General features: G+C 57.3%; 2 protein-coding genes across 2 annotated transcripts; one reads left to right on the top strand and one right to left on the bottom strand.

Annotated features, from left to right (window-relative positions):
* Window positions 1-12,212: 12,212 nt before the first annotated feature.
* On the bottom strand, window positions 12,213-17,976 carry LOC117871907 (cyclin-dependent kinase 5 activator 1-like). Its single transcript, XM_034759730.1, has one exon. It carries the CDS (start codon window positions 17,544-17,546, stop codon window positions 16,602-16,604), a length of 945 nt encoding a protein of 314 aa, XP_034615621.1. The 5' UTR covers window positions 17,547-17,976; the 3' UTR covers window positions 12,213-16,601.
* Window positions 17,977-29,824: 11,848 nt separating this feature from the next.
* On the top strand, window positions 29,825-67,952 carry PTPN23 (protein tyrosine phosphatase non-receptor type 23). The gene is made up of 25 exons (XM_034759729.1): window positions 29,825-29,983; window positions 40,473-40,547; window positions 43,985-44,112; window positions 45,457-45,533; window positions 46,617-46,666; window positions 47,607-47,738; window positions 49,296-49,376; window positions 50,765-50,896; window positions 51,247-51,294; window positions 52,188-52,244; window positions 53,660-53,718; window positions 54,196-54,275; window positions 54,734-54,848; window positions 55,434-55,499; window positions 56,255-56,400; window positions 56,847-57,155; window positions 58,185-58,339; window positions 58,789-58,940; window positions 59,546-59,725; window positions 60,262-62,638; window positions 63,732-63,916; window positions 64,299-64,403; window positions 64,858-64,996; window positions 65,153-65,266; window positions 65,474-67,952. The coding sequence occupies exons 1-25, from the start codon at window positions 29,900-29,902 to the stop codon at window positions 66,011-66,013; spliced, it is 5,586 nt and encodes a 1,861-aa protein (XP_034615620.1). The 5' UTR covers window positions 29,825-29,899; the 3' UTR covers window positions 66,014-67,952.
* Window positions 67,953-68,882: the final 930 nt, after the last annotated feature.

The raw sequence follows: 68,882 nt of genomic DNA, 5'->3' as shown, positions 1-68,882 counted from the left end.
AAGCCTTGTCCTCCCCCCACCCCCACACACCCACCCCAGACATGGCTGCTTCGGTACCTTTTCCCAGGCAAGTGACAGCCATGGGAACGCCCTGTCCGTCGCTCAGGGAAACAAAGGGTGAAATAAAGCCTCCAGGACACCATGGCCGTCCCTGAGCTGGGATTCAGAGCCTTTCCTCTCGCCAGGCTGGGAGGCCGTTACCAGCTGCTGCCTTTCTAACTGCAGCACATTTGGTGGGTCCCCGTCCAATTCCTGAGCCACCGGGGGTCCCGCCACCAGGCCTGGCATCACTGGGGGGCGAGGGGTGTTTCCAGCCCGTGGGGCGGCTTGGGAGAAGCTGGGGAGCAGCTGGGGGTCTGCCACCCATGCTGGACCCATCCTGCGGCTAACCAGCCTCGGCCTCCAGGAGCGTGACCTCCGTGTCCTTCACTAGCAGTGTGTGTGTCCCCAGGCCCTGAGCGAGCCGCTCTCGGGCCGCGCGTGTTCTCCTCCCCCAGCCGTGTCACAAGGCGCGTGAGCCCAGGGGACCAGCCCAGAGGCAGGAAGATGTGGCTGGACTCCTGGTTCCCTCCCCGGCCCTCTGGAGAGTCCCCCCTGGCCCCCGCCAAGGCGCCGTGCAAGGTATTCACACGGGAAAGAGCTTGTCTCTGACGCACCAGCCGGAGCGCCCTGGCTCCTCACCCAGCTCTCCAGCGACTCAGCAGGGTCAGGTCGGGCGCCTGCCCCTAGTCCGGGTGCCTCACGGACCAGCTCCCTGCCACCTCTGCCCCGGGAGGACATGGCCAGCTGCAGCCGAGCTCAGAGGCCTCCCTGTCAGACCAGCTCAGATTGCTGGTCCACAAAGGCCACTATCCCCCAACTGCCACAACCGCCAGACCCCTGGGCCGTACCGCTTGGGATCCCCTTTGGGCACATCTACACAGCAATGAAACCCCTGGCTGGCCCGGCTCGGCTGATGGGCTTGCGGGGCTGTAAAATTGCTGTGTAGACGTTCAGGCTGGGCCTGGAGCCCGGGCTCTGGGACCCAGCGAGGGCAAGAGGATCCCAGAGCCTAGGCTCCAGCATCTACATGGCAGTTTTTAGCCCCCGTGAGCCCGAGGTGGCCACAGCCATGCAGCGGGGCTTGTAGTCCGGTGGAGACGGACCCTTCGTCAGTCTCACACCAGGTCAGACCATTAGTTCAGCTGCTCTGCTCCCCTGAGCCGGTTACACTGGAGCAGACTGCAGGGCTGTCCATGGCCAACCCCCGGGAACTCACATGCTGCTCCGTCCAGACGGGTGTCCCCGATCCTCTCTCACCAGAGCAAACACTGGCCAGCTACGCCGGTATCCTCCCCTCGTGTCACGCCGGCTCCGAGCTGAGATCTAGCCAGACCCCCGGTCGCTCTAACCCAGGGTCTCTGCCAGTAACCAGGACTTGATGCTCCACAGGCACTGATGACATTCAGAGCCATCAAAGACGCAGCTCCCAGTCCCGAGCCAATCCCTGACTCCCTGGTGGCTGTGGGCGCCGTTGCATGGGGAAAGTGTTTGCTCTCAAGCGCTGGCGGTTAGTTCTCCTCGTGCCCCCTGGGTCTCGTGTTCGCTGACAGCGTTGGGCCTTCAGCCCCTCCCTGACACATCTGCTCCAGCCTGGCTCTGAGTCCCTCCCTCTGAGAGCATCTCCGGCACCTTTCCATGGCTCTCTGCCATGGGCGCTCATCACTGGGCCCAGCGCTCCGGGGACCTGGCACTGCAATGGGCCGTGCCGCTGGCTCCAGCTCTGGTATTGGCCTTTCTTTATTGCCTCCCTCTCCCGGCGCCCGGTGCTGCGGCATGCTGGGCAGGCACCTTCCCACAGAGGCAGCCCCAGGCCCTGGCCCAGAGTCTCCGGTGAGTTCAGAGCCTTGGATTGGCCCAGGGCTGCAAAGAGCTGTGGACTTGGGCCAAGATTCTGATTCCAGCTCCCTGGGATCCGAGCAGCTAAAGATGGAGAAACCGAGTGGATGCCCCCGAATGTGTCTCTGAAGGGCCGGTGCAGGGCTGCTCCCTGCCGGACGTGTGCCGGTGTCTTGTCCCGTCAATGGCTGGAAATCGTCAATGCCCCTAGGCTACAGCCCGGCTGCGTCTGCAGTGTGGGAAGGAGATGTGTGTGTGTGACAGCCCCAGGGCCAGCTGAGATCAGCACAGCCCCTACCCTCTGGAAGCCCAGTGGGCTGAGGGTGCCCTGTCATCGCAAAGAGGCACAGCCCGGAGCACAACAACTGCCAAAGCAAGGGGAGCCCCCTGGAAAGCGCCGGGGTCGCGGTGGCTTAAGCCCATGGTGGGACGAAGGGAAAGCCGGGCTCCGCGGCTGAGTTGTGGCATGATGCGTTCTCAGAGAAGAGCTACAACAGCGACAGTCAGGTGACGGACTCCAGCCTCTCTTCACCTTCGGGTCCCCGCTGGTGGGGGGCAGAGCAGAGCAATTAGCCCCAGGACTCCTGGGTTCCATTCCCAGCTCCTTGTATTTATGTCCTTGGGCAAGTCGCTGGTTCCCTCCCCTAGCAAAGGGGGAATGCTAACAGCTCCGCCCCCAGATCGATGCGAGGGGCATTACTGTTGGCGATGTGCTTTGAGATCCCTCTGGCGGGGGCCGTGTCCCTGCAAAGTGCTGCTGTTCCCTGGCCTGGGCTTTGGAGCAGCCCCGCAGGTGCAGAGCCGGGTCCTGAAGAATCCATCCCAGGGGTTGAATTTTTCACCCCAAGCTGAGATTCTGCAGTCAGGGCTGGACTCCCTGGCACATTCTGCCGCTGCAGAATAAGGGGAACGCCGAGCTTTGCTAAGGAGTCGGGGCCATATTTATCGGGTAATTCCCGGCCCAGCCTTGGACACGGAAATCCCCCTCGGGCAGGGCCCCATCTCCTGGGGCTGTTTGTGGCTGGTGTCGCAGCACTAGCAAAGCAGGAGGCCAGTGGTCGGCCGGCTTACGAGGAAAGTCCTTCACCAGCCACTGAGCACTGGCTGCTGCATGAGCTCCAGCGGGGAACACGCAGGGCTCCCGGCCAGGTGTGCCTGACGGGTTCGAAAGGCAGTGGAGATCCTGACTGGAGAAGCGCCTGCGCTGAAGAGGCTGCTGATGGGTGTCAATGTGGCCGCGGTGGAAATGGATTGCTCTGGTTTAGCCCCGCCAGCCACCCCCTCCCCAAAGCTGTGCAAATCCTGCTCCTACCAACGGGCTAAGAAACATCCCCTCTAGGCAGGCAGCTCAACGCCGAGCCAGCAGTGTCCAAACAGGGCTGCCGTGATGAAAGGTGCTGGGCCTGGCCGGCTTCCAGTGGCCACTCCAGAACCCCAGTTGGCAGCACTGTGCCCATAAGACTGGCACCCCAGTTTGAAAGGAGGGGTTCCTAAGCATCGTGCACTCGCCCAAGGCTAATGATCAAACGCGAGGCTCCCACATGTGGATGCTGGGCATGAAGCGCTGTGGGTCTATCTACCCTGCAGTCGGAGCGGTGACCACAGCACTGCGGGACGTACCCGCCGGCGCACGGCTAACGAGAGCCCATGCAGATAGCCCGGCTCTGTGCTGCCGCGGCCTCACTGCAATTTTTAGCTGTGCGAGGTGGGCAAAGCGAGCGCCAGTCTGCAAACCCATGTGGCAATCACACCTCGGCTAGCCATGTAGCCCCCCGTCCCTCCCACACACACACATGAAGGCTGCAGACCTGGCCACAGTTTAGAGGCCTTAGTTGGAAGCAGCAAGAGGTTTCATCGATGTATATTTTTAAAAATCAGCCATTGGCTCTGCCTGATCCCCGCTCTCCTAAATATCTGTGGGCTCTGCTGTCAGGGGCGGTGCTGTGAAGGGCAGGCAGGAGAGGCAGGTGCAGAACTTCAACCTCGATGGCACAGAATCGTGTTCAAACAATGCCTCGGTCTGTAAAACCCAAAACAACTCACCACAGCTGTGTCCGTGTCACGGAACAGGCGTGACCTTGGTCTGTGTCACGGAACAGGCGTGCCCTGGCTCTGTGGCACTGCGCTTTGCTGTCTCCTGCCCAGATAGATGGCCCAGCAGCAGGTGGTGAGACTGACATGGAAATTGCACTTGGCCACTTTAACTCGAAGCTATTGGGCCCAAAATCGTGATTTTTTTTCTTCCTTAAAGAGAGGTGTTGGTTTCCTTACAAAGAGCTACAGATTTGTGAGTGTTATTGGCTGCGGGGAAGGCAGAAGGTTTAAACCCTGCCCTGTAGTGCAGGAGACCCAGGGGGGCTCGGCAGTGGGTCGACGCAGTGGGAGCTGGGGACACTGCAGCTGGGCCCGGGTGGGGGGCTCGGCGGTGGGTCGGCGCAGTGGGAGCCGGGGACACTGCAGCTGGGCCCGGGCGGGGGGCTCGGCGGTGGGTCGGCGCAGTGGGAGCCGGGGACACTGCAGCCGCCGCCCTCTGGTTCGCTCCCTCTTTCCTGTCTCTCCGTGTGGCTTCTGCGTTTCCTCCCTGCTGCAGCTCCCAACTCCCATCTTTGCGTGCTCTGTGCCCAGTCCCTCCTCTGAACTGATCAGCCACTGACCAGTTATCGTGGCCCCTGGATTGACCCTCCCGTGAGGTTACTGGGGTGCTGAGGAGCTCACATGTCCGAGGCCCTGTTCAGAGCTGGCTGCAGATTCAGGCACATCACCGCCTCCGGTTCCCCTGACCCCTGGGTTACTTCACAGCCAGAAGCTGGAAACGTCCCTTTTTTCCAATGAAAGCTTAGCCCTTGGGCAAGCTGGATGCACCTCTCAGGTCACATTAAGATAGTAAATGAGTCAGCTCTGCCTGTGGGCCCCCTGTTTGAAACCCCTCAGCTAGGGCACAAGCCAACCGCACACTCATGGCAGATAGGAAGGAAATTTCCCCTATGGGCAGGTTGTTCCCTCACTGGCCATAGCAGAGCTCCTTGCATCTTCTTCTGGACTAGATGGATGGCTGGTCTGATCTGGTGTGGCAACCATAAGAACATAAGAACGGCCACACTGGGTCAGACCAAGGGTCCATCTAGCCCAGTCTCCTGTCTGCGGACAGTGGCCAATGCCAGGTGCCCCAGAGGGAATGAACAGAACAGGGAATCATCAAGTGATCCATCCCCTGTCGCCCATTACCAGCTTCTGGCAAACAGAGGCTAAGGACACCATCCCTGCCCATCCTGGCTAATAACCATTAATGGACCTATCCTCCATGAACGTATCTAGTACTTTTTTGAACCCTGTTATGGTCTTGGCCTTCACAACATCCTCTGGCAAGGAGTTCCACAGGTTGACTCTGCGCTGTGTGAAGAAATACTTCCTTTTGTTTTAAACCAGACAATGAAACTCACCAGAAACTGAAATTGACCAACTTTGATTCACTAAGCTAAAGCGCCACAAGAGAACAAATGCCTTAAATGGTTAAATGTTCTAATGGATTTGATTTTAATTGCTGCCCTTTTAATAGCCCGGAGTGATGCTAGCAACATGCAGAAGGAGCTATTGGCAACGGTGTTTATCTTGACAATGCCCCAGTGATAAGAACAACCTTCCTCGGCTTATTCTTCCGAAGAACGAACCGGTGCGTGGCTGTGATGCTCGCTATTTTTACAGGGATGACTTCCTAGAATCCTCCCTTTAAAACCCGCGCAGTAGCGTCATTCAGCAGTGACAGGTGGCAGTGGGAGGCGAACCTGACAAACACGTCAACAGATGATGGGAAGACGAGCGGGATCAGTTAACAGCCCCGAGTCAAACGAGGACAGTCTCAGAGACAAGCTGCAGCAGGAGAGATGGGTTCAAACCTCGGAAAAGCTTCATAGGGTAAAATCTGCCTGGAGGCCAGGGAGGAAATCAGTGGAGTGACACCTACTAGCCTCAGGTCTACATGCTTTTTGGAAGGACTTGCAACGTGATTTAGTGGCTAAAGCAGCAGCCTGGCAGTCAGGAGTCCTGTGTTCTGCTCTTAACTCTGCCACCGACGTGCTGTGCGTCCTTGGGCTTGTCACTTCATTCTTCTGTGCCTTGGATTCCCTGTGTAGACAGCCAGCTCTCCAAGGCAGGGCCTGTCTCTTCCTTCCAGGTGTGGCCCCATTGGAGCTGGGAGCTCGAGGAGACAGACCTGTGTTAGCTCCAATCCATCTAGTGTGCTGAAAGTAGCCACGTCGCTGCAGCTGCAGGAGTGGGGAAGGGGCTGGGCACCCCAGGGACCTGCCTCGCATCCTCGGATGGGATTGTAGGTGGGGCAGCTAGCCCCTCCCCCAGCTGCAGCTATGCTGCTGTAGTTTGAACGCGAGCTTGGTCAGCGCTATCACGGGGATGTCTGCTCACGCTGGAAGTGGCACCTCTGCCCCGCGTGGAGACAGGCCCCAGGTGGATGGGCAGCACCTAGCGCAGTGGGGCCCTGCTCTCAGTTGGCGCCTGTAGGTGATCCCAGAGGGCCAGAGTTCAAGGCCAGAAGGGCTCAGCAGATCATCCAGTCTGCCCCCCTGTACATCACAGGCCACCAACACCCCCCAGCACCCCCACACTAAACCCGATAATCCTGGGGAGTGACCCGCACCCCATGCTGCAGAGGAAGGTGAACCCCCACCCCCAGGTCACTGCTAGACTGACCTAGGGTGAAATTCCTTCCCGACCCCCACATAGGGCGGTTGGTTTGACCCTGAGCGCATGTCAGAAGCTGGGAATGGGCAATGGGGGATGGATCACTTGGTGATTCCCTGTTGTGTTCATTCCCTCTGGGGCACCTGGCATTGGCCACTGTCGGCAGACAGGACACTCGGCTGGATGGACCTTTGGTCTGACCCAGTACGGCCATTCTTATGTCAGGAGTACAGCCCTGCAGCTGCACCTGCTCAGTCCGGCAGACGGCGTTATGAGGCTGCCTGAGCAGCTGAGGAAGCAGCGATCCCGTTCTTAAGCCCAGGAGCAGCTGTAGCTTGCTGGGGACCAGGTCATGAGGCCTAGTGATCAGAGTCAAGGGGCGAGACAGAGTCGGAGTCAGGGCAGGCAGGAACAGGGCTGGTTCTGAGTCAGGAGCAAGGCAGGGACAGGACTTGACCAAGGCTGGGGGCAGGGCAGGGGCTAGCCTGGAGCTGTGGAGGAGCAAAGCGGGAGCAGGGCTTGGAGAGAACTGAGCCCAGGGAAGCAGAGACTCGGCGGGTGTGTGCGTGGCGCAGCCAGCGAGCTGGCGCTCGGGCTGGGCATAAGAACTGCACCGCTGGCTTCCTCGGCAGGTCAGGCAGGGTGGGGCCGTCAGGCCACCTGGCTGGTTTGTTCACCTGTTGGGGGTCCTGAGCAGGTGCGGCTGCGGGACCTTCTTCCTGACAGCATGTGAGCAAGACCCAGCCAGCCGAGCCCTGAGCGAGCGGATGAGGGAGGAAAACCATCATGCAAATCATTAACTGTAATAAGCTACCCCTGGCACCACGGAGCTGCGTTTGCAGAAGAGGTTTAAGGCTTTGCCTAGATTCCCACTTGTCAGGATGGATCCGGGATAATAACATGGACTGTGCCTCATGGGGAAGGATCAGATCCCAGCTGGACTAGAGTGTCCCTTCATCCCAAAGGATCTGGCCCTCTGCGCGCTTCCGTCCGTCCCATGGGAGGATGCCGAGGTCACGGCCTGGGCAGTGTTTAGACACTCAGATCTCCTGCGCTCTCGCTGGACGCCATGACCTGATTGCTGTGCAACCCCCAAAGGGATCCCAGCACTCAGGGGCAAGCAGCAGTAAACGAATCCCAGTCCATCCAGGGAGGCTGCTTTGTTCCAGCCCCCCCACATCCCTCACCCCCCCCCACACACACACACACATTCCCGGCGGTGGGAGGGTGGTGCTCGAAAGAGGAAGAAGAGATTCAGAAAAGCAAGGTGAGCTGGGAACGCGTTTGGAATGTCTTGGGATCACTGGGCTCTAATCATCAAGCCAGCAGGAACCCCAGGCTGGCGGCGTCTGCTCCGGAGAAGGGGCAGGCAGGGCGCCCTTGTGCCTAAGGCACATGGGTAGGAGGCTGAAGAGCCGGGCGCTCATCCTGGCCATGCCAGGGGCAAAACACTTAGGCCAAGAGTTTCTGGCTTTAGGGTCCATGCTTAGGCACCTAAAGGAGTGGCCTGATTTCAGAAATGCTGCCCCCCCGCCTCCCATTCACATTGACTCCACTGTCGTAGCCCTGGCTTGAGCCACCAGAAATCTGCCATTTCCTAACCTTAGCGCCCCGCGAAACATTCGAACGCTTTGCTCTGATCGCTCGCTGGCTCCGTTTCCCCGTGGGTGGGATTCTTCACAGCACATAATGGCTTCTGGGCATAGCAGTGTGTGTGACGAACAGTTTCACCCTCAGGCAGCTGTGCCCCCAAACCCTCGTGAGCTGACCCGGGCCGTGGTTTTGCCTCCTTCTAGAGGCGGCACAGCCTTCCCCTCCTCCAACGGGACGCGAGCAGTCTGGGGTCCAGGCTTTTTCCCAGCTGCTGTAGCCTATAGGGTGTTTGGCCCATGCGCTGGATGAGATCCGCTGACCCTCTAAGTGCCTCTGAAGATCGGAAGCAACGCAGGGCCTGGGTGTGCTGGGAGGGGCCGGGAGCTGGAGCTTTGGGTTTGGGGCTGGAGGAGAAAAAGGAATGATGGAGGCAATCATTCTGTGCCTATCTGATGTGAGGATGACGTCCCTTGCTCCCCGGGGTTTTCCCAGCTCAAATGGGATCACACCAAATGTCGTCTGTCCTCTGGCAGTACTACCCAGCGGCCTGTGCCTTCCGCAGCCTGCTTCAGGGACCCAGTGTCACAGCGCTATTCCTGGCCTTGAAAACCGCCCGTTGCATGAGTCAGGGTTTAAAATCTACTTTGCTTTTGAGTCGGGGGAGGAATGCTGCAGGGGCGAGGAGGACATGGCACCAAAGTTTCAAGAAGGATGCATTTTCAGTCTCAAAGCTCAACGCACGTTTATTCAAAGTTTTCTGAACAAATTCCCACCAAGACTTCTATCTGCAGTACTTATGTGGTCCCCATTACCATGGGATCTGAGCCTCACACCACTCCGGGGAGGCAGGGCAGTGCTGTTATCCCATTGTACAGATGGGCAACTGAGAGTCTAAGGGACTTGCCCAAGGTCACACAAGAAGTCTGTGGCAGAGCAGAGACTCAAACCCAGGCCTTCCATGTTCTAGGCTAGTGTCCTAACCACAGGATCACCCTTCCTCTTTCTAGGACATCACTTGACTCTAAACATGTAAAAGGCAGATGAGATTTTTTTTAAATATATTTTCAAGGGGAAGATGCTGCAGAAATCAGCCTTCAAACGGGGTCCTGTTTGTAACCTTAAATACGGAGGGGCTTCTCTGTCCTGCTTACACCGCGCTTGGGAAAACAAGCACGTTTTTGTCCCTTTTGCAGGAAGAGCAAAAAGACACAGGCAAGACGGAATCGAATGGAAAACCGCTCGGTGTGTTCCTGTGTGGAATCCTTACTGGGCGGGATTTTCAAAGGCCAATGCTGAGTGCTTTGGAAAATGCCACCTCTAAGGGGCATGTCCCTACGGCGGATGTTCATGGTTTTGCATTGCACTGCACCAGGGCAGCAAAGCTGGGCTAGTTAGTTTCCTGTTGTGTTTCTAGTTAGTTTCACTGTCCACATTAGCCCAGAATTGCTGTGTTTGGATTTGCAACCAGGCTGGGGAATGGCTACATATTGGCCACCTCCACCCCCACTTCATTTTTTTTGCAGTGATATTTAGTTTCTAAATTTCATTAAAAAAACTCTTTCCCTATTAAGTCAACCCGTCCCCCTTTTAGGCAAATCAGCATTATGGCCTCAACTAGTGGACAATTTCTCTTTCATAGAAATTACTCAGCAATGGGAAACAGACATTCATAGAATCCTAGAAGATTAGGGTTGGAAGAGGCCTCAGGAGGTCATCTAGTCCAACCCCCTGCTCAAAGCAGGACCAACACCAACTAAAAATCATCCCAGCCAGGGCTTTGTCAAGCTGGGCCTTAAAAACCTCTAAGGAGCCCCAGTGCCCACCTACCTCCAATCATCTCACTGCTCCCTTTGACTTCAAGGTAGACCCGTACGTAAGATTCAGAGTCCGAGGCCAGCAGGGACCACTGTGATCAGCTAGTCTGCTCTCCTGCATAGCCCAAGCCATAGACCTCCCCTGAAATAATTCCTGTTTGAACCAGAGCAGAGCTCCTACAAAAACATCCAGGCTTGATTTTAAAATTGCCAGTGATGAGACTCCACCGCCCGCCCCTTGGTAAGTGGGTCATTCCCCTCACGGTTAAAAATTCACACCTTGTTTCCAGTCTGAATTGGCCTAGCTCCAACGTCCGGCTATTAGAGCTCGTTAGACATTTGTCTGCTAGACTGAAGAGCCCATTAGCAAATATTAGTTCCCCATGAAGGTACTTATAGACTGAAATCAAGTCACCCCTTAATCGTCTCTTTGTTAAGCTAAATGGATTAAGCACCTATAATTTGGCCTGTGATGGGATGTTAGCTGGGGAGGGATCTGAGTTACTACAGAGAATTCTTTCCTGGGTGCTGGCTGGTGAGTCTTGCCCACATGCTCAGGGTTTAGCTGATCGCCATAGTTGGGGTCGGGAAGGAATTTTCCCCCGGGCAGATTGGCAGAGGCTCTGGGCTTGTTGGTTTTTTTTTTGCCTTCCTCTGTAGCATGGGGCACGGGCCACTTGCTGGAGGATTCTCTGCACTCTGCAGTCTTTAAACCACGATTTGAGGACTTCAATGGCTCAGATATAGGTTAGGGGGTTACAGGAGTGGGTGGGTGAGATTCCGTGGCCTGCGTTGTGCAGGAGGTCAGACTAGATGATCATAATGGTCCCTTCTGACCTTAAAGTCTAAGTCTATTACGAGGCATGATCTACAAAGCATTAATCACTCTTGGAGCTCTTCCCTGAACCCCCGCCAATTTATCAGCATCCTTCTTGAACTGTGGGCACCAGAACTGGACACCGTATTCCAGCAGCTGAATCAGTGTGTAGAGCAGGTCGCATAGTCTATCCCAGTGGTTTTCAACCAGTGGTCCGTGGACTATATCTAAGACTTCCAAAGGGGCCTTCACCACCATTCAACATTTTGTAGGGGCCTGCCAATGAAGAAAGGTTAAAACCGCGGGTCTATCCCATTGGATGGATTTTGGTCACAGAGACCATATTTACTTCTATAGATGTGAGTGTACAGGGAGAGATTTACCCACCTCGAACTCCCCACCACTGTATGCGGGTAAATCCCACCTTTCTCATTCCAATACATGGCATGAGTGCATCCTGAGCCCTGCACTCCACTGGCAGGCCGGGGGGGTGGGGGGGGCAGGTATAAAGCGGCCTGTGGGGCAGGGAGAGGAAGTTGGTCCATACACTGAATGTGAGATGCTATGGCAGAAATGCAATACCCTCGGCAGAATGGAGTAGCCAGGCCTACATTGCTATAGGTGCATTTTTATAGTGCCCGTCCCTGTCGATCCCAAGGCCAGAAGGGACCATTGTGATCATCTGGTCTGACCTCCCAGCTAGCCCAGGCCAGAGACTGCCCCACAATCATTCCTAGAGCAGAGCGTTTGGAAAACATCCCGTCTTGATTTTAAAATGGGCAGGGATGCAGAATCCACCCCGCCCCTTGGTAAATTGCTCCAATGATTCATTACTCTGTTAAAAATGTACATTTGTCTAGCTTCAACTTCTAGCCATTGGATTGGGATAGACCTTTCTCTGCTAGATTGAAGAGCCCATTATTAAATGTTTGTTCCCCATGTAGATACTTATAGACTGTGATCAAGTCACCCCTTAACCCTCTCTGTTAAACTAAATAGATTGAGCTCCTTGGGTCTCTCTCTCTCGAAGAGAGGTTTTCTAATCCTTTAGTCATTCTCATGGCTCTTCTCTGCCCCCTTTCCCGTTTCTCAGCACCCTTCTGGAGTTGTGGGCACCAGAACTGTATTCCAGCAGCGGTCACACCTGTGCCAAATACGTCCGTGCAATAACCTCTCTGCTTCTACTCGAGATTCCCCTGGTTAGGCATCTCAGGATCACATTAGCTGTTTTGGCCACAGCATCACATGGGGAGCTCGTGTTCAGCTCATTATCCACGCCCACCCCAAATCTTTTTCAGAGTCGTTGCTTCCCAGGATGGCGTTCCTGATTGTGAAAGTCCGGCCTGCGTGCGTCGTCCCCAGCTAGCCCAGGCCCTCACTCTGGTTTCATTAAGCAGAAGACTTTGCGTTTCGGATTGTTTTACCCCCATTTTATTTTGCATAAAGTGCCACGGTCATCAGCAGAAAATACTTGAGCCCACTGCTCCCGGCACCCTGTGACAAGGCTCCGTCCCTGGAGCACCTGGGAGGCGGCTCGCTCCCAGCAATGACACATTTAGAAATCGGACATGTAGGCAAGTCTGAGATAGTAAATATTACAAACAGATTTCAAACACCTCCAGGGGGTGAGGGGAAGGGAAGAGTTTTTGCTTTAAATATCGACTGTCATCTTCATTCCGCACTGGGAGGGGCGTGCAAGCGAAGACCCCTCCGTCTGTTGGGAGAATCGCCACATTGCCAGGTGGAACCTCCCACTGCAGTCTCATGGTTCTTTGGCCTTTGTAGCAACACTGGCCACGCCCTGGTACCGGGACCAAGGGACAAGTCTGTGTCCGGAATCACCCCCCAAAGCCCCTCAGCTCATGGGTGTCTTTGGGGGTGGGGGAGGGAAGGAGGAGGCTGGACAGCTCCACCCAAATAAATAGTGGTTCCAAAGAAGAAATGCAACAAATATTAAAAATAAGCAGAGTCCAGTTCCAGTGAAAATGCATCAATCCTGATCTGAGGAATGCGCTTTAATGTCCTCCCCTTCTGGAAGAAAATCCAGAGCGGCGTGTTTGGCTGGGGGGGATCCCCCCACTCCCAGTTTTAAATAAGAAACTCACTGCTGAAAAACAGCTCCACAAATGGAAAGAGAAAGATAGCGACAAATTAAATAAATCATCTTTACATGCACAATCGTCACGTACCCGCTCGCGACGCTTCACACAAGGCTATTCACACAACAACATATCCACCGGGGGCCAGGGGACGTCAGGGAGGGAGGGAAGGATGGCGGTGGATGTTGGTTTAGCAGCAACCGGCGTGGATTTCGCCGACGATCCCGATTTTAGGGTCACTTGGGGCGGGGCTGGGTGACACGACTTAAGCTTCTGGAGTCGTGGAGTTGATCTTTTAATTAGAAAAAGCAACAAGGCATTTGGGCCCATCCCCATGTTAATTACTGATACTCTCTCATAGAAAAATATACATATAGCTATGATACAGTAGGGCTGGGTGTGTATATAAAGTGACTTTATATACCCGGCCTATAAATAATGTATCTATGCACACAGGCAAAGCCGCCAAGCGCCCCGGAGAGGTGCAGGGCCCGGGAATGCCGTCTGGGCGCTCGGGAACCTCCTCATTGCTGTGAAGGGGGTCTTTGACCTGACCGTGACTTGTCTGGGATTGTGCCCTTGCTCGGCTGCGTTGATGCACAAAGAGAAGCCTGAGCTTGGGGGATATTTTGAATCTGATTTTTGTCCCAGTACAAATTGCTGGGAGTCAGGTCTGGAGCCCCCTGGGGTTTGCCGGAGGAGTCCCTGGCTGCCACCTTGACCAGGTGACTCTTTAACAAAGATGGCCTTTCTCCCAGGGGTTCATTGGGCATTGGCGTTAACAGCTGTCAACACAACCAGCAGCATTGAAAACAGGCCCTTCCCCACACGGCTGGAGCTCGTTTTGTTAGGGCTGAAGCTGCCATAGAGACACGTCCTGACTCGCTCAGGTCAAAACCAACCCCTTTTTATGGGTCCAAGGTCTCAGCCCTCATTTATCCATCATAAAGGGAACAGCAAAAGGCACAAGTCCCAGTTCTTTGCAGGGCCCCTTTAAGGGGGAGCGAGAAAGCGTCCACGACTGGCTTCCTGTCTCCTGTAAGGGCCAGATCCTGGGAGCAGACCTCCCGGAGTCGGGGCTTTTAGGAACTCTGCCTTGGGGACGTTGTTAAGGGCCTCAGAGCTAACCTGGCTGTGAGCAGCTGAGCCCTGGTCGGGCCTAGCGCAGGGCACCCAGGAAACGTTTTTGATGAGCCATAGTAGAACTAGGTGCAGTCTACCCACCAGCTTATCGCTACGGCCAAGAACTCCCCAGGCAGGCTGGTTATAAAACCTGACTGCGGCTGTATCTACCGTGGTGCAGAGCGTCAATTAACCAATCGGCACCGCACCGGGCACTGATACACCATGGCAAAGGCCACCGGTGCACCCCTGCAGCACCCCGAGCTCCCGCGAGAGGGCAGCACGGCCTCCCCGCCCAACGCAAGGCTGAGTGGGATGAGTCACCGCACCTCTGGAGGCGCCTGACAATTTTCACCAGCAGGGCGGCGCCGCCACAGGAAATCCTGATGCACGGGGTCTGGTAGCCTCCCCGGGGTTTCCCTGCCCATCGCTCTGCGTGCGTTTGTCAGCTATCTTGTTCTGTGACCTGGGCACGGCCTCCAGCCTGGCACCAGCTCCGCGCCCTCCCAACCACCCGCTCGTGGAGGAGAGGTGCGAAGGCTTGTCCCTTGGGAAGATCTCTCTTGGCTTCAGGCGCCAATAGGAGCCAAGCCGAGGGCAGGTGAAGCTGCAAGCCCAGGTGCTGGAGATGGAGGAGACCTCTCAGACCTCCCAGCCTGCACCCTGCCATGCAGGATTCCAGTCCAGCTCCAAGTGACCCAGGCCTCCAACCTAGATACGTATGCGGCTGCCCGGTCGCTGCAGTATCCGAGCGCCTAGCCTCAGGTTTCCCTGCAGCCAGGGCTGTAGGTCAGTGCTCTGCCTGCAGGATGAAAAGCCTCCCAGTTCTGACAGTAATTCCCTCTGTGGCCTCAGGCAAGCGACTTGCTGGCTCTGTGCCTCAGTTTCCCAATCTATAAAGTGGGGTGGTAATACTGCCCTACCTCCCCGGGGGCGGGGGGGGGGCTGGGAAGAGTCTGCGAAGTGTGAATTTGTAATGGTGACCCACAATCCACCGTGCCTTGCAGGAAGAGTGTTCCCAATATCCACACACCCCATCCCCCGCAGTCCATTTCAGTTACACCCCCCTGATTATGGGGACACACTCCTCTGGAACGGCCTGGAGCCCTCACTCCTCCAGCCATTCTACCCCCCAGCACCATCCCTGCGGCAGATCCTGCGCACCCCCTCCCTAGATCCTATCTGCAAACCCTCTTCAGAGTGGGCACGCTGCAGGGGCCCTGCCAGGTAGGGATGAATTAGCCAGGCTGGGGACAAAGGAGCGGGGCTGGGCCCAAGGCTGGAGCAGCCCCAGACAGCAAGGGGGGATTAGCACATCCCCCAATCCTGCAGCCAGATTAGCAATGGGACAGGCAAGCAGAGAGAGACACCAGGTGCCGAACCCACCCCACATGCTTGGTGGGGTACAGGAGACTTTTCAAATGAGATTTAGTCAATGTAACACCGGGGGAGCAAGATTCACGGGGACCCAGGTGGGGATCAGGGAGTAAAGGGATCATGGGGTCACTCGCACCCTGAGGGGACCTGCCAGGGGACGGGGGCAGGAAACTCACAAACGAAACCAGTAGTGCGCAGGCTTGCAGCACCTCTGCTGGTCAGCCCTGCCCCTGTCCCCCCAGCCAGCCAGCCCTGCCCCTCACTCCCCAGCCCCAGCCAGCCATCTCTCAGCTCCTCCATCACCTGCTTCCACCACACAACACCTCGGGGACCTGCTTCAAAAGACGGGGCCGCCACTGCCTGTTCAAATGCTTCTAGCCCTGGCTCATCAGTTGCCAAGGCCACGCCCAGGACAATCAAAGCATGCAGAGGCCAATCATGATACCAGTACCCTCCATCTACAGCCTGGGCCCACTTCCCCCACACCCCCACGCACCTGGAGATTCCTTAGGAGGGGACCTCAGCTACTTGTCCCAGTCATCGGCCAGCGCCGATTCCCGGCTGCAGAGCTGACAGGTACCCAAAGGAAGGCTCTGGCGTGACTGTACAACGCACCAGCTGGCCCAGTTTCTGGCAAGGAGCAGGCGGGAGGTTTTCTAAGCAAGGCAGGGCTAGTTCGAAAGGCCGAATTCACCTGTACAAATACATCACCGACCGAAGCTAAAGCGCGCGTCACGTGTATATTTTAGATCCTCCCTGGGATTTTTCCCGTCGCTTTGGAATGCATTTCAAGCAGACCCAAAAGAAGAAATGAACAAGCCACGAACATGGCACTGGGGGGTGGGGAGGGGAGGAGGGAACCTACAGGCACTTATGGGCCTATTCAAAGGGAATCACACTATTGGCCTTTGGCTGCTCCTCTTCTGTCTCTGACACAGACACCGGAGCTGAAGGCTGCCTCCCCCACGCTGCACACAGACACCCCCTGTTGTTGGCTCATGGGGCGGGAGAGGGGCAGCCAAGCCAGATTTCTTGTAAGTGTTTGGATGAGTCTGGCCTGGCTCCGGGGAGATCTGGCCCAGGCGAGCCAGAGGAAAATCCCTGGCTCACCGCAAGCTGGTCTTTAAGGTCACAGCAAGGCGAGGGCTGCGCTGCACATGAGGTTGGCGGGGAGGGGGGCAGTTGGTCCTTTGTGCACTGAGCCAGTCACCGGTCCAGGACGCGAGCAAAGTCCTCGCGGGTGCTGCCTTCGTTTTTGAGGTCGGCGAAGACCTGGGTGAAGTAGTGGGGGTCGGCGTTGATCCGGAGCATCTTGCCACTCATGGCGTTGATGATGCGAAGGCACCGGTCCCAGAAGGCGTCCTTCGCCGTCTCCACCAGGAAGGGCTTGAGCGGGTAAGAGATCTCGTTGCCCATGTAGGAGTAGGACAGATAGAGGCAGGTGAGCAACGCCGCCTGCAGGTTGTGCTCGCTGGAGACCGAATCCCCGTCGATCACCTCCCGGCACAGCAGGTAGACGAAGACCACGTTGACCGGGGTGATGAAGGCCTGGTCCTGCCAGCCCTGCAGCAGCAGCGAGCGGTCCACGCTGCGCAACCACAGGATGGGCTCCGTGGGCGACAGGTGCTTGAGGCGGTAACACCGGCGGCAGAGGAATTCGCCCAGGCACTTGAGCAGCTCGCTGGTGGAGGCCTGGACGACCACGCGCCGCGGGGAGGCCGAGCTGCCCCCGCCCAGGAAGGCGCCCGGCTTGAGGGAGGAGACGGAGGTGGTGGAGATGCGCTTGGCGCTGAGCGGCGCCAGGGGTGGCCCGCCCCCATCGTAGCTGGCGAGGTTGGCGCAAGACAGCGACTTCTTGACGTTCTCGTGGTTGAGGAGGGCCACGTCCTTGGCGTGGGGGTGGTTGTTGTTGTTATTGTGGGCAGGCCCCTTCCCCCCGCCCCGGGAGCCTTTCTTCTTGGTGGAGGCCACCAGCCGCTTCCAGGTCAAGGCCGGGATGAACATGGAGTGGCGCTTGAGGTTCTTGTCCGCCTTCTGCCCGCTGCCCTTGGCGCTCGGCACGCCCGGGTAGTGCGCCAGCGAGCCGGAGGAGCCCTCCTCGTACAGGCTGGCCTTCCGGGAGCCCGGGGAGAGGGACAGCACGGTGCCCATGCTGAGGGAGGCAGGGAGAGGGATGAGCCAACCGGGGGGCTAGGACGCAGCCAGGCAGTTAAAGCAACGGGGCTGCAAGTGCAGCTGATTAGCAACCCTGCATGTCTGCAACGAATGCGCCGTCTGGCAGGGAGGCCATTCCCCAGCAGCCTGGCAGGGCAGCGGGCTGCCAGCAATGTGGCAGTCGTGGACGCACCGTTAATTAGCAGCGTTGCATGGCGGTCCTGTGCCTGCAATTAGCAGCCTGGCACGCGCGTGTACTTAATTAGCAGGCTCGCGGAGCGCTCCCGTGCAGGCGATTCACGCTCAGTCTTGCGTGGCCAGCCCGGGCAGGCTCGAACCCGGCCCCCAGGAGGATGCTGCCGCCAGCCGCGCCGAGCTCCATCTAATCCAGTCGCCGGCCAGGCCCGCTGGCGGGGGGCGGGCTCGGGCACAGGTTCGCGTCCCGCCGCCGGGACCAAGGCAGGGAGCCGGGCGAGCCCCTGGGCCGGAGGGCTCAGGGCTGCAGCCCCCGGGCCATGGGCTGGGACGAGCCGCCGTGCGGCGCTGCGAGGACGGGTCCGGGCTCCGCTCCGGGCTGGAGGCGGCGGCGGCGGCTGGCGATGGCGCTACCTGGGCGGCAGCCGCGCCCCGCACCCCGGTCTAGCGGCTGCGGGCGGGGCCCCGCACTCAGAGCCCCCCGCTGCGGAGGTGGCTGGCTGGGGGGCGGGCGGCCACCCGCTCCCCCTGCGGGGAGATGCTCGGGAGCCGGCCAAGGGAAGATGCGCCAGCGGGGGTCACTGGGCCGCCCGGAGCCTCAGCCCCCGTCCCGGCGCTGCAGCAAAGCCCGATCCCAGGGCGGGGTGAATCTAGCCCGCTCTGCGCTCCCGGGGGTCCGGCCACAAACCTCGTCCTGCCCCCCCGTGCCCAGCCGCGGCTCTCTGCGGGGCCCGGCGCGGCGCTGCCTGGGGAGACCTGCAGCATCTGAAGCCGCCGGAGCGCTGAATCGCAGGAGGAGGGACAGAGGGATGGTCCTTACCAGCCACGTCCCCCCGCTGGCATCCTAGCGCAGTGGGGCAGGCGGGGAGCCGGGCTGTGTGGGGCTCTTGCTCCCCCTATGGCTGGGCCGCTGGAATAGACTTTACCGGGCAGACAGACAGGGGCCTGCTCCCCCTGGACACGCCAAAGCCAGGAGATGGGCATGGGGGGGACGGGTCTGAATCCAGGCTGGGGAGAACGGTTTCCAGCAGGGGCAATTGGGGTACCCGCCAATAGGGCCCCCCCCCTTGGCCAGCAGCCCTGGACAATCTCCCCCTTTCCCAGGCTGCACCCCCAAGCGCTAGTAGGATCAGGGCTCTGCGAGGCTGGGGGGAGGGTGCAAACACCTGCAGCCTGGGGTGGGGGCAAGTGGTAATGGAGTGGGGGGGTCATGGGGGAGGTGTTCGCCACAGGGTTTGACACACTGCCAGATCTGTGGGCACCTGCTTGATGCGGGCACCTGCTCAATGGGGGATCCTGCAGGCTGCAATAGGATACCAGGTCTGCAGGGCCTCCAGGGGCATGAGGGGGTGAGGCCGGGAACGGGCCAGGAGTGAGGGGTGCAAATGAGCAGGCAGGGCCCAGGGTGGAGCCACTGCCCCTTCTGTGTCCTCTCAGCCCTCCCCTTTCTGGGGCTGGAGGGGACCAGCACTGCCAGCGTCCCAGGAGAGGTGGCTGTTTTGCCTTCCCTGTTTGACTGGATTTCCCCCCCCCCACCAGGTTTTGCAGGAATGCAGCTTTCCCTGGGCTGGGCTAATCCAGCCCCCTGGGAAGTGGTTGGGGTGGGGAAGGGGGTTAAAGGCCAGAGGATTTGCCATCGCAGATTGGGCAAGCTAGGCCTGTGATCAGGCCTGTGCCCAAGGTGCGGCGGATCGGCCGCCTCGTGTGCATCGTGGGACGCCCCCCTGCAGTGAACTGACACCCTGAGCCATGAGCGCCAGTTGCTGCTTCCTTAGCACCTGTCACTCCTACTGCCGTTGTGGGCCAGGGCGAGAGCCAGGCTGGTCTCAAACCCCAGCTGCAGCGGGAGGCAACTGGGCTCCCCACGGGTCTGGATGTGGCTGCTGGGCCACGCCTGCCTCGTCAGGGCAGAAGGGTTCCTGTGTTGCCCCCTCATTTGCACGCGTACCAACTCTCAGGATTTCATCGTTCACCGCCGCGTGAGCTCTCGCAGCTATTTCAGCCCAGCCTGGTGGGAACCATTGCCCCTCCGATTGGCTGCCTTCTCTAATGCCCCACCTCCAGGGGAAGAGCAACCAATCAGGGCTGCTGCAGGAGGCAAGCAGAGCTCTTTCCCCTCCCCTCAGGAGCCAAAAGGAGTTTTGGGGGCGGGGAGGAGGAAGCAGAAAGAGCCCAGAAGCTCACGGCAACTCTGCTCCCTCCGCCCATCCTGTGAGAGATGGTCTGTCTGCTCCTCCCCCTCCCACTCCCCCTCCATCCCTGCAAGGCCAGGCCTGGGAAGGGAGAGGGGAATGAAGAACCCCGAGAGATGCTGGAGGAGCAGGAGCACACAGGGGGGCAGAGGGCAAATGTGGGAGGGCAGAATTGATGTGGGGGCTGGGAATGCATAATTAGTTGCAGGACTCTGGGGGACACAGATGTGGGGTAGAACTGGTCCAGGGCTTGGGGGTTGGGGCGAAGTGGGAATGTTCTTAATGTTTTCTCTGAACACTGTGCGTGCCTCAGTTTCCCTTACGTATTACTCAAGTATCTAGGTGGTGGAATAAGCGTGGCTGATTCTTGCAGAGAAGGGGGCCTGGCCATCAGGTGCCGGGCTACAGAGTGTTGGCAGTTCTCTGCAGCCTCCTCTAGGGGTCACTGCAACAATCACACACCCTTATCCCACCATCTAGATACTTGAGTACCACACAGGGGAAACTGAGGCACACACACTATTCAGAGAAAACATTAAGAACATTCCCACGTTGTCACAGGGGTGCATAATGAATTGATCGGCTGTGGGGTAGGCAGATGGGGCACAAATAAATTAATTAGAAGGTGGGGGGACTCTGCAACATCAGGCATTCCCTGAGAGAGAGAACGCTGAGTGGGGCCAGAACCACCCTGCTCTGTACGTGTGGGAGTGTTGGCAGCCCTGTGGCTGCCCCCCCGCAACGCACATGGCGTTTGGGTAATTCCAAAATCAAGAGATCAAAAAACAGCACCGTGATCTTTAAACAGCTCTCCTCCTCTGGGGGCCAGGCTCCTGAGTTCTGGGTCTGACTCCTGATATTTGAAATGTGAAGTGGGCCATACTGCACTCCATGGTTAATAGCATCAAAGGGAAGTTCGGTCTCTCCCCCACAAGCACTGAGCAGTGTGTGAGATCCCTTCTCAATCAGGCAGGAGGGCTTTGCATCTGTCTTCACGGCAGAGGATGCGAGGGAGATTCCCACACCTGAGCCATTCTATTTAGGTGACAAATCTGATTGTTGTCCCAGACTGAGGTGTCAACAGAGGAGGTTTTGGAACAAATTGAGAAATTAAACAGGAATAAGTCCCCAGGACCAGTCGGTATCACCCAAGAGTTCTGAAGGAATTCAAATGTGAAATTGCCAAACTACTAACTCTGTACCAGATGACTGGAGGGTAGCTAATGTGATGCCGCTTTTTAAAAAAGGCTCTAGAGGCGATCCTGGCAATTACAGGCCAGTATGTCTAACTTCAGTACCAGGCAAACCGATTGAAACTATAGTAAAGAACAGAATTATCAGACACATAGATGAACACGATTTATTGGGAAAGAGTCAACACAGTTTTTGTAAAGGGAACTCATACCTCACAAATCTATTAGAATTGTTTTAGAGTGTCAACAAACATGTGGACAAGGGTGATCCAGATGATACAGTGTACTTGAACTTTCAGAAACCCTTTGGCAAGTCCCTCACCAAAGGCTCTTAATCAAAGTACGCAGTCATTGAATAAGAGGGAAGGTCCTCTCCTGGATCAGTAACTGGCTAAAAGTCAGGGAAGAAAGGGCAGGAATAAATGGTCAGTTTTCACAGTGGAGAGCGATAAATAACGGGGGCCACCCAGGGGTCTGTACTGGGACCAGTGCTGATCAACATATTCATAAATGATCTGGGAAAAGGTGTTAACAGTGAGGTGGCAAAGTTTGCAGATGACTTAAAATTATTCAAGATAGTTAAGTTCAAAGCAGGCTGCAGAGAGGCAGAAAAGGATCTCAAACGACTGGGTGACTAGGCAAGAAAATGGCAGATGAAAATCAAGGTTGATAAAGGCAAAGTAATGCACCCTGGAAAACATAATCCCAACTATACATATAAAACGATGGGGTCTAAATTAGCTGTTACCACTCGAGAGAGATCTTGGAGTCATTGTGGATAGTTCTCTGAAAACATCCACTCAACGTGCAGCGGCAGTCAAAACAGCGAACAGAATGTTAGGAACCATTAGGAAAGGGATAGATAATAAGACAGTAAATACCATAATGCCACTATATAAATCCATGGTACGCCCACATCTTGAATACAGCGTGCGGTTCTGGTCGCCCCATCTCAGAAATGATGTATTGGATTTGGAAAAGGTACAGAGAAGGGCAGCAAAAATGCTTAAAGGTATAGAACAGCTTCCATGTGAGGGAAGATTTATAAGACTGGGACTGTTCTGCTTAGAAAAGAGACGACTAAGGGGGATATGACAGAGGTCTATAAAATCAAGAATGATGTGGAGACAGTGAATACGGAAGTGTTATTTACCCCATCACATAACACAAGAACTAGGGGCCACCCAATGAAATGAATAGGCAGCAGGTTTAAAACAAACAAGAGGAAGTATTTCTTCCCACAACGCACAGTCAGCCTGTGGAACTCGTCGCCAGGGCATGTTGTGAAGGCCAAGACTACAACAGGGTTCAAAAAAGAATGAGAGAAGATCACAGAGGACAGGTCCATCAATGGCTATTAGCTGAGATGGTCACAGACACAACCCCATGCTCTGGTGTCCCTAAACCTCTGACTGCTAGAAGCTTGCACCAGGGCCGCCCAGAGGATTCAGGGGGCCTGGGACAAAGCGGGGGAGCTGTGGCGCTTGTACTCACCTGGCGGTGGTCCGGGTCTTCGGGGACATTTCGGCGGCGGGGGGCTCTTCAGTCGCTCCGCGTCTTTGGCAGCACTGAAGGGCCCCCCCCTGCCAAAATGCTGCCGAAGACCCGGAGCGACTGAAGGGCCCCCTGCCGCCGAAATGCCGCCGAAGACCCGGAGCACTGGGAAGGGGTTAAAGGGGGGGGGGGGGGGGCAGCTCGTGGGGAAAAAAACAAGCAATTAACATTTTTGTCTCAACCTCAGTAAAAATAGGCTCCTGCCTGCTGCTGGCTTTCTATTCTGGGGCAGCCTTTGTCTGTGGAAATGAAGGCGAGATGGGGACGCTGCCTGCACAAACACCAGAATAAACTTCAAAAATCGAGCCCCAAGCAAACAGGGGGGATGGACCCCGGGGGTAAGTGCTAGGGGTGAGCATTACCTGGTGTCTAGTGAGAGCCGTGCAAGGAGGAGAAGTGGAGGGGGCTAATTCTTCATTCTCTGACCCCAGGGTTGCCACTGGGACTCCCCTGAAGTCAACGGCGGGATGCGGATGTGTCAGAATGGAAAATCGAGCCCCTATGCAGCAACCCATTCTGCATTGATCAGCAGGGCTAGCCTCCTCTTTTCAGGCCTGCCACCAGAGGAGGACATAATCACCGGCACTTGAGCAGCAGGTCTGGTCCCATCCAGCAGGGGGCAGCAGTAGACGCACACACACACACACACACGTTACACAGGTGGTATGCTACATGCAGACCCACGCAGCTCCAGCTGGAACAAGAAGCCCCGGGCTGGAGGGTGCAGTTTTAACTCGCGCTGACTTCAGGGGGTGACTCTCCTACTTACGGACAGACGGGTTCGGCCTCGTCAGAGCCAGCCAGCCGGTGGCACTGCGCAATGAGCCCTTGGCTTCGCCCTGCGATTCCCAAGGCCTGGGGCATGCACCAATAACGCTGTTCTCTAGCAGTGAACGCTCAGTACCCAATGGGAGGCAAGCGGTGGTGACATACTAGGGCCCAGCACCCAGGCTCACCGTGGGGGCCTACTGAGCCAGTCACAAATCCATGAAATACCAGAGGGGACTTGGCCTAGTGGATAACGCACGGACATGGGACTTGGGAGACCTGGTTCTATGCCCTGCTCTGCCCTGGGCCTGCTGCAAGTGACAGCCTTGCTCTCTGCCTCGGTTTCCCCATCTGTAAAAAGAGGCTAACTGTGCTTCTCTTCTCAGTCACCCAACCTCCCTCATGCTTTGCAGTGTCCAAGCCAAGCCCCCGCCCCTGCAGTTCTGCCTGGCTGTAGGGTTTCTCTGTATATGTGCTACATGGAAATGGGCTGGTTTCTTACCCCCCGTTTGCTTGGTGGGTCACGGTTGAGAACGGTCCGAGTTTGGCTGGGTTGGGGAATGGATCGGTCCTGAGCTGCAGAACCCTCCCTGCTCCCATCAGCCCTGGAGAACCATGGTCCAAACTGTGCAGCTCGGAGTCTGGTCCCTTCCCCCCCGCGTGTTAGCTGGTCGGGGGTGACTGGCCCAGGCGTGGCTCGGATCACTGGAAGCTGATGGCTGGCAACCTCCCTGAGGTTGCACGAGCCTGACAGCAGCACCAGAAGATGGAGGCGAACAGCTCGGAGATCCAGGGCATTGGTCCAGCCGTGACCAGGGAGCCAACGGTGGTTGCAGACTGCGAGCTCTCGGTGGCTCATCCCAACCGCAGAGACTCATCCCCCTGTGAGGCCCCAACCGCTACTCTGCCGCGCCCAGCCAGGTACCAGAGGCCAGCCAGCACAGTGACCCAGCATGGCTCCACGGGAAGTGAGTCCTTGCAAGCTCCCAGCCGCTCTTCCTGCAGCCTCCACAAGGTTGGGAGGCAGCTGGGAGACATGAGGCTGCAGGAAGTGGGTGGTCCTAGGAGCCCTGAGGAAGGAAGAGGCCGCCTGGGGAGCCCTGCGCCTTGTGGCTGAGTGGGAACCCCCACCTGGAAAATTTTGATTTTCTGTTTGTGGGCGTTTGGGGAACAATCGAAGCCAGGAGCCGAGGGGAAAAGAGGAATTTGGGGTGGTTGATACTCCCCAGGCTGGGGACGAAGCCAGTGTCTCCCAGGGAGAATGTGCCCCTTTCAAGGGGGGGAGATTGATAAATCCTGCCCAGGAAAGAGACACCCTCCCCCCACCCCCGTCACTCCCTCCCTGAACACCTAGCGGGAGTGACCGGCCCCTCTAGTGCAAATCTGCCCAGAGGCTGGCTCGGTGCCCCCTCGATCGCAGCGTTTTGTCCCTCACTTCCTTCAGCTCTGAGCTCCGTGCTGCTGCTTCCAGGACTGGGGGGGGCCGAGCACAACAGGGAGAGAGCGTCATGGCGGGGGCAGACACCCAAGTCACGGGGCACCCCATAACTCCTGCTGCTGCCAAGAGAGACGCTGCTGCCTCCCCCCCACAGCCATCCCAGTGATGCTGCTGGCTGGGGCCCCATGGGACGGCATCCTGAACTTGGTGCCTCTCTGCTACACACACACACCCCCCCCACCACCACCAGGGCAAAGCACGGCCGGCAGTGTCTGCTCATAGCCTAGGGTAGGGGCAGTTAGTGGTGCTGGGTGCCATGAAAAACTGTCCCCCTTCCCCCCCCCCCCCCACCAAAAAAACCCTTGCCCTGTGTCATGTGTCTGAGCAGGGCTGGAGCCAAAAACCTTGGCGCCACCTGCTGGTCACTTGAGTTTAGTGCACAGCAGACAGCCGAACTCATCAAAGCCATTTGCGAATGGGGAAAGATAGGGGGCGCTAATGTTACTTCAGATGAAGGTTGTTGGGAGGGGACGGGGGAGTCGGCTGGTGTTCACATGAAAAGTATCCGCTTCCCTGTGCTGACTGAGGAAGGATCAGGATCTACAGGGAGCTGAAACCCGAGGAAGCGATTCTGAGTCCAGCTCTGGCCTCCGGTTGGTTTTTGGTGCCCATTTAACTCAAACACCCAACAACCGCTTGGGAGAGAACTCCTCTTTGTGAAAGTTGGCCCCTCGCTGAGCCGGCACCCAGTCGAGGTCTGTAGTTCTCTAAGGAGTCCTCCAGCGAAGGCCTCAGAGCTCTACTAGCTCTGGGGTTAAAAGAAACAAAAATCTGGTTTTTGAAAGGCCCCCAGAGGCACAAATCTTGGTGGTTTGGGTTTTCCTTTGCAGGTCACTTTAGAGATGAGCAATTAAGAACCTTCATGCACCCAAATAAGTCCCCATCCCCACCCCCCATAAATCAGGGCATCCTGTCACACAGGGCTAGTGTGCATAAGCCACCAGATACACAGACACACATGGGGGCACATACAGGCATGCACACATGTTGCATACAGGCTGCCACACCCCCATGCGTATACAGGGATACGGACAAGAATGCCTCCCAAACTGAGATCTGCCTTTCCAGCTGTGCTTGTGGCCACATGCAAGAACATCTGCGAGGGCACACAACTGCAAGCACACTTACACACACATACACAACTACAGAGTCACACACACGTATGTGCATGCACACCATGCTCCTAAGCACCAACAGGCCTCCTGCCACAGGGAGGGGGGTGCAGAAACCCACCCATGGGCCTGCACAAACACACACTAGCAGCTGGAACAGTGAAAGGGGCCTGGTTTCCCACCTGCAAATGCTCCCCCTTCAAACCTCTGGTTCCTCCACTCTCAATCTCTCCTCTTGAATCCCACTTCCTTATTCTCCATCTCCAACTCTTCCCTCTACTCCCCCGTCCTTTCCCTGTTCTGTTTATCCCTCATCTCCTCCTCCACTCCTTCCCCCTCCCCCGTCTCTATTTTCTATCCAGGGCCACCACTGCCATGCTTGGGTTCGTCTCCAATGGGATGGGGCTCTTGGGCGCCCAGAAGAAATGGGATCCATAATGGAACCACAGCTGGGCTTGGAAAATCCAGATCCCACCCCACCCCCTACCCCCCAGCTTCCTTAAGGCTCATGTCCATCTACTCAAGCACCCATCCCCATCTCCCTAAGTCAGATGTGCCCAGCACCCTGGTGTCGGTCCCTGTAGGGATGAAAGGGTTAATCTCGGGAGGGACTTCCCAAGCTGCTCCTCTTTCTAGGCAGGGTACCCTCTCCTCCTCCTCCTCTTCAGTTGCCATGGGAACAGAGTGGGAAGCCAGGCTGCGGGGGCGGCACTGAGCTCGGTCCTCCCCCAGCATGTTCATGTTCCGCAGCGATGAGATCAATAATTCACAAACGCCTCGGCGCCAGGGAAGCCTCAGATGCCCCCGGCCTCCACGTCTGGCCCTCAGCTCTGGGAGCCCGTTGTCCGAGGGTACAGAGCAAAGGAGAAGGGGAGCGGAGGGGAGGGGGCTGAGAGATGCAGGGGGCATGGGATCAAGCCCGCAGGGGGTCAGATGGGCCAGGAGATAGGCACAGGCTGCAGATCTCCCCAGCACGGGCTCAGAGCTGGTTAGGACTGGTTGATGGCTTCTGTGAAATGGGTCTTAGCCCATCACCTGGGGACACACTCATATATGCAACAGCGGCTGCCACGGATGAGTCCCCTTGTCGGCAGACTTAGCAGAGAGGCCAAGGATTGAATGGGCTACCATGACTGACCTCTCCCACCACCCACCAGATGATCCCTGTGGGTCTGCAGTGAGGCACATTGTAGGAGCAGCCCTCTCCCCACCTGTATCTCCTCTGGGGTCTCACACCCTTCCTGGGGTGGGCTGACTCCAGCTGAGAGAGGGGATGCACTAGAGAGGTATCAAACAAAGCAGGGTATGGGGAGGGTTGGCCAGAAGCTGATCCTCGGCTGGTCAGTCAGGAGAGCTTGATCCTCTCCTGCTACAAGTTCAAAGCAATCAATGGATGTCACAGTTAAAGCTGGGATTAGCCAGTGGAACTCATGGCCACAAGATATCATGGAGGTCAAGAGCGTAGAAGCATCCCCAAAAGGCCTTTCTCTATATCATGGGCCCCTTGCTTCAGGGCACAAGTCTGGGGATAGGACGAGATCTCCCCAGGGGTATTTTACTGCATGTCTGTCCAAGCTGGGAGTTCCTGGCGCTTGCCTCCAAAGTAGCTGGTATCATTCACGGCCAGAGACTGGCTACTGGACCAGCTGGATCAACATGGTGATTTCTACATTCCCCCTCTTTCCCTGCTGCTCACGTGCCTCTCTTCCTTTGCAGGGACCGCCTGCACATTTGGGACCCCTGGGCTAGATGATCCCCTTCAACCCCCCACTATCCAAGGGCAGCCTCCCACATGTCTAGGGTCTCCCCTGCATTTGGGTTGGAGTCACACCTGCTCTGGTGTGGGAGGGAATCGAGGTGCGGAGACTGGATACAGCCAGGAGTGGGGGGGCATCAGGAAGTTGGTTTCTTCACATGAGCCCCCCATGAAATCTAGGGTCAGCCCACTCTGGGTCTGGAGTATGTGGCCGTTGCCAGTGTGTGCTGTCTGCAAGCGCCTGGGCTGGGCCTGACCTGGGAATGTTCATTAATGGATAAGTTTCAGAGTAGCAGCCGTGTTAGTCTGTATCCGCAAAAAGAAGAACAGGAGTACTTGTGGCACCTTAGAGACTAACCAATTTATTAGAGCATAAGCTTTCGTGGACTACAGCCGAAGAAGTGGGCTGTAGTCCACGAAAGCTTATGCTCTAATAAATTGGTTAGTCTCTAAGGTGCCACAAGTACTCCTGTTCTTCTTTTTATTAATGGATAAGACTCTCTGCTTGGGACAGAAGGGCACAGAGCATACCGATTTACCGGCCAGCGGCTGAACAGAGCTGTCCCTTCAACCCCCTTCAACCTCTCCCACTGCTCTCAGCCCCTGGCTTATTGGCAGCAGGCAAAGAAATGCTTTGGTTTAGCTGAGATCTTTTAGCTCAGTCCAGGGGAGTCTGAGTGAGTCTCATCAGGTCCCAGTGCAGGGAAGAACAGCCCCAACGTTCTCCAGGTATCTTTACCCAGGTGCTTCCTATGCACCCTCTCCGCTAGGTGGTGGTATGAGCCACAGGTTGCTGTGTCCTGCCCACAACGGGTCAAGGGATCAGCGGGGCCAGACCTCACTACAGCCACCTGGTCGCCAGTTGCATCTATTGAAAAGCCGCAGATCCAGTATTTGAGCAGCAATGTTATGGTTTTTCCCTCCACTCTGTCTCTCTTTGTCTGTTGCTTTTTACTGGAGGATTAATGGGGGCCTGGTTTCCAACACAAAAAGTCTCTGTGAAATGATCATAAAGGTGATTCTTGTGGCGTGAATTTCGACGCTGGTTAAAAGTGACAGCTGGACAGTCCCGGAGTCTGACATCCACCGTTATCCACTGAGCTGCTACAGCACGAGCACGGGCAGTAGTTGGGCGATCTTCCCACACCCTGTGCCCTGCCCGTGTGTCTCAGCTGGGCCCTGCAGCGCCCGCCTGCATGGGTGACAGAGCCCCCTGTCTCCAGACCCATTCAGTCCGGGGCCTCCCAGTTGCAGGGGGTTTTGTTACATGGAGACCTGCCCGTTGGGATTGGGTGCGAGACCCGCTGCCCTTGTGTCCCACGGGACACCTAATATGTGCCCGATGGCAGAGCTTCCGCTCACAGCTGATCTTGGCTGGGTCTGAGCCCAGGGTGGGAGGCTGCGGGGGTCCTGTCCGATCCCAGATCAGTTCAGACCTTGGTGCTGAGTCGGGCTCTAGCCCATGTGCTGCTGTGACGTGCTACAGTTTAACAGGGGAATGGCGCTGGCTGAATGCCAGGCCCCAGAGCCCCACAGCTGGACCCACTGCAGGCGGCTCTTGGCCCCAGCACTGAGGAATGCAGCAGTGCGAGGCGGGGAGCAGGGGCGGAGAATGGGGGGTGGGTTCTGTACTGACACCCTTAAGGATGGAAGGAGCCCGCTTGTGTACCTCCCGCCCCGCAAGGTACAGGGGAGGAGCCTGTGCCCCGCCCCCCCAGCAGCGAGGGAGGGGCCCTAGGGGAGGAGGCTGTGCCCCGCCCCCCCCGCAGCAAGGGAGGGGCCCTAGGGGAGGAGCCTGTGCTCCGCCCCCCCCAGCAGCAAGGGAGGGGCCCTAGGGGAGGAGCCTGTGCCCCGCCCCCCCAGCAGCGAGGGAGGGGCCCTAGGGGAGGAGCCTGTGCCCCGCCCCCCCAGCAGGCAGGGAGGGGGAGAGTCAGCGTCAGGACTACATTTCCCATCAGGCGCCGCGGCGACTTCCGGAGGGCGGTTTCCGGTGAGGCGCCGCGGCGGGCCGGGGTAGGGGACTAGGGAGGCTCCGGGCCTGCTGCGTTCCGGGCGCGGAGCGGCGCCGGCGGAGCGGCCGGGATGGAGGCCGTGCCCCGCATGCCCATGATCTGGCTGGACCTCAAGGAGGCCGGGGAGTTCGGCTTCAACCAGGCCGTGAAGAAGGTGAGGGGGAGGGCGGGTCAAGTGTTTGGGGGAGGGGCCGTTGGGCGGGGGGGAGTGTGTAGGGGGCCGTTGGGGCAGGTGTGGGGGAGGGGCCGTTGGGGAAGGGGGCAGGAGTGGGGGAGGGGGCAGGTGTGTGGGGGAAGGGCCGGTGGGGGCGGGGCAGGTGTGTGGGGGAAGGGGACAGGAGTGGGGAAGGGGGCAGGTGTGTGGGGGAAGGGCTGGTGGGGGGGGGGGAAGAGGGAGAGACTTGTTGATGGGGAGGGGGGGGGGGTGGTATGTGAGTGGGGGGGGGGGGGGTAGTTTGGGGGGGGGGGGGGGGGGGACTTGCTGTGGCAGATCCACCCGGGGGTGGTTACTGGTAACTGGGGGGTAAGTGTGTGTGGTGGGGCTGGGCCTGAGGCCCGAGTCTGTCCCTGCCATCCCCACAGTGACACATCAGTCCATATCTCTCCCCACCACCACCACCGCTGCCCTTCCCCCAGCCTGGAGATGCCCCCCATGCCCAGAGCAGCTGGCCTGGCCGTGTTAGCGAGTGCTCTAGGCCCACGGACGCTCATTACACCCTGGCCCCCCCGCGACTGCAAGCTGCACCCATTGCGAGTCCAGTGACGATGCTCCTGAGGAGGTGGAGGGTGGGGCTGCATTTGCTGGTACCCCCACCCCTCCCTGCCCCAAGTCTGAGAGCTGGGAGAGATTGAAAGGAGTGAAGTGTCTCTTGTGTCTCATTGAACCACTCTCTCTCATGAGAGGGAGAGATTTAAAAAACCTGCCTGAAGAGCTTGGCTCGTTCTGAGTGAGGCTTGGCGAGGGCAAATAGTGTCCCCACGGCACGTGATTTTCCTTGGACTCCACTCATCCCATCGCCACATCCTGCCTCTTCTCTCTCCCCTCCTCTGGCCTCTGCACCTCAGGATCCGTCCGGTGACACAGTGTACCCCATTGCTGCACATGCTGGGAGAGACAGCAGTGGTGAGAGGAGGCCTGGGAAGGAGCCGAGTCCAGCTTGGAGTGGGTTCTGTTCTATGGCTTATTTCTGGTGGGAGTAATTCTCACTGGCAGTGAAATGGCCCCAGGGCCTTATGGGATGCTGGTAAATCTGGATCTAAAGCCCGGTTTGGTACCTCCGCTAGATTGAGAGTCTTACTTGGGTGTTTGCTTCCCATGGGTTTTAAAATGAGGAAGAGAGTTTACATCATTCCTATGTGTCTGGACCCAGTGACTGTCTAAGAGAGCAGTATTCATTTCACCCATTTGTAAGTTGCTTTTCATTGGGATCGCTCAGCCCTGTTCAATAAAGCCAAAGTACCAGATATCGATGGTCAAGAGACCCAACCAGATCAAATGTACTGTCTGAGAGGGGCAAATGGGAGACGTAATGACCTTCAGGGGGAACTGTTCCACCAGCAAATGGGATAAAGTCCCAAGTGATGCAAAGAGATGATCCTAAAGGAGGTAGGAGGGGCAGAAATCCCCCAGGAGGGAGCCCCAAATGGTTATGGAAAAGCCAGTCAAAGCAGGGTCGCTCCTGCTGCGTGCCCTCAAGGGGCTTGAGCAGACCTCCTGTGAGAGGATTTCCATAACACGGACCTTCACTTGCTAGAGTTGGATGCCGAGTTGGTCCAAACTGAGGGTGTGTCTACACTGCATAGCCCCTTAGGGTGTAAACAGCCTACACCAACAGGAGTTTTTCTGCCAGTGTAGGAACATCACCACTCCAAATGACATTCGCTATCTCGACAAAGCCCTCCTCTGTTGGCATAGCTGCATCTACACTGCAGGTTTTGTTGGCAGAGCTGTATCGCGGGGGGTGCGCGTGTGTGTGTTCGCATCCCTGAGTGACACAGCTATGACAACCTAATTTTGAAGTGTAGACAGGCGTGAGCCGTCCTGCCCCATCTCACTGTAATCAATAATTGATTTAATCTAGGCATTTTGAGATGGTCTCAATAATGTTTATTTAATAAGGATGCAATCCAGTGTCTGTTAAAGCCAATGATGAAACCAGTGGGAGGTTTTCCATTGGCTTTAAGGGAGTTTGAATCAAGTCCTAAGAAAGTAGCTAAAAGAGCAAAGGCGCAGCTGTACCCCACAGTCTCATGTCTTTGGAAACTAGAGGCTAACTGAGAACTCTCTTTGCTGCTGTAAAATACTGTGCTATGGCAAAGGAGAGGCAGTGTTATAAAGCAGGGACTTGCGGATAAGCGACGCGATTGCTGAGTTCCTCTGTGTTAAGTCCCAGAGAAAGAGACCAGCTTAAATATCGCTCTTCTGTCTGGGGATGTTTTACTACCATTGTTACCAACAGTGCCTAAGATTTCTAGAATTGAAAGGTTGGTCTCTGTGACTTTGACAGCAGTTTGTTCAGGGTCAGTTTCGTTGTTTCCCTGATAGCGCGGGTCAGTTTCTCTGTCTGTTTGCCTTTCACACAGCAAAAGGGGGGGGAGGGAGTGATTGTAAAACAAAAATTGGCCTGGGCAGTCGGGGTAAGGATTGTGTCTGAAACTGTCTTCACTTGTTTATTCTTAAACTAGCTAGATTTCAAGTGGGCTGTGTCCCTTGGACCCCTCTGTTTTTCCATCTGTATCAATGAGTATGATACTTGCCCATTTTGTATTAACTTTTGTAAAAGAAAATACTTGCCCATCTTTGAGATTTGTTTGAGAAATGTTCGGTTAGTACTAATTCATATTATTTTTGTACGATGTGCAAAATTCTTGTTGCTTTTTGGGGCGGAAAGGCACCTGTCCTCCTATACAGCGACACTCAGGTTTTGGTTGATGCATTTTTTGTTTTTAAAGGGAGACTGTACATGGCTATACATGAAAAATTCCAACTAGGGATTGGTGTTTCTGTAGGGCTGTCTGTCCACAAGAATCTCAAAACATTTTACAAACCAAATTACTACCCTGCATTTAAGTGATCTCTTGGTCTGACACTTCACAGCACACTTTGGAAGACAGGGAGTGAAATGTCTGGTATTCATTTGAAACTCCAGGGGGAATTTAGCTTGGCAGAATATGATTGGTCAAGGACGGCTCCCTGATTTCTGGGAAAAGTATCATGGGATCTTGGATGACCACAAGTAGTTGGGCCTTCCTCAGCTTTTTCTAATGCAGGCCAGAGAGCTGAGTCATGCTTTGCAGGTTGCTGACATGGTGATGATAGTAAGTTAGAAACAGTCCTTGCCATTCCGGTTTGTCTGCTAGTGCTGGAAAGGAGACTAGCCATCAGTAGAACTTCTGCTGCAGTGGATGGAGTGATATGTGCCTACCTAGAGGACGGTGGCTGCCAAAACAAGGCAGTCATTTTAAAATCTCATGGCTGTGTGGCAGGTGTGGCTGCATATGAGGGATGCTCTTACCACTTGGTCAGAGCAAGTGCTGTCTCTTTCAGCATGTTTAAACCTCAGGTTTATTCTTTGTTTAAAAAAGCAAATCCTGAGAAATCTGAAATTAATAGAAATACTTTTGTGCCACTCTTCTCTTTAGATGTAAAGATTTCCCTGCAGTGTTTGCAACCCAGATTTCTTGGCATTTTGCTGGTTGGTACATGAAACGGGAAGTGAAACCAACTAGAAAGCAGACAAACTGACTCCTCCAATTTCAGTACTGGGTGCAGAGATGCAGAAATGGTGAAAAGTAAATTTAAGTGCCTTCAGTTTTAATAATCTAGACAATAGCGAGGTATAGCATCTTATTTTTAAAACAAATTTGATATTTTTTTAACCTGACAAACTTCAGGGTGTTTACCGTCCGCATTTCTCCTCTTCCCTGTGTTTACCTTGAGTGGTGAAGCAGGTGGGATTTGCAGCGTATCATCTGGGATCTCAGATTCCTCCCCCTTTCCTGGTTGTGGTAGGGAGCTTGGATAGCAGGTCTCGGTTTAAACTCCTGGAGGTTTTGGAGGCGCTGCTGGTGAGCACAGTGGTAGCATCTGGCCGACGTCGGTAAGTTCTGAGCTTAGCAAAAGCACTTCTAAAAATCCAACGGTCTCTAAGCGCTTGATGAAGATGTGCTGATTTAGTCCTGTTCCCCCCACATTCCTACATGCACCCTGTGAGGTAGGGGAAACTAAGCTATGGAGAGACTCAGTGGCTTGCTGAGGGCCCCCCTGTGGCTGAGTGGCAGGGTCAGGACTCTCGGGTTCTAATCCTAGCTCTGCTTCCGAATTGCTGCATGACTTGGGGAATTCTTCGTCTCCCCTCCTGCACCTGGGAAAGGGGGATAATACCCACCTCACATGGGGCTGAGAGGCTTAGCCGAGGATTGTGACGTGCTACAGCCTCAGATGGGAAATGCTAGGGAAGTTGATTAATCACTGAGGCCTGGTCCACACTAACCCCCCAATTCGAACTAAGATACGCAACTTCACCTACGTGAGTAACGTAGCTGAAGTCAATGTACGTTAGTTCGAACTTACCGCAGTCCAGACGTGGCAGGCAGGCTCCCCCGTCGACTCCGCCTACTCCTCTCGCCGAGCAGGATTACCGGAGTCGACGGGGAGCACTTCTGGGTTCGATTTATCGCGTCCAGACAAGATGCGATAAATCAAACCCAGAAGTTCGATTGCCTGCCGCCGAACCAGCGCGTAAGTATAGACAAGCCCTCAGTCTCTGCTTTCCACCCTTGGTTCCAGTTCTTCTCTACGCTGGTTTGCCACTACTTAGAGCCCCGAGTAGGCTGGAGGAGCTGGGCTTGTGCAGTTAACGGAGGAGATCCCATTTAATTTTCCTTTTCTATTCGGCCCCAGGATTATAACCCTCCTGTTTGGTTGGGTGCCAGCTTCAGATTCAGTCTTATAGTCAGCAGTTTGTTTGGATTAAGGACAAGCCTGACAGACTCATTGGCAGACGCCATCAGGCCAGAGCGTGACCTTTTTTGGCTTGTGCTCAAACCAGCTCTACCACATTAGCCAGTAACCCGTCAGATCTGAGTTTTGGTGGTTCTCCAGGCTAAGGCGGCTGGGTGCTCTGGCTGTTCTTGATCACGGCTTTCTTGGAAGATCATAGGGCGGGTCCTCACTGCAGCGTTAACTCAACTTCTAACAAAAGTGTTGCCCCCAATTCCAATCCCATCCCCACACATGAATCCTGGCCTTAGGTGTGGCGATGCTTTTAACTCCAGTTGGGTGGCCTCAGGGGGACGTATACTAAAATGTGAGTGAGCACAACTCGGCACTGCTAACACAACTGCTCTAGTATGGATGCAGGTATAGCCCCACTTGAGTGCCGTTCGTCCGCCAGTGCTTTCCCACAATTCCACCCCACGTATCCAGAAAGGACAGACAAGTTCTCCCATAGGTCACTGGGAAAATGCATAGCGAGGCTTGGCTTGCTGCAGTGCTAAGAATGCTGGGATGTGCTCCCAGAAGCCTTAGTGCCACACCAAGCGAGCACAGCCCCCGTGTGCATGGTGATCTGAGTGTTGTATTGCCACGTGGCTGCTCTCCTGGCCTCCAGCTCTGCCTGGCCACCCCCACGCTAGTAGAACGGTCAGTCTCCATGGCCTTCTGCTGCACCTGTTATGAGGGGGCTGCTTGTGGTGGGCACACTCTCGAGGTGGTTGGTTTATATCAAGGTGGTGATTTAAATCACCAAGTGGAAAGCCTGGATTGAAAGGATCTATTTTAATCAACTTTTCCATGTGTACCTCCGTTATTCTAACACAGTGGTGTGCAAACGTTTCCCGTCGCGCCCGCCCTTACCATTAACGGCATCCGTCCCCACACCCCCCTCATTACCGCAGAGCTGGGGCTAGAGGCGGGAATGGGGGGGGAGCTGCTCTGGGGGTGGAGAGAGAATGAGGGCAGAGCTGGGCCTGGAGGCGGATCAGGTCTGGGGGCTGGAGGAGGAGCGCGGGTTGAGGGTGGAGCTGGTCTGGGGGCGGAGTGGGGCTGGAAGCATGGTGCTGCCTCCCGTGGGCGTTGGCCCGGGCCCCGGCTGCACAGTTTGGGGATCCTGGTTCTAAAGAAAGGTGCATTGTCTTCGGTTGATCTAACCATTAAAACATGTTGATTTGCAGTGAAACAGCCTTTACGCTGGATTTGGTACCTAGTTTTGCTACCTAGGAGGATACGGTATAACTATATATACACTTATTTCAGCAATTACATAGCTTAATATTTTCAGATTCTCATTCATTGTACATTTGTAGTATGTTAGAAAAGGTAAATGAGGTATTGCTCATTTCCTAGGTAACTTTTTGCTCAGGTTGTCAAGCTGCATTAGGATGGAAACTGGAGTTTAACTAAACATACAGCAGAATATAACGTTTATTTTGATTAAACAAAACCTTAAAAGTTTTGGATATCTAAACTTATCAACGCATTATTTCACATTTCCAGCTAAATGATTTATTAAACAGAGGGCTTAACTGTAGGCGGTGAATTCAACTGATTATTTCAGGTCAGCCTGGGAACGTTTTCAAATATGCCTGAATGAAAGTGACTGGAGCTTAAGTTCCTACTTGCCTAAGTCTCTTGAAAACGACAGTCTCCTAAGTTACTTAGGCTGACCTGTTGTGCCATATTTATAGATCTTGACCTCCAAAGTTTCCCCCCTGATTCTTCTTAATCTAGAAAAGCAGCCTTTAACTCAGTTTTTGACAGAGGCTCATGGATTCAGCGTAATTATTTATTTAAATGTTCTGAGATTATAATTTTAGGCCTTGACATATTTTGTATTAGATTCAGATTTCACTTTAAGCAGGTTTATTTAAAAAAAAAACAAAACGAATGATAATTTAAATAACAAGATCAAAATAGCCAATTTAAGTCAAAATTCCCTATTTAAAATTTGTTTTGTTTTCAAACAAATCATTTTGTTTTTATCCACCCTTAAGAAAGAACTGAAGCCACCAACTCACGACATCCGGGTCAGTGAGCAGTTGGGAATGGTAACAGCTGTGAGTCATGGCTGGGCTGGGCTGGATTTGAACCCAGTGACCTAGAGGACAGAGGTTTCTCTCACTCGGACTAGATTGCTGAGCTCTTCCCAGTGCATTCCCATTGTGTGTGCGTGACCCTCCTGCCCAGCCTCTTACCCCATTGCCCTTGTAGCTGCAGGGCGAAAGGCTTCCTGGACTTCCCTAGTGGCTAGCTGCAGCTTGAGAGCCTTGTGGATTTCATAGGATGTCTGTGCGATCAGGTGTCTTCACCTGTCACGAAAAGCATTTTCCTCTGGATGGTACAGCCCCCTCTTCTGGCTCCTGCTAGTACTGCAGGGCCATCAGCCTCATTGCCCCGTATCATTCCTTGGAGTGCTTGTGGCTGATGAAATGTGGATTTTTCTAATGTGCTTTGGAACTGGAGTGGCAGATGAGCAGTGCTGGGAGTCTGAATGCGCTGGCCCCTGCCCAGTGCAGTCTGCAGGCGTTGGTGAGGGGCAATCTCCCCATAAACTGTGCTCTGCCCGTGCGTGGGAACGGCCTGCAGTTAGTTGCTTTTCTCTTCATCCTACGGACCTTGTGACGCATGCTTAGGAGCCTTTGATGTGACTCATCCCACCAGATGTCATAGGAGGCAGTGCAATGTAATGGTTACAGCAGGGCCACTGGGCGTGGGGTTCCTGCTGTCTAGTCCTGCCTTTGTTGTGTGTCTTTGGGGCAAACTGCTCAACCTCTGGGTCTGTACAATGTGATTGACATGCCCACCCTGGGCGGGTGCTTGTGAAAGCCCTCTGGGATCTAGGAACCGGGCCTGGGTAAGTGTGCGGGGTATTGCCAGGTACGTTGTGTTCAGTTCTGATTTTTCAGGCTGCTCCCTCTCCCCTAGAAATCCTTTCCCTCCGCCCCCCAGAGTCTGGGAAGGCTGCCGATTCTTCAGCTCCCCTTCAGAGAGCCATTGACCTCTCTCACTTAGTGCCCCTGTGTGGGACGTCAGAGATCCTGGCCCTCCACCCAGCATGATGGTTCTGCAGCATGTTCCCCTGGCTATCCCTGTGCAAAGTGCTGTCTGCCAGCCGTGCGGCTGCCGAGTCTCCCCAGCCTGTTATTCACCAGGACCCTACGTTTGCCAAAAGACGGCTGGTCCCCCACAGATCTCTAGCTGGTGTCAGCCCCTTCCCCAAACCTCAGGGGACAGCTCGGTTTCTAGCCAGTGTGGAGCTATGTCCCTTCAGTCAAGGGCAGTACGTGTCTGCAATCACCAGCCTCAGTCTCTCTAACAAGGACATTGTCCTTCAAGAGTCTCTCTCCAGCTGGTTTGCAGCCAGCTGGGCATGGCTGGGCCCTCTTCCCTTGAGCATTGCTCTCACAATCCTTTGCTGTCCTGTAGCACTGGCTGGGGATCTCGGAGAGCTCAGAGCCTTCGTTAAGCCCCACAACCCTGCTACCCCCCTCTGCGTGCTGGACCTCCCCATGTAACAGGGAGTGGCTTGCCCAAAGCCCCATGCCAAGTCCGTGCCAGAGCCACAAATAGACTCCCTGTGTCCTGGTTCCTAGTCTCCTTTGCTGGCCACTAGACTGGACTCTAGTGGAGTCCTCGCCCTGCCCAGGCCAGGGGCTGCCAGACGCAGCTGTGTGTGTAGCTCCAAAGGCTCTCGCTTGTTGCTCTAGTCAGTGTCGTGTGCGGAATGCTCCCTGCCCCCCCGTGGCATTGCTACATTCTGTGGGGCCCGGAAAGCTACCCCTGTCCTCTGTGTGAGCAGTGCCGCCCCAGCTGCCGGAGTGCAGTGCACACGTCTGGCGCCTGCGGGCACCCAAGAAATAGACGGTCCCTCAGGTGCTCTGTGCAGTGAACAGCGGATCAATACCCCGCTGCAGGCGTCTCTCGCGGTGACGTCACCTGCACTGCTCAGGACCCATGTGGTGCTGCGGTGCTGAGCTGACAGTGCATGTAGCCGCCAGCCGTGGCTCCTTGTGCTGCGACCCCATTGGTTCATCCAAGCTATGTGAGGTTGGCTGGAGTGGGGGGGATCCCCAAGATTTTACAGGCGATGGCTCGCTGGCTCTCCTCGCTCTCGAGTCAGGATCGCGGCTGCACCTCAGCGTGGTGTTGGGGGTACTGTGCTGCTGGGGGCACCGTCTTTCCCGTCAGATGCAGAACCCTCGTGCTGGCCACATGTGTTCGCTCAAGATCCCAGGGGCTGTGTTACCTCCAGTTCTTGGACGCATTTCAGTTCTGAGAACTACCTTTGTCTCCTGACTCTTCCCTGCAGATTCTCTTTGAATCTGTATTCTCACGTTGCTGTGCGCTGGTAAACACCTGCTGTGTTTCACCCCAGAGGTGGCCGCGTTTCAGAGCTGAGCGGCGTTGGGGCTGAACTCTGAGGAAAGGCAGTCATCATTTAAGCTTGGGCTGGGTAAAGCACTGGAGGCTACGCAGGCAGGAACAATTCAGGCCTGGCTGCTGGGGGAAATGAGAGAATGAGTGCCATCAGACATGGGGGTAGGGTGCTTTACTGGGCCCAGCGGAGAAGAGAGCCCCGATCGGTTTTGATTTGCATAGTGCATGGTGCATTACAGGCAAATCAGAGAGAAGATCCCTGCCCTGAGGATCTTGCCATCTGACCTAGACTCTACCATGGTGGGGAGGGGAGAAGGGGAATGTGACGGGAAAGCTGGAGGAGGGTGCATAGGTTGATAGTTACACGTGGGTCTGTCTTACCTTATTAAGTGTCCTGTAGGTATCTGGGAGCCTGGCTTGGCACTTCTGAACCTTAACAAGGGTGCAGCTGCCAGTAGCCGTGGCAGACCTGTAGCTGAAAGGTTGGCAGGCCGGGCCTGCGTGGCTCCATTGGACAAGAAGCTGTGATGAAACCTTTCCCCTGGTCAGCCCCTGGCTGGACAAGTGAAGATGCAGCATGTGTTGCTTCTTGAGCAGACCCGTCACCCGGGCAGTGGTGGCCGCTTGCTGCAGATTCACGTTTGGCAGCACGCTCTCCTTGGCCGCTCACGCTGAATATGGCTGCTCAAGTCAAAGATCAGCTGCGGTCCCTGCTAAGCCTGGGCCACAGGAGGGAACAGGGCTGCAGGCTGGGTCTGTAACTCCAATGACTTGGTGGGCTGAGGGGTGTCTCACCAGGGCTGGGTGTGGCCAGCTGCGCTCAGGCTGCAGATCTCCTTCTGCAGGACGCCTGGCTCTGACTTGAAGGCTGCAGGGAAATAGGGGCACCCACTGTCCGAGGAAATACACTGGCTCCTTCAAATTGGAGGTGGCTTCCATGTGCTGTGGGCTGACTGGCTGTGTGGGGGCAACGCAGGGAACTGGTGACCCGTTCCTGGCCTTGCAGGGGGGCTTTCAGTCTCCTGCTCTGAGCCCCTCTCCCTCAACGAAGACAGAAACAGCCTGGCCTGTGCAACACCCCGAAAGCCCAATCCCGAGTGTCTCTGCCACCCTTTATAGGGGTTTCCGCTGCCCCTCTTGCTGTCTGGCTCCAGCTGGCGCGCCGGCAATGCCAGGGCAGCTCTGCTCCGGGGAATGGTTCTCGATTTCTCCTCTCCGCACCAGTCCCAGACACGAGCTCTGATTTTAGTTTTTTTTCTCTCTCCAGTTTGTTCTGAAGAACTATGGCGAGAGTCCCGAGAGCTACAATGAAGAGCTGAAGAAACTTGAACTGCTCCGGCAGGTGAGTGTGTGCTGGCGCTGTGCTGTCTGTAATGGGGCTACGAGGCGGGGCAGTCCCACGGGGAGACGGTCCCTGCCCCAGAGCGCACAGTACAGCTGGGGCTGACAAAGGCCGGCAGGGAAAGTGACTCACCCAAGGGCAGGCCAGCGACTGAGCCGGGAACAGAATCCAGATCTCCTGGCCGCAGCCCACGAGGTAGAGCCCACGGTTCTATGGTGGGTGTGCTGGTGTCTGCTCCTGCACCCGTGGCCCTCCAGTGCCAAGCCGTAAAGGGGAGGGGAAGCTTTCTACATGTGAAACCTCCACTGCCTTGCTGGGAGGGATCCCAGGCACAGTGTGACCTGAATACAGGTGAAGGAACCCCAGCCCAGGAGCCTACGGCCCTCCAGCCCGCATGGGCAGCAGCAGGGGTGCCCACCTCCCGCGCCCCCTGCCAATGTGCCCGTGGAGGGGTGGGGGGATTGGCTTGGTTCGCTCTCCGCGGCCTGCTCAGTGCTGGAGTCAGTGTGAACCAGGGGGCCTGGTGGTGCCATTTGTGTGTGTGTGTGGGGGGTGTTCAGTGTTGTGGACACTGGTCCGTTGGGACACCCCCAACTCATCACACACACACAGCAGCAGCCCCTCCGGTGGGAAGGAGTTTGAGGCTCCCCTACGGCTACGTGGACCCCAGCTCCTTGGGCAGCCCCTGCAGTTACTGTGGTTAGCCCCTAACAGCGCAAAGCTCAGCACTGGGGCGGGGTCTCATGAGATTGAGGGGAGAGGAGGTTCCTTAGTGGGGGCAGGGAGGCTGGGTCCTTCTGCGAGGTGGGATCAGTGGGGATCAGTGGGGAATTGCGCCAAGGCCCCTCCATCCCCCCACCCCCATGCTGCCCCTGTCCCTGCTGCCCGGAGAGGCACATCGTAGACAGGGCTGGAGGAGAGGCAGGTAAATGGTGGTGGGAGCAGGAGGGCTGGGCAGGGTTCCTGGCCTGCAGAGATGCTGTAGGCTCAGGGGCTCCCACCCTCTGTGGCCCTGGGTTTTGCAGGGCCGCCCAGCCCAGCCAGCAGTGGTTGCTGCCGACCCCCTCTGGAGTCGAACCAGGGACCTAGAGGAAGGAGCTGCCGGCAGTGGTGGCTGTGATGTGAACTCCCTGAGCTGAGCTGTTGTGAGTGGCTGACACGAGTTCCCAGAGACGTTTGTGGGGTGCTGTGATAAGGTCAGCGCCACTCACAACAGCTGAGCTTATCAGCTGGAGAAGGACCATGGGATGGAGGGACGTTTCCAGCCAAGCCAGGCACTGGAGTTCGTGCGCCTGTGTCAGCGGAGCCTGAAATGCAGGCAGGCAAAGCGGAGAGGGCTGTCTGGCCCGGGGAATTGGTAATGGGGTGATTATGTCGTTCACATCTTGAGGGCCAGGTCGGCTCCCAGCCAGTCTTCTCCATCATGTGGTGAAGTGACATTCCCCCCAGCTGACAGGTGTCCGTGAGCTCACGGCGCTCCCTGCAGAGAGGCCCAGGACTGAACGGGCCGTGGAAACCCAGCTGCCCAGGAGAGAGGCAGCGCAGGGGAGGCAACGCGCTCGTTGCTGTGGATAAACGGAGCCGGTCATTGCAAGACACCTTTCAGGGTAACCACGCGGGACTGCCTTCGCGCCCGCTTCCGGCAGCAGCAGTGCAGCGAACCCAGCCGGAGTGACCGCAGTTACCTGACCCGCTTGAAAACCCAGGGGGAAAAACATCAGGGTTGTGCCATTAGCTTTCTCCTGTTCCGTGTGTGCGGAGCCCTGAGGTGGGGGGTACTAAGGAGTAGCTTGGCCTGGCACAGAAATAAACTTCTGCCCCCAGCCAGGCCAGGCCAAGCCAAGCGCATCACTAAGGGCAGCACGGCTGGATCCTAGCGCCTTGCTGCCTGGCTGATGGAGCATGGCAGTTAGCACTTGTGCTGGGAGAGGTTTGCTCTCTTCCGTTTGTGTGGCTGTGCTGCGGGGAGAGAGGGCGCCAGCCGTTTCCCGTAAGGCTGGAGCTGAGCTCTGACGCTGGTGAGCGATTGCTTCGGCATGGGAGTGATGAGTGAGCGCATTCCTCTCCGCTGGAAAAATGTAACACTTTTCCTGCCCAGCTTCCGTGGCAGGGTCTCTGCTTTCCCAAAGGCAGTCCCTTCCTGGGAGGGGAATCTCTCATTCATTTGTGCTCCAGTAGTGCCTTGAGGCTCAGCTGAGATCGGAGTCCCGTTGTTCTAGGCACTGTTCAGAGAGATGGTCCCTGCCCTGGAGGGCTGGCAGCCGAAATGGATCAGACTAAGAGAGGGTGGAAGGGGGTCACAGCCCCTCTCTGGCAGCACTAGCTGTGCTAGTGGAAGGATCCCACACCTGCTGACTGGGGTTTTCTGGTCTCCTGATCTCTGACAGAGATTGGTATTTAAAACCCCTTCCACAATTCTGCTGTGAATGCTGAGAGCACTGAGTGTTCCTGCTGGCCATATGTAGCTAGTGACCCTCTCTGTTAGCTCTCTCCGAAGCCCCTTGCGGCCCTCCCTGGTCCCAATTAACCTGACTTTGTCATTTGTCAGCTTTGTAACTCTCAACTCATGCCCCCTCGCCCCCGTCCCATTCCAGATCACTAATTAATCAACTAAACAACACGGGACTTGGTGCGGAACCTGCAGTCCTTGCTGTTAACCTTTTGCTGTGCTGAAAATTGACCATTGAATCCTACTTTGTTTTCTGTCTTAGCCTGTTTTTTGATCCATGATACTTTGCCTCCTCCCCATGATGACTTAACTTCTTTGATAGCCTTTTGTGTGGGATCTTGTCAGAGGCCTTTTGGATGTCGAAGCACATAGTCAACAGTTCTCCTTTCTCCAGTCCTTTTCTGACATGCTCAGAGAATTCTGAGAGACCAGCAAGTCCGTTTTCCTTTGCAGAATCCGTGCTGGTTAGTCCCTCTGTCATGAGCTGCCAGGTGTTTTGTTTTTAGTGATCATTTCACTCAGTTTGCCCAGAACGGATATCAGCCTGACACCTGGCATTTAATGTAGCAAAGTACTTTGAAAGCCTTGGGCTGAAGGCGTTGTGGGGTGGTGGGTGTCTCCTGAGTTGGTGACATACCTGGCTGCCTTCAGTTCCAGAACAGAGGCCCCAGGCCTCTCCCGAGCTTGGCATAATCAGTACTTTGTTGCAGTTGTACCACTGGATTGGGAAACTGCCCACCCCAAGTGTGTGAAAGGAGAGGGGAATCTCCATCCCAGCCAAGAGGAGACACTCTGGAGAGTGGCTAATGCCCTGGCTTCTGCAGCTGGCCCCTGGAAAGTCCCTCTGGGGAGCCATTTCAGAGTGATCTCCCTCCCCGATCACGTAAGCGGATTTCACTGCCAGCCAAATACAGCCCAGGCCCTCTATCTGTAAGCATGGCGCTGCCTGTTGCCTTGAAGCACTGCTCCTTTCTCTCTCCTCCTCCAGAATGCCGTCAGCGTGCCCAGGGACTTTGAGGGCTGCAGCATCCTGCGGAAGTACTTTGGCCAGCTTCACTACCTGCAGAGCCGCGTCCCCATGGGCGCGGAGCACGAGGCGGCTGTGCCCGTCACGTGGTAAGTGCAGCGGTTTGGTGGGGTTTGTGGGGCGGCAGGAGAGGGAGCAGGCTTCCCCGCAGCCAGCGATCTACCCCTGCCAGGGCACCCTCCGCTGACACTGGGAGCTGGGACGTGATCCAATGGGAGATTCTTTGAGCAGAGGAGCTGAAGCTGGGGCTTGCCAGTGGACTCACTGTATGACCTGGCTTTGTCTCTTGCCTCAATTTCCCTATCCAGGTGGGTAGCTTCCTTGGCCCTGGTAATCTCCTGCCTAGACTCCTGTGGTGTCCTACCCTCGTAGGCCGCCAGCTGTGCTAGTGTGGATGGACTGAAGGCATATTCCCCTTCCTCTTCCCTGACCCAAGTTCCTCTGCCGGCTCAGCTGGATTCCATACTGCTCATCCCCACCCCACCTACATCTCCCGTGTCCCTGGGCTCCGCCAGCACCCCTCGCCCCGTCTCCTTTGCCCCTCGCTAGGAATCTCCTCTTTGATCCTGCGTCCAGCCACCAATGACTCTCCCTCCGCCAGCCTTCCCAATGATGTGTACAACGGAACAAACCCAGACCAAGTTCCCCCAGCCTCACTGTGTCCTTCCCTGGTGCCCAGTGTGATCTCGCCCAGCAGCGTGTCTCTGTTCTAACCCTGCCTGGCACGCCCTGCGGGCAGAGCCCCGTCTCTAGGCTCTCCACCCAATGCCATGCGCACCTCTGACTCGAGAGAGCTCTAATACTGCAAGCCGGGGAGCAGAGTATTTCCCTCCCCGGGGCTGTGAGGGTGAGTGCAGGTTTGTAGCGCACTGGGAGAGTCTGGGATGGAAGAAGCAATGTAGTAACTGAGATTACGCCACCTGCCACCGACATGCAGCCCCCTCTGGCTCTCTGAGCGGTGCCGTATGCGTCTCAGCCTCTGGAGTGTGGCCCTCCTTGTCCCTCCAGCCACCTTGATTGCCCTTCCTGCCGCAGCTGGGATTTCAGTGCGTTAGGGTGCAGCGATGGCCCTGGGGGGGCACAGGACTGACCAAGAGGGGTTGGTTTACACCACCTGGCGGCCGTGGTGGAGGCTGGGCTTTGGGGCTAAGCAGACTGGGCCTGGCACCACTCAAACATTACAGGGTTTGCTGGTTTATGTACCTAGCAGCTTCCCATCTCCCACTCAGTTTGGAGTGGACTCTATGCCAGCTACATAGGCAAGTGAGTCTAAATCATTTGGATCACCCGTGCCTGTTCTGAGCCGTTAGTTGTTAGCTGTCCGCCTTCCCTGGAAACGTGGCCATGGGGCCCCTGGGGCAGCTGGGTTGTGCATCTGGCCATCTCGCTGGCTCACTAGTGCAGGCACCAACCCTGGGCTTCTCTGTTCACAGGACGGAGATCTTCTCTGGCAAGGCGGTTACCCACGAGGACATCAAGTATGAGCAGGCGTGCATCCTCTATAACCTCGGTACGGCCCGGGAGCCCACCTGGGGTTTGCTTGGCACCAGAGAAATGCCCTGCTCCCTGGCTAGGCCTCGTTCCCTACTCCACAGGATCCATTGTCCAGCCTGGTCCTGCTGCTCAGTGAGGGGAGGGAAGGGGGTGACCGCTGCAGGGGCATTCAGCCGATCTGCCCGCAGGCCTTTCTGTGATCACAGCTCAGAGCAGGCAGCCAGTGGTGGCAGTCGGCATGAAGCTGCCCGCAGCTGGAAGTGCTGGGCCTTGGGAGAGCAGAGCCATGATGTCTTGAAGTGTTACCATGATCACTGAGGACAAATGAGCCCCTGTTTCCTTGGCTCTGTCAGATTCTGCTGGCCACTAGAACACCAGCCAGATCTGAACCCTGGCACGAGACCCTCAAGTGAGGCTTCAGCCCGGGCATCTGCCGGTGCAGGACAGGCTGATCTTCAGGGTCAGCTCCAAAGGGCTCCTCCCTTCATTGTGATCGATGAATGACAAGCCAGAGGATCACCATGCGTCCCCCTCCCCCGCAGGCCAATCCAGGCCTGGTCTAGGAGAATAGTTGCACCCGTTTAATTAAATCAATTTGAAATTGATCCAGTTCAGCTAGTGCAAACCCAGCCGGTTGTACTTAAACCGGTTTAGCCCTCATGTAAATAGATGCAGTTTAGTGCAATGAGAGATCGACGATCAAAATCAGCAAGGATTAAAATGGTGTAGGTCAGCATTTCTCAAACTGGGCTCCGGACCCCTGGGGTCCCCCTCCCTCCCAGTGCCTCCTGCACACTGGGGAACAGCTGTTCAGTCCCTCCCAGTGCCTCCTGCACACTGGGGAACAGCTGTTCAGTCCCTCCCAGTGCCTCCTGCACACTGGGGGAACAGCTGTTCAGGAGCGTGTGGGAGGGAGGGGAGGAGTGGGGACAGGGCGTGCTCAGGGGAGGGGGTGGAAAGAGGCAGGGAAGAGGAGGGGTAGGGGGTGGGGCCTTGAGGGATGGGGTGAAGTGGGGGCTGAGCGGGGTGTTAGGGGTCTGTGGAAAATGGCCTTACACATTTTGCCAGTGGCCTGATCTGAGCTTCCTGTTCCCAACAGGGGCATTGCATTCCATGCTGGGCGCCATGGACAAGAGAGTCTCCGAGGAGGTAAAGATGCTAAACCCCTCGTGGTCCGTCCCACCTTATCATGGGTGGTTTCTTCCAAACAGATGAGAGCACAAAGGTTGGCAGGGTGGCGAGTCTTTTCAGTAGCGATTGTGAATCTCCGGAGGGGACTGGTCACGTTTCCAGGGGCACGATCCCTTCAAAAACTGCTCTGCAGTCTGAAGATTTTGTATCGCTCGTGCCAGGTGCTGGGATTCCCGGGACTGGGAGAGAGGGATGAATACGGGATTTTTCTTGACATAGTGTGTAGTTATAGCAGTGCCTGCGGCAAGCTCTGGGCGCCGTGACGTAATTTAACACCCCCATGTAACCCCACATGCGATCTTGCCTCCAGCCAATAACAGACCCTCCCCCACCCTCTGAGCAGATACCTGGAAAAGATGGGCCGGGCCACGCCACGTACCCTGATGGCAAGGACTTCTCCTGGAGAGTTCTGCCAGCCACTCCCTCCTCTCCTGGCCTGGGGAGCTCCCAGCTGACCTTGCTTATGGAAGCATTGCCTGGGAAGAGAGTCCCTCTGCTGACTAGCTCCCAAGCCATGTAGGACTTCACAGCTGAAAATCCCACCCGCCCCGTCTGGGAACCGAATGGAAGCCAGAGCAAGGGGGTAACTTATTACAGCCAGAAAGTAAGCAGCAGTTGCTTTTGGCACCCGCTAGTCTGAGTGGTCTCATGGGGTCACCCCATGTAGAGTGTCATGGTCATCCAGTCTCCAGGTGATGAAAGCCTGGACAACCGGGACAGGAGAAGGTTGAACACCACTTAAGATGGTAACATTTGGGGTTTAAGTCCACTAATGAAGGCTGTTGGTAAATTTCAGGCGTCAAGACAACATGGCTTCTATGCAGTGCCCTCTGCTTTGGCTTGGGTGGGTTAGAGCCTTACATGTTTCTTCTCCCCCTTCTGCGGCGGCCCTGGCCAGGGTATGAAGGTTTCCTGCACCCATTTCCAGTGCGCGGCTGGGGCTTTCACCTACTTGCAGGATCACTTCCCTCACTCCTACAGCGTGGACATGAGTCACCAGATCCTTAACCTCAACATCAACCTCATGCTGGTAAGGGTGGGCGCTGGCTTTGCTGCTGCTCACCATTTATGCTGGGCTCCAGTGGCTGGGCTTGTTAGATGCAGTTCATTTAAAGGGATCTCACCAAAGCGGACGAGGCGAGGGGAGGAGGAGACGCGCTCGGTATTGGGCCTAGCCTTGTCTCATTTTTCAAAGGCCAGTTGGAGTGGGAGCCACCCTTGGACAGAGCTGGATAAAGACGGGGTTGTCCCAGTACCTTGGCACGTGCAGATTGTAAGCCTGCTGTCTGCTTAGAGGGAAATGGTCTGTCTGCAAAAGGTGGCCAAGAGAGGCTTCCGATGTCTGTCCTTGTTCAGGAGAGATCCCAGAGCGCTGTGGTAGGGGAGGAATCGTGTGTCCGGCTCCAGGACATACACTGATCCCCACAGGGGCAAGAGGAATATTTTTCTCTCCATCCGCAGGGTTGCACGGGTGGCTGCATGCGTTGTGGGGTCTGCACGCTTTCCTCAGAAAGTGCCCGGTCCCCAGTCTGTCGGGTTGGGATACTGAACTCTCGGGCCTAATGGCCTGACTAGCAAAGGCAGTTCTAAACGTCCGATCGAGGAGAGTAAAACGTGGGAAGGGAAGAAGTAGGTTCAAATTTCCAAGGAGGGGGCTATTGACAGAGCAGCTGGAAATACCTTGACATTGTCCTTCTCCCTGTAGAGAAGAAAGGTAGAGGTGGGTGTGAAGGAAGCTGCCGTGGTTTACTGCATCAGGGGATCCCATTATAACAGCGCCCTGCCACTTGCATGCTCTTTGCTTTATCCATTCTCTTGTGCCGCTCTGGGAGGCGTCAGACCGATCACCATTGTCTGGGCAGCACTTTGGCCTTGAAAGGGAGGAAGGGTTTGGATTTTGACTCTCCAGATGAGATGGCTTTATTGGCTCAGTGGCACTGCAGCTGTACCTGGGCTAAGCTGAGCGTAGGTGAAGTCCAGCCTCCGTGGCCAGCTCGCTTTAGCTAGGGGAAAGAGTGGTGGAAGTGTGTGATTGACAGCCCTAGGGATTGGGCAGACAGAGCCCTGCGCTGGCAGGGGCTGACCTACGTTTTTCAGCTCTGATCTCCAGAGCCAGTGCAGCCCTGTCCCCTACGTGGGCCCACCAGCGTACCTCAGTCGTAGGATCGCCCCTGGAAGTTAGAGGGGAGATCTGTCTCCAAGGCCATTCTGTCCGTACTTGGCCTCGCACCTGAGCCCTCCAACGCGGCGGTGGGGTTTTGTCCACCAGAGACTGGGTCGAATCCATGCGCTCACTTCACGTAGGCCAGTGCCTTATGGTTCCCACTGAGGGCTGGCTTTGAATGGCAATGGAGGTGAGAGGCTTTCTATGCATGGCTAGGCCCAGGAGCTGTTCTGGCTTGTAGACCAGAAAGCTGGTCTGTGTTGGCCTGTCCTGCATGGTAGACTGGAGCCACTGCTGCGTGACTCTCCTTTGGGGCAGGGGAGAAGGCGCTGGCTGAGTTTGGGCAGGGGTGACTTGGAGGAGCGCAGGAACACAGTGAAGTCTCTGGGGAGAGCTGAGCATCTCCATTGCTTTTCCTGGAAGGGCCAAGCTCAGGAGTGTCTCTTGGAGAAGTCGATGCTGGACAACAGGAAGAGTTTCCTCGTGGCCAGGATCAGCGCCCAGGTGAGTTACCCAGGGAGCTCTGCTGCACTACACTCGGTGGGCCCCTTAACTGTGATTGAGACGGAGCCCCTCCTGCTGCCCTGCCATGTACGAGAACAACTCCACGGGAGTCTCTGAACCCTGGGAACCAGCTGAGGTGGTTTGCAAGCAGGGAAGGAAATCCCTATAAACATTCACTGCTGTGCTGACTGTGTGGGCAGCAGGGTGGGGAACATTCGCGCTCTGCTAGAGCGTGAGGGCAAGCGAGTAACGGTTTCAAGACTAAGCGGTTAAAAGTCAAGTCATTTGAGTTAGTCAGTGTCTGAGCTTGACGCAATCTTGTCCGAATGAGGACACGGGCTCAGGCCTTCCTGCGGCTGATTGAGAGAGCCCTGTAAGCTGCAATGTCTGGGCACTGTGTGGCAGCCGGAACCCCAGCCTGCCTTTACTTTCCTGCAAAGTAATGCACGTTGGAAAACATAATCCCAAACTTACATATAAAACGATGGGGTCTAAATTAGCTGTTTCGACTCGAGAGAGATCTTGGAGTCATTGTGGATAGTTCTCTGAAATCATCCACTCAATGTGCAGCAGCAGTCCAAAAAGTGAACAGACTGTGGGGAATCATTAAGAAAGGGATAGATAATGAGACAGAAAATATCACATTGCCTCTCTATAAATCCATGGTACACCCGCATCTTGAATACTGAGTGCAGATGTGGTCGCCACATCTCAAAAAAGATATATTGGAATTGGAAAAGGTTCAGAAAACGGCATCAAAACTGATTAGGGGTCTGGAACAGCTTCCATATGAGGAAAGATTAAAAAGCCTGGGACTTTTCATCTTGGAAAAAAGGGGGGATATGATAGAGATCTATAAAATCATGACTGGTGTGGAGAAAGTAAATAAGGAAGTGTTCTTTACTCCTTCTCATAACACAAGAACTAGGGGTCACCAAATGAAATTAATAAGCAGCAGGTTTAAAACAAACAAAAGGAAGTATTTTTTTTCACACAATGTACAGTCAACCTGTGGAACTCCTTGCCAGAGGATGTTGTGAAGGCCAGGACCATAACAGGGTTAAAAAAAGAACTAGATAAGTTAATGGAGGATAGGTCCATCAATGGCTATTAGCCAGGCTGGGCGGGGATGGTGTCCCTAGCCTCTGTCTGCCAGAAGCTGGTAATGGGCAACAGGGGATGGATCACTTGATTATCTGTTCTGTTCATTCCCTCTGGGGCACCTGGCATTGGCCACTGTCAGAAGACAGGATACTGGGCTAGATGGACCTTTGGCCTGACCCAGTATGGCCGTTCTTATGTTCTTAACTGGCACTAGGGCTTTCTCTTGGGATTCTGATGCTGTGACTCTGCCCTGAAATACCTCTTGACCGTTTCTCTCCACATAGGTAGTGGACTACTACAAAGAGGCCTGCCGGGCTTTGGAGAACTCGGACACAGCCTCGCTGCTGGGGAAGATTCAGAAGGACTGGAAGAAGCTGGTGCAGATGAAGATCTACTATTTTGCTGCTATCGCTCACGTAAGTGGGAAGAATGAGGCTGTGCATTGGGAGTTTCACCCTGGCTGCCCAAGAGGAACGGCCTGGCGTCCCTCCACTTGTGGGTGGCTGCGGCTGCTTAAACCCGCTGGGAGGTGGTGGTCACCATGGGCGTGAAGTTCCTGAGTGTACCTGGACACCGGCGAAATTGTCTTCTGTAGTGAGTCCCCTGGCTGGCTTTGTAGGGCTTCAGTCAGTTTCTCTTGAGCCCTTCCCCGAATGAGGACCTCTGCCATCATCAGACTCCAAAGAGAAACTGCTGAGCTCCAGTTCATTTGCAAATTTGAGACCATCAGATACGGATGGACATCATTGGTTGTGTTTCTTTGCAGTTGCATATGGGAAAACAGGCTGAGGAGCAGCAGAAGTTTGGAGAACGAGTAAGTAAAACTATTTCTGCTTCGGGTTAGTTAATACTCCTGCAATCCAGCTGTAAACCAAGTTCCATCTCGCGTGGGCTTGACCGTTACCCTTTGAAGAGGTTGGGCTACATTGGCAGGAACTCAGCTGTCCATGATACCAAGGACACATTGAAATCTTTGGTGTCTATTAAACTGTAACTTGGACACCCCTGCCACGTCTGCATCAATCCGTGGGGCAAATAGCTGATTGGCCTCCCCTACTCCATGTGAACTTGGGCACCATCTTTCTTGTTACTGTGTAAATTTCCAACTAGGTTTGTTCTTTGGTCCTAAAACTCCTCGCTGGTGTCCTGCCCATGGAGTGAGCTGTCCCCCAGCAGGGATAGAGTTAAGGCTGAAAGCTTGTATATGCTGGTGGATGTGACTTTCCAACCCTGTTGTCAGAAGAGAATCTACACTTGCATGCTTGCCCTTTTCCATGTGATTCCCATTGGGTGCCGTGCAATGGAGGCACCAAACGCAGTTCTAGAGCAGGCATTACCACGAGGAGACAATGCCTGCTCTGGAACCTGGGCTAGAAGAATGGCAGCATGTGATGTCAGTATCTGGATCGCTGAAGTGGTGGTGTGTGGCACTGCATTTCTCATGTACCTCCCTTCTCTAGAAAATGTCCCACGGTTGTCTCATGGGCAGTGTACCTTAATCTGGGTTGCTTGATTGTGCTATTAATTTGCTCCTTCTTAGAAGGCCCCGCTGTACTTAATGGCGTTGGATTGTCCCAGGTATCTACACAGGGTTCGTTGGCCTATTGACTGCATGTGCCACAGCAAGTGTGTGTGTGCGTGTACTCTTGTGACTCCTTCCGAGCTCGTAGAGGAGTTTGGCAGAACTTCTGTCTGCTTTCTCTGCAGGTTGTCTACTTCCAGAGCGCTCTGGATAAACTCAACGAAGCTATCAAACTGGCAAAGGTAAGCTGCTTTCTTGTCCGTGGTACTGATTGCCTTTAAAAAAAAACCATCAGTCCTCGGGGCAGTTTGGGGCCTAAGCGTCTAGCAGTGCACTTTCCAGGCGCTGCTCTGGGATCAGTGCTCAAAACACAGTTATTGAGAGCGCTGGTAGTGAGCAACCAAAGACTGTAACAGTCAGTGACTCGTGCACTTTCAGAACGTGCCATTGGAGCAGGGCGGGCTGGCTGGCTTTCCGATAGTGCAAAGCATTGGTTTCCGGCTCCAGCAGCTCTCGAGGAAACTTTCCAAGCACCAGCTCTTTGGAAGAACTTCCCAAGGGAGGTGGCGGAAGCCCCGTTGCTTGACGATAGGGAGCAGTTGTGCATGGTTAGGGAGAAAGACAAGACCTACCAGGTTCTATGTACCTTTCTCTTGGCACTGAGAAGACTGGCCACTGGAATAGGTCAGACTTTATGGGGGCCATGGTAATCGGAATGGTGTGACTTTTGAAACCTGCCTTACAGTCGTAATCCTCTGCCACTGGAGAGCTGCGGGTCCTGCTTTTCCAGTACAATAGGGGGTCTGTCTCCTGCCCTGGGGGTTTGTGAATGCTGAGATGCTGGTGCCTCCTGGTTTCTAGGTCTAATAGGGCTTTTAGTGCTGCACTAAGACTGAGAAAAGGCCAGTCTGGATCTTGGTGTCCTCCTTCCCTGCCCCCTGGGAGCCTACGTGCGTCACACATGTCAGACTGGGGGGGAGGGTGGGGCTTAACTGACCTCCTCCATTGCACAGAAGGAACTTGCTAGTTTAATGCAGCCCTGGTCCACACTGGGAAGCCCTAAGTTTCTACTGGAGGCTGCATCTGACCCCCACTCGCTGTAGTACTGACTCCAGACGTGTGCTACAGCCCGGGGGGGCCAGACTCACTCGTGATTTTACTCCAGCGACTTGAGCCCGCCACCCAGCTGGTGACTTTGGCCCATTTATGGCACGTGATGCAGACAAGAAGTAGGTGGCAGTCACCACCGTGGCAGAGGAACGCAAGCCCCCGAGTTTGACACTTGTGGCTGAGGAGTTTGGCACAGGATTGACCCGCCTTGTGTTTGTGGTGCTCCGAATCCCAGCTGTCTGTTGTGAATAACAAGTCAGCCTGCAGAATGCACCCAAGGGCTGGCGTCTGCCAGAGTCTGCAGGCAGCCTGCAGCTCTGAGCTGTTCACTGCTCTGTTCATCTCTGCTGGCTACTCGCTCTGGAAGTGGGTTAGGGGGAAATGGGGTGACAGTGAGGGTCGCCAGGCTGCTTCTGCCTTCAGGTCACTGCTTAGTTTGTGGAGGGCAGCAGGATGCAGCATTCGAAAGGGCTGCTCAGGGTGTTACATCGACTGCAGCGATGTGGCAGGACTGGCTGTGTTAACTTGTGTTTTGTGCCTCTTCTAGGGTCAGCCTGAAACGGTGCAGGAAGCCCTGCGATTCACCCTGGATGTGATCGGGGGAAAGTGAGTCTGCAGCTGGAATTGCCTCTGGGACTAGAGTCTGTCTCTAGGCTCAAACCTCGTTGCTGAATCTCTCCCGCCCCTCTGCTCGCTCTGGGGAGCTCTTCTCTTTGTAGGGTCTCAGTATATAGGGCCAAATTCACATGTGCTGCTAGTGAGTGTAGGTCTGTTCTGTACAGGCTCTTCTCATGGTGTCCGCACTGTAGCATCTTAGCGCCGTGAGCAGCACGTTAAGTGACGTAGCTAACGTCTGTCACACATGGTTCGTCCTCTCCCCAGAGGGAACTGGGTGGAGTTGTACCCAGTGACTGGCAGGTGAAGATCAGCCTGTAGAATAGAGATAGCGTCTTCTGGGGGCATCAGGTGGGCAGCAAAACCCCCCTCTTGAGGCCCCTGCCCATCTAACCCAGCAAGCTCACTCCTTGAGTCCCAGCCGGGTCCCCCTTCCCCTCCCTGGATTTACACTTCAATTGTTCGTAGGTACAATTCGGCCAAGAAGGATAATGACTTCATCTACCACGAAGCTGTCCCTGCGCTGGACACCCTGCAGTCAGTGAAAGGTGAGGCAGGCTGGGCACATCCATCCCTCTGCTGCTGCCCTCAGCTCTGCAAAACCACGCCATGGCTGGTGCATAAACCTTCAGCCCAGCACAGTCCGGGCTCTGGGCGGGAGTGAGGGGGTGGGGATCAGCGAGTGGGGAAGACGGCGCTCTGAAAGGGAAGCACTGCGTGCTTTGCACAGGTATCTTGGTAATGGGCAGCAATGAGAACATGCAGCCCCAGTAGCACAGGTGGGTTTGGTACCAGTCTCTAACCCCTTAGCACCACTGATGTCGCTCACGCTAGGAACTTCCTGCTCCCGGGTCTCCATAGCACCTGCTGGAGGTGAACAGTTGTTGGTTGTGTTTTGGTGGCAGGGGCAGCCCGAAAAACAGCCTTGGGCATGAAGGGAAGTGCCGTGCCCTTGACTAGAATAATTCGCAGGCATCCGTGTCAGACTGTTCTCTTCTATACCCAGGTGCCACCCTGGTGAAGGCCCTTCCCGTCAACCCCACCGACCCAGCTGTCACGGGCCCGGATATCTTTGCCAAGCTGGTGCCAATGGCCGCCCATGAGGCATCTTCGCTGTACAGGTGAGTGGAAGGGATCTCCGTAGCAAGTACTTCCCGGGGCGTCCGCCCTCAGTACGGGAGGGTGCGGATCCTGCCTCGGGGGCCAGGAAGCTGGGGCCAGTGATTCCCTGGCGCACGCTCTTGAGCTGGGGCACGTGGTGGGTGATGAGGACGCGTCCGGCACTCGGCACGCCGCAGGTGAATGGGAACTGCAGGAGGCTGAACTCCCGGGAGAGACCTCCCCAAACAAATCCGAACCCCACCACCCCCTTCCTCCCCAGGGGCTGGGTCCCCAGCACCTTCTAGTGGAGCAGCCGAAACTGGACGCTCGGCTGTGCCTGCACCTGCCCTGAAAGGGCCCTTCAGCGTCTCCAGTCCTGAGTGTTTCTCCCTCAGCTCTTGCCTGCCCGCTTCTTCCAGCCCAGCTCTCCGGGAGCTCCTGGAGCAGGGCAGTGCTGGCCCTGGCTAGCCGTAGGGCTGGCTCAGCCTGCTCCCGGAGGGGCTAAGGAAGGTTCAAGTCCTGAGCAGGGTACCCGGCACAGGGCTCAGTGATTGTAAGTACCTTGGTTGACCTGGGTGCTGAGGGGTTTCTCTCGTCTGTCCTAGTGAGGAGAAGGCCAAGCTGCTGAGAGAAGTGATGGCGAAGATCGAGGCCAAGAACGAAGTCCTGGAGTACGTGTGCACTGAGACTGCGCTAGCGCGTGGGGTTTTCCTCGCGGGTGCGGATAGAGTTGGTCCCTGGCCAGTGCAGACCCGACAATGCGGGGATCCCCCGTTGCATCGCTGTTCTGTGTTTCCCCATCCCAGCTAACGGGAAGTGAACTCTGCTCCCTTCAGCCATGGCCCAATGCGAGATCGCCTCCCCCTGACCTGGCCTGGTGGGACGGCAGGTCTCCAAGGTGACCAAGGCACTGAAGGAAATGGGGCAGGTGATTCGGTACATGCTACCCTTCTCTGAGTCAGTACTGAGCCACTGCCCTAGAGGGTGCTGTGCGGCTGGAGCTCTCCTTTGGGAAGATACGGAAACCAAGGCAGTGGCGGACCCCACCGTTCCCCTGGCCCATTCCCAATAGCTGGGGTATTAACCCTGCATTCAGGCCCAGTTCCAATTTGGTTTGTTACATTTTGCCTCTCTGGATTCACCCTGTGTTTTGTGTGGCGCTCACCTTCCCTTCCTGTTCTGAGCTGTGTCGTGTGGTGTGTGCTGTCGTGCTGCTCCCCAGAGGCGGCTGCATTTCCGTGCTGGCGGAGGTGACCATGGGGTGTTCGTTCTGTAAAGCCCTTTGGGATCCTTCCAGTTTCTCATTTCTGAGAACCATGATCCTGCTTCCAAGAAATTGGCACCCATGTCTGCAGCCCAGGGGTGGCAGGGCTGTGCCCGGGAAGGGTTCTCCCACTGCTCAGAGGGCCCTGCTTTCTGTCTGCAGCCAGTTCATGGACTCCATGCAGCTGGACCCCGAGACAGTGGATAACCTGGAAATGTACAACCACATCCCCCCCGTCCTGATGGAGAAATGCGCCGCGCTCAGCGTGCGGCCAGACACTGTGAAGAACCTGGTTCAGTCCATGCAAGGTAAGAGCCGATGGAGGAAAGGCCAGTGAGTCATGGCAAGGGGGTCTGACTCCTGGGCTCTATTCTCTGCACCCCCAGGGATAGCTCAGTGGTTTGAGCATTGGCCTGGTAAACCTAGGGTTGTGAGTTCAATCCTTGAGGGGGCCATCTAGGGATCTGGGGCAAAAATCTGGGGATTGTTCCTGCTTTGAGCAGGGGGTTGGACTAGATACCTCCTGAGGTCCCTTCCAGCCCTGATATTCTGTGATTGACATGCCACCTCCTGTCTCTGCCTCTGCCTCCCCTGGTATGCTGGTGAAGTTTGCTAATTTCACTGGGACGAACGGGACCATTCGCTGCACCCCCAGGCAGAGCTGGCTCGGTCTCCAGTCGCGCTCCGGGGCCTTGCCCAGCCTCGCTGGAAACGCCACCAGTGTCCTAATGCCTCTGGTTCTCTGCCCCTCCAGTGCTTTCGGGAGTCTTCACAGACGTGGAGGCCTCTCTGAAAGAGATCAGGGACCTCCTGGATGACGACGAGCTGCAGGAGCAGAAGCTGCAGGAGCTGCTTGGCAAGCCAGGTTCTCCTCCTAGCCCTTCCCCGGGGCTGGCTGAGGTCAGCAAAGAGTGGGCCAAGTACATGGAGGTGCACGAGAAGGCCAGCTTCACCAACACAGAGCTGCACAAAGCCATGAACCTGCACATCAGCAACCTGCGACTGCTGAGCGGGCCCTTGGAGCAGGTGCGGGCTGCCTTGCCCGCGCCAGCCCTGACGGAAGGTGAGCGCCTAGGGCCACGGCATGCTGAGCTTCGCCCCTCCCTAGGAGAGCTCTGGCTGGGCTGGGCTGCGCCTGGCTTGCTGGCCTGCCGCTGATAGAGTCCCTCGCTGCGCCGAGGAGGCGTTAATGCCGACATCCACGCTAGTCTCCTTCCTTGGTCTTCCCTGGCTCTCGCTGCCCCCAGAAGAATGAATCTGCTCCTGTTGTGGGCTCCTGGCCTTGTCCCTCCCATGCTTTGGGCTCCAGCTGGGTCCCTCTGCTGGTTCCCAGCCTGCGGGGTCAGATGAAGAGCTAGTGATGGGGACAGAGGCTGGATCAGGAGGCAGGTTGGATCTAGATTCCTGGTGAAATTTCCAATCTACCCAGGCTCCGAGCTCTGGAACGCAGACAGACACACACCCCCCCCCTCCCCCCGGCTGGCTCAGAGACGCGCTGAGACGTCCAGTGCTGGGAGAACCTCCAGGCAACTCGGGCAGAGCTGAATGGCTGCAGGGGCATAGTATTAACTGGCCGGTCAGCGCCGTGAGCGCACGGCCGGCCGCGTGGCTTAGATTAATGGGGACGGCAAAGCATTGCTGCGGATCCTGGCGCCCGAGGATCGGATCTGTGGGTGATGGGTGGAGTATAAAGGGCAGAATGCCTCCAGCTAATGGCACCCCCTCACTCTGGCGGAGACCCCGGATCTGCTCCCTGGGGCAGAGTCCGACCTGACGCCAGCAGCTTGCTCGTCCTGTCTTGCTGCAGGGCTGGGCGAGCTGGGTTCGGTGGTGCCTCAGCATCGCCAGTTCGCTGAATTTCTGCTGGAGACTGTTCCTGGGGGGCTTGGCTCTCGGACCCCACAGCGTGTCTTGAGCAAGGGTCAAATTTAGCCCTGGAGCAGGGGGCCAGGTTCCGTTGGCACCAACAGGAGCTGTACCTGCCCATGCTAGGGATCGTGTTCCCCCCGGGGGGGTGAGCCGGGTGACTGCGGTATGAAGCCTGAGGGAGCGCCCCCAGGTGGTGATGGGTTTCTCCTCCCACCCCCCACAGACGACAAGCAGGTGCTGCAGAACTTGAAGCGGATCCTGTCCAAAGTGCAGGAGATGAAGGACCAGCGGATGTCCTTGGAGCAGCAGCTCCGTGAGATGATCCAGAAGGACGACATTACCACCTCCTTAGTGACGACCGACCGCTCAGAGATGAGGGTGAGACCCGGGGCAAAGTGCTGAGCTGCTGCCTCGCCTGGGACTATTACGTTCCAAACAGACGTCAACCTCCCCACCCCCACTCGCTGTTACTCCCTGTCCCTGCCTGCCGGCCATGGTCACATCCCCTTTGGAGCTGATTGAACTCCTGGGCCGTTTCCGCTGCTCTCTGCACTCTCCAGTGCGCTAGTGTCTCTGGTCAGAGCCGATGGTGGCGTCTGCAATGCCCCCCCCGAGTCACACCGAGGGCCTTGCTGCGCCCTGCTGTGCATCATGCTTCTATTGTGGCCTCTTCCTGCCACTGTCAGTGGGAACTTCCCATTGAACTTGCTGTCAGTCAGCCCCAGCCCTCCCCGCACTCAGCTTGTGGGGTTCCCCGCTGAGCCCCCCAGCCTAGCGCTGCAGCCGGCTCTCCCACTGACCCCAGCGCGCTCCTCTCGCCCCAACAGAAGCTCTTTGAAGAGCAGCTGAAGAAGTACGACCAGATCAAGGTGTATCTGGAGCAGAACCTGGCGGCCCAGGAGAACGTCCTGAAGGCCTTGACGGACGCCAACGTCAAGTATGCGGCGGTGCGGAAGGTCCTGGCTGAGGTGGAGCACAAGTGAGTGTGTGGGGAGCGGCGCGGCACCTGCTCCCAGCATGCAGCGCTATCCCTGTGCTGCGTAAAACGATCCTAGCCCTTGGCCAGGGTCTGCCATCTCCCATTCTCCGGTGGGGAATGCCCCCCAGCCAGCCCGAAGCCAGACGCTCGCTCTGTGCGCGCTAGCACCTCTCGGCCGGCCCAGGCAGCATCGTGATGCGGGGAAAGGGGTGGGGTCGCCAGCCCCTCCACTCTTCCTTTACAGAGATTCACATCCCAGCTGGGCCGGTGGTGGTTGCTGCTGACTTCGCCTCCCGTGCCCCATGGCGCTAACCCCAGGGTGCCCATAGACTGCCCCCCAGCAGGCCTTAGTGTTTGAGTCTGTCTGCTTTGAGACTGGTTCAACTATAAACCAGAGGGCTGGTCCTGGGCCCCCCACGGGCTGGTCCCTGATTGGAATGTGCAGGTGCCGTGGCTGTGGTGTAAACAAACCAACCCTGGGGGTTGGCCACCTAGAGGCCAGTGAGCCTTGCTCTCATCCTCCCCTCCCCCCATCCCCTGTGGTTTCCAGGACTGCTCTGTTAATATCGCTCCCCCCACTGCATACCCTGCATTGACTCTTCCAGGTGGAACACCACGCTGCAGACACTGGTGGCCTCCTATGAAGCCTACGAAGACCTGATGAAGAAGTCTCAGGAGGGGAAAGATTTCTACGCGGATCTGGAGAGCAAAGCAGCCAAGCTCCTGGAGAAGGCCCGGGCGTCCTGCCAAGCATCCGAAGCAAGCCGGCAGCAGGTCCTGGAAAGGTAGGTCACTGCCCCACGTCCGCTCCACCTTGGAGGGTGGGGGGTGAGTTCTGCTACTCCTTGCATCTGATTGGCCTTCTGCAGTGGTCAGCTCCTTCGCCATGTTCATGTTTCTCGGGGTGGGGGTTGGGCATGCCGTGGAGCTGAGAACCTGAATGTTGGGGTGTTTCTTTCAGGCTCCCCCAAGTCCCCTAGCGTGGGAGGGTGACTAGGAGTGGTGCAGAGACCGAGTGGCACAAGAGACTCCTTAACAGTGACCACGACAGGGCCTGGGGATGAAATTGGACCCTAGAGCCTCAGCTGGGTGCCAAGGGCGCAGACTCCGCTACTGCTGCTGGCTATCTCAGCGATAGAGCCCAAACCCCTCTCCCCTCCCGGGGGGTCCCTGCAGGAGAGGCTGGAGGTACCTTCTGCCAGCACCTGGGACTCCGGCACTTAGAGCTGGGCGGATGGGGGAGGCAGCGCACGCCCGCTCCGCTCCAAACACCGGCACCGCGAGGCTGGTTGGCATCACGTGCCTGGTCTTGCTTTGGCAGAGAAATGAAGAAGAAGCCGCCTCCGAGGCCCACTGCTCCCAAACCGGCCCTGCAGAAGAAGGGCTCTGAGCGGGACCTGGACCTCGCAGCCGGCCTGGACGGAGCAGACCTACAGCAGCTGGGCTCCCTCTCTCTGGCCGACCTGCCGGAAGAGCTCCGGAGCTTGCCCCCTGACGTGCTGGCAGCGCATCTCACCAGGCTGCCAGCGGACGCCCTGGCTGCCTTCTCCATCAACCCGGCCTTCAGCGGCGGTGGCATGAGGCCCCCAGGCCCGGAGGCTTTCCCGGCTGGCGCCCGGACAGCCAATGCTCCGATACAGCCGCCGATGGCAGCGCAGCCTGGCGTTCCCTTTAACCCTGCTCAGTTCGGTGCTTCGGTGCCTCTGCCGGGACACTACTTCCCCGGCCGCCTGGCGACCCCCCCGCAAGGTGCCCCTGGGAGCCCTCTGCAAGGCCCCTTCCCCCCGCAGACCTACAGCGGGCCCCCTGTGCTGCCGGCCCAGGTGATGCAGCCCCACAGGCCTCCAAGTTCTGCCCCGTCGCCCAGCCCTCAGCTCTACCCGGCTGGCGCCCTGTGGAGAGGCCCTGGACACCCCAGCCCCGCCTCTGCCCCCATTCAGCCCGGCTACGCAGTCCCTCAGGTGCCTCCCCAGAGATCCTCCCCCCAGCATGTGCCCATGCCTGGCTCTGCTCCAGTTCCCATCACTCCCAGTGCCACCTACAGGATGGGGCAGCCGGTCTCCTCCTGTGGGGCTCTGCCAGGCGGCCTCCCCACTGCCATGGGCCCGCCTCAGCCCCCCCGGTTCAGTGGCCAGGCCCCAGGAGGGAGCGACGGCCCTCCTCACCCCCTTGGGGTCCGCCCGGCCACCACAACCGTTGACAGCATCCAGGCACCCATTTCCAGCTACACCGCGCCCAGGGCCATGGGCGGGCACATGCCCCCGCGGCTCACCAGCCAGCCACCTGGGCTCCCTCCTCAGGGCAGCTTCCTTGGCCCGCCCGCCTTGTTCCCCTACGCCCAAGGCGGCATCCAGCCGTTCGGCCAGCAGCCCCCGTTCCCAGCGGGGCCGCCCGCTCCGAGCTTCCCCCAGCAGCAGTACCCACCTCAGGGTCAGGCCCAGCTCCAGCCGCTGCCCATGTACCAGCCACAGGCCCAGTTCCCGACCCAGTTCCCTGGCCAGCATTCGGGGCTGGCCCACGTTTCTCCCCAGCCTCCCACCCATGCCCAGATCCATGGCCCGCTGAGAACACAGCTCTACCCGCTTCCTGCCCAGGATAACGCCCCTCACGCCTTCCCTGCAGCTATGCCCCGCGGGCCTCCCCCGCTGTCTCAGAGCCTCCCAGGCACTATGGGGGCCCCGGCTCAGCAGCTCCACCCTCGCCCCTCGCTGGCCGGCATGCAGCCCATGCCAGCCGGCACCTCCGCTCAAGTGGTCTCTGCGATGCCCTATTGTCCTGCCCCTTCTGCCTGCCATCCGGGGCCCCCTACAAACCAGCTGCCGCCTGGCTCTGCCATGCCACTGGCTGGTCCCCAGCCCCCATCTTCGAGTCAGTCCGGCCCTCACCATGTCCCGTCTTCCCCCAGTCCCGCTCTGAGCCAGATGCCAGGCGGCGTTATTGTCCCAGGTCCTGCCATCCCTTCCCCGGCGCCATCCCCCCAGCCATCCCTGACTATCCAGCCTCCAGCCATCTTGCCTTCCTCAGTGCCTGGCGCCCCTGCCCTGCCACAGCGACCCCCCCCATCGCTCACCCCCGGCGCGGCCCCGCTGGCACAGGGCCCTGCCGAGGTCCAGTTCCACCGGCAGAGCTCTTCCACGGACGATCTCCTGTCTTCGAGCCCGGAGAGCCAGCACGGGGGCTCCAAGACGGCGGTGAACCAGCCGCTGCTGCAGCCCACCAAGGCCGACGCCAAGGAGGGGCACAAACCCAAGGCGGTTCAGCTGATCGAGAACGACCCGTACGAGAAGCCCGAGCACATCATGAGACTGCTGTCCGAGCTGGATCGGTTCCGGGGCATGGTGGCCAGCCTGGAGAGGCCCGTCCCCAGGAGCGTCCCCGAGCTGGACGGCATCTGGAAGGAGCTCCAGGATGCCCAGGAGAGGGATGCCCGGCAGCTGTCCATCGCCATCGCCCGCTGCTACTCCATGAAAAACCGCCACCAGGACATCATGCCCTACGACAAGAACCGCATCGTTCTGCAGTCGGGCAAGGACGACTACATCAACGCCAGCAAGGTGGAGGACCTGTCCTCCTACTGCCCCACCATCATCGCCACACAGGCCCCGCTGGTGGGGACGGCCTCCGACTTCTGGTTGATGATCTACGAGCAGAAGGTCTCCCTCATAGTCATGCTGGTCTCGGAGCAGGAAATAGAGAAGGTAGGATCTCCAGGAGCTCCTCAGGGCAGGACTTTCTCACCCGGCAGCTTCCGTGAGGGGGGTGGTAACGTGGACAGTGATCAGTAGTTCTACATGCCCACCGAGGGTGGGGCAAGAAGGAACTGGCTTGTGGAAAGAGAGCTGTAGGCTGGGTCTTGGGGAAAGCTTTCGAACAAACAGGGTCGTTAAGCCCTGGATCAGCCGTCCCAGGAAGGTGGTGGATTCCTGGCATTGGCCATGTTGGACAAACCCCTGTCAGGGATGGTCCAAGTTTACTTGGTCCTGCCTCAGCATGGTGGGGTGGGCTTGATGATTTCTCGAGGTCCTTCCAGCCAGACAAGCCGAGCGAGGTGGGGATGGTCTCACTCGAAAGCTGAGCTCCTGGCCGGGCGTTGGCATGGAGCCTGCGGGTGGGCACTCTGCATTGCCTTGAAGGTGACAGCGGCAATGCCACAGGGGCTTGATGGGTCCCAGGAAGGGGGGAGTCGAGGCTGTGGAGAACCCCCCAGGTTGAGGGGTGGGAGACGTTGCCCGTGTGTCAGTGTTCAGGAGATAGTGCTGGGTTGCGGATCCACCCAGCCAAGCTAGAGACCCCTCAGGGCTGTACCATCCACAGCTACGGGGGCAAGTAACATACACCTGGCATCTTCCATCTGGGATGGTGTGTGCCGGGATAATGGCACCTGGCCCTGAAATGCAGCCACCTCTGGGTGGAACATGACGGTGTTGAACAACACACAGCATCACTACACTAGACTCAGGCCAGGAGGCGAAGGATGCTGTGTCTGTCTGTGACTGCGCGGCAGGGGAGAGTTTGGGAAGGCAGCTGGTGACAACTGAGAGAGGAACTTGGCCAGGGCCCCAAGGCTGCCAGTTCCTCTGGGCAATTTGTTGGTTTGTCCCCCTGAGCCTGGGGCAGGATGTCCCTGGCCTTGTGTTCTGGGCTGGGGTGGGCCGGGGGGTGGTGTGGTCTGGGCTGCAGGCTGGGGGGGCCCCGGTGGCTCTGCACTGGGGGGGGCGGTGGTGGTCTGGGCTCCACTCCTTGCGTTGTGCTCTTGGGCTCCGCGTGCTGAGCCGGTCTCTCGCCCCGTAGCAGAAGGTGGTGCGGTACTTCCCGCAGGAGCGGGGCCAGCCCATGGTGCAGGGCCCCATCACCTTGATCCTCACCAGCCTGAAGGTGGCCCCGACGCACGTGGAACGGATGATCACCCTGCAGTTCCGCGACCAGAGCCTGAAGCGCACCGTCATCCACCTGCAGTTCACAGCCTGGCCTGAGCTGTACGTGCCGTGGGGCGGCGGGGGGCGGGCGGCGGGAGGCCCTGGGGGCTCCTGGCTCATTAGATCAGCATTTCCCACCCCAGGGGCTGGGCTGCAGGCACTGCCCTAGGGCAGAGCTACTGTTCCCTCCCAGCTGGTGCCCCCCAGGGCCCTGTGGGGTGGCACGATCTCACTAGTGGCACTGTAGACCCTACCAGGCCCCCGGGGGGGGAGGGGAAATCGGGCTCTGTCCCACTGAAAGGAGCGTGGCACCTCCCTCGAGCACCCAGCTCCTGGGATGGGGGTAGAAACCCTCTCCCGCAAGGCTTGGCAGGCCAGGGTCTGGCTCTGGGCACAGCAGGTCCTTGCCCACCTGCCAGCAGCTCCTCCCTTCCTCCTGCAGGGGCCTGCCCGACAGCAAGGGGAACCTGCTGCGGTTCATCCAGGAAGTACACGGGCACTACCTGCACCAGCGCCCCCTGCACACCCCCATCGTGGTCCACTGCAGGTAAGGCCGGGTTCGCCGCTCGGCCTGAGCTAGGGAGTGGAGCGCTGCAGCCGTCTGGGCCCAAAGCAGTGACCTGCGCGAGCACCAGCTCTCCCCCGACAAGCGCTCTGCCGGGGGGCAGGGCGGGCGTCCTGCCCGTTTGGAGCAAACCTCCCTCCGAGGCCAGCAAGAGCCCAGGGTAGAAAACCAGTGCATTGCTGGGAGGCTGCAGGGCTGGCTCTTTCCCCAGGAGTCCCCAAGCCGGACTGCAGCCCTGCCGTGCGTGGCAGAGGACACCCCGGCCCAGGATCTGGCCCTTGGGGAGAAGGGGCACATTACCCACAATGCAGTGCTGGGGAAGGGGGCACACTACCCACAATGCAGTGCTGGTGGCTTCCTAGTCCCCCACTCCCGCTCACCTAGGCTTTGGCAGGGTTCCCCAACGATGCCCCCGGGCGCTGTCTCTTCCCACCAGCTCTGGGGTGGGGCGCACTGGCGCCTTCTGTCTGATGTACGCAGCAATGCAGGAGGTGGAGGCCGGGAACAGCATCCCTGACCTGGCCCAGCTGGTGAAGAGGATGCGGCAGCAGAGGAAGCACATGCTGCAGGAGAAGGTAATGTGCTGGGGGAGGGGGAGGTGGGGGCCCAGGCACCTGGTTCAGCAGTGCCATGCGGCCCTTTGAATGGCACAGAGTCTGCTCGGCTCTGGCCGCTCCTGGCACCTGGGCGTGTCTGGGCTCAAGGGATCTCGCCGGCTGCTTCTCTTCCAGCTGCACCTCAAGTTCTGCTACGAAGCCGTCCTCAAGCACGCCGAGCAGGTGCTGCAGAGACACGGGGTCACCACGCCGGCTTCCAGCAAGCCCCCCAGCAGTGCTGCCCAGAAGGTGGGTACCGGTGCTGGGCAGAGCGGGGCTCCGGAGACATCCTCCCCTGGGCCCCTGTGGCCAGAGCCTGGCAGCACCAGGCCGAGCGGCCTCACTGTGGTGGCTCGGGATCACGCTGACTGGAGCAGGGCAATCTAGTCTCCAGGCGGGGGCCGGCTGGGCCTGTCTGAGGGAGGGGCCTGGGCTGACCTCTTGCTTCTCTTTCAGCTGTACCTGCATCAGGACCCGCAGGACCTGGTGCTGGGCGGGGACATGCCCATCAGCTCCATCCAGGCCACCATTGCCAAGCTGAGCATCAAGCCCCCCGGGGGCAGCCCGGAGCCTCCCCCAGACTGGCAGCTGCCCGAGCCAGCAGCAATGCCCGAAGCCGCGAGCCCAGGGGCGGTCCCTGCAGCACCCGCCAGCATCGCCCAGCCCAGCCTGACGGAGCACGTGCCCCCCACCAGTGCCGAGCTGCCCCCCACCATGCCCGTGCCGCCGCCCGAAGCCGAGAGCAGCAACCATGTGGAGGAGAGACCCAGCAGGGAGCCTTCAGCCACAAGCCTGGCTCCTTCCTCTTCCTCGCTGGAGCTGCTGGCCTCGCTGACCCCTGAGGCCTTCTCCTTGGACAGCTCCCTGAAGGGCAAGCCGCGGATGAACAAGCAGAGCTTCCTGCAGCCCCAGAACGGGGAGGGGCTGCGGGGGCCCCGGCCCAGCGACGACCCCCTCAGCATGCTGGACCCGCTGTGGACACTGAATAAAACCTGAGCCGGGGGGGGGCCCGGCCCAGCTCTGGGGACATGGGCACACACAGCCCCTCCCTGGCCGTGCCAGCACAGCCTGTGCGGAGCCCCCTAGCGTGATGGCTGGAAACTGGGGTGTTGGACCACAGCCTCTGTCCCCGCTCAGCCCTGGCTGCAGAGAGGGGTGAGAAATGCACACACAGCACTACATGCCAGCTCCCCACTCAGTGCCTGGGCCCCCCTGGCAGCTAGCCCGGGGTGACCCCACGGCACGGAGAGCCAGCCATTCCCCAGCCCAGCCCAGCTGTCCTGCACCAGTCCAGGGCTGCTGCTTGTCCCAGAGCCCCTCCTGGTGGGAGACTGGCCTTGGGGCAGCAGAGGCGGCCCTTGTCCCTTCTGGCACAGCTGGCCCCACTGCTGCTCCTGCCTTGGGCCCGGAGCCGGCCCTGCAGTGCCCCTGCACTTCCATTCACAGACCCCAGGGGACGGAGCTGAACGGGTGCATGGCGCAGAGCCTGGGCTGCTGGAGCCTGGCGAACGGATCTGCGCTGTGCCCCAGCGGCTCTCCAGGCAGGTCCCCTCGGCTCAGATGCTGGCCGAGAGCCCCCAGCTGCAGTGAGGCTTGTCCCAGCCGGGGGAGGGACGTCCGGCTCTCGGGCTGCACCATGGCTCCCTGCTCCTCCTCGCGGTGCCCACTTGCCCGTCCCTGCTTCTTGCTCTGGCGCTGGGCGAGAGCAGAGCAATTCCTCCCCCACCCTGGCCCAGGCATGTGGGGGCGCCTCCCTCAGCGCTTCTCTCTCCTAGCTTCTGCCGCAGTGTCGCCCCCTGGGCTGCATAGCGTGTACTGCAGGCTTCCCCCTCCACGAGGCGCACACCCTGCTTCTGGGACGGGGTGCCCTGCCCGGGGTTACACGCCTGGGGTCTGTCTCCTGCTGCGGTCGGCCAGTTGTGAAGGGCAGGGGGTTGGCACAGCGTGGGCAGGGGCTGGGCCTGGCGCTCTCAGCCCAGGTAACCTGCAGGTTTAACACGGCCGGCTACAAACCCTGGGCCTGGGGCAGGCGGCGGCTGCAGTTTTGCAGCTGGGTTTGCTGGCAGCAGGGCTGGGGAGGGGGGAAATCGTAGCTGTGAGTACGCGGGGAGCTGCTGCATGCGGTGGGGGGGATTGGTGCACGTGACAGTAAATCGGTGATGGGTCATTCCTGGGGTCTGAAATAGCTTTGATTCTCTGCACCTTGCCCCGAGCTCTCACCACTGGGCGTGAGGTTTTCTTGCCGAGGCGCTAGCCGGCTCGCGCTGGAAGCCCAGAGGTGAGATGGGGCACGGGCTGTGCATGGAAATGGATTCAGTGTCCACCCCCTGGGGCTGCTGGGATTCCAGCTGGGGGGGATCCTGGTGCTGCTGGGTTGGGTTCTCCTGCACAGAGCTTACGGGAAGGCGCCAGAGGACGGATGCTCCTGGGCAGGACCCCGGGGGTGGCAGCCAGGCCAGCTGCTGCCCAGGAGCTGGGCTTGTTCTCTGTTGAGCTGTGGGGACTGGCTGGAACTGGCAGCAGCAGGAGACCAGGTCAGCGTGTCCTTAGCAAGCCCATTACAGCGGGGGGATGGGACCTCGATTGCTTAGCTAACTAGTTCCCACCCGCGGCTCGCCTGCTGGGGCTCTTGGGTGCATCTCATACTGTACAGCGCCCCCTTCCCCCCCAGGCTTCAGTGCTGGGCCCTGTGGGCGCTCCTGCGTGTGCCTCCCGCAGCCTGGGCTGGGCAGTGCAGGCCGATCGCGGCGCCGAGCAGAAATGGCCACGGTGCATGGCCCTGGAGCGTGTGCTGCCGGTGCCCCTTGGAGCTCTCGGTGCCTCTGCTTTTGTACAAATGTAACATTGTCCGTCCCCATGTTCTGATCTGACTCTGTAATTAGAACTGACTTTTTCAGCTCTTTGCTACTCCAATAAATGGACAATTTGCTCTGGAGCCGTAGTGGGAGTTGTGGACCTGAATTAAACCCTGGTGGAGTTTGGGGATGGGGGAATCCTGTGCCATGGCCAAGCTGGGAAACAGCTGTGGCACAGAGCCCCTCTCCCCCTTTCCTGTTGGACGGCCTGCGGGGTTTTCTAAGTCAAGTGGGGCTGGAGCCTGAGCTCACCTCCCAGTGCTTCCTCCAGGCACCTGTTGGGCGGTGGGCTTTCCTAAGTGCCAAATCACCTGCTCACCAGCTCCCAGCTGCAGAGGGACTGAGGCTATGGGTCTAGGCCAATGTGCAAGGTAGTACGGCTGGGGCAAAGGACTGTGGCTGTGGCATAGCTCTCCCAGGGCTGAGGGGAGGGCCCCTGGGGATTGGAATCACAGGGCCTTTTTTTCCAGCGTGTGCCTCATGTGAGGTACTTAGACCCCCAGTCACCCAGATGTAAGTGAGAGGAAGTAGGTAAAGCATCTGGTGGGGGTGCCGCTGGCAGGAGTGTTTCCTACAGGGCTTTCAGGGGGGTGGTAAATAGCAGGGTCTCCCAAGGAGCTGTCTGGGGACCAGGGCTGGTCACTGTATTCAGCAAGAGCTGGAAAGGGGCCAGTGAGGTGGCAAAACTTGGAACAGATACACAATTATTCAAGCTAAAGTCAAAAGCTGTTGGGAGTGTTAACAAAGCTGGCATGTGTCTGGGTGACAAAAATGGCAGCTGAAATTCAATGCTTCTATATGCAAAGTAATGCACATGGGCAGACATCCCCATGACAGCTGTAACAGACGTGCTCTAAATCAGCTGTTACTACTCAAGAAAAGGCTGGTGGTGCCAGCATGGATAGTTCTGGGAAAGCAGTGGCCTAGGGGGCAGTGGGAGGCAAACAGCTGACAATGAGGAAAGAGTGACTAAAACCAGACACTATACTACCCTACTATAACTCCACGGT

This window comes from Trachemys scripta, chromosome 2, assembly GCF_013100865.1.
Source record: "Trachemys scripta elegans isolate TJP31775 chromosome 2, CAS_Tse_1.0, whole genome shotgun sequence".
NCBI classification, from domain to species: domain Eukaryota; kingdom Metazoa; phylum Chordata; order Testudines; family Emydidae; genus Trachemys; species Trachemys scripta.
Note: the sequence above shows the minus strand (reverse complement) of the source record. Positions and strands in the feature narration are given on the sequence as shown.

What these genes read in the sequence shown, in the direction of transcription:
- PTPN23 (XM_034759729.1), top strand. Translation starts at nt 29,900, where the DNA reads ATGGAGGCCGTGCCCCGCATGCCCATGATCTGGCTGGACCTCAAGGAG. An exon ending in TGGCCAGGATCAGCGCCCAG is followed by an intron (nt 49,377 to 50,764) that starts GTGAGTTACCCA and finishes CTCTCCACATAG; the next exon opens with GTAGTGGACTACTACAAAGA. An exon ending in CCAGCAGTGCTGCCCAGAAG is followed by an intron (nt 65,267 to 65,473) that starts GTGGGTACCGGT and finishes CTTCTCTTTCAG; the next exon opens with CTGTACCTGCATCAGGACCC.
- LOC117871907 (XM_034759730.1), bottom strand. Translation starts at nt 17,546, where the DNA reads ATGGGCACCGTGCTGTCCCTCTCCCCGGGCTCCCGGAAGGCCAGCCTG.